This window comes from Mytilus californianus, unplaced genomic scaffold, assembly GCF_021869535.1.
Source record: "Mytilus californianus isolate M0D057914Y unplaced genomic scaffold, xbMytCali1.0.p SCAF_5, whole genome shotgun sequence".
NCBI lineage: Eukaryota > Metazoa > Mollusca > Bivalvia > Mytilida > Mytilidae > Mytilus > Mytilus californianus.
This window is the reverse complement of record NW_026262701.1, coordinates 69,705,885-69,777,973: the sequence shown is the minus strand read 5'-3', so window position 1 is coordinate 69,777,973 and position 72,089 is coordinate 69,705,885. Positions and strand designations below refer to the sequence as shown.

Below are 72,089 nucleotides of genomic sequence, written 5' to 3'. Positions count from 1 at the left end.
GACATAGACTTATAACAGACGGACGCCTCCTTCTTCTATTACGGTACTGTAAAAGTTAATTGCTCTTAAATTAATATCATTAGAATACCCATTTTGGTGCAGTTGGAATTAGTATTATTCAACTACCATGCTTTTGCTACAAATTCGTGCACCTCTGTCCTCGCAAATATCATGGAATGTAAACAAACATAAAAGTAATATAATTTGTGAAAAAATATATTGCTACAGTTCAATACATATGCAGCATTTAAAAAAAAATATGACTGAAAGATACGGAAATAAGCAGAATTGTGTTTAAAAATGGTATGTTTTGCGGCGTATGCATACCTGTACAATTATCAAAATCTTGCATACGTATGATGCAACTTCTCATCTTATTTTTTTGTTTTTCTTATTAAACTCCAAGGGCACTATACGAAAAAAGAGGAATATACTTGGACGTGTTGTAATGATTTTACCTCTACGTCACTTTTAAAAATGACGATATAGATGAAATTGGCTAATTTTCAGGAATATTTTTGCATAAGTAACATCGAGCATTGCCGCAAATATTTATATTGTCAACGAGTATATATTTGGGGAAAAAACGCATTTTGTATGAATATCTAGGGTTGTGCTTTATATAATTTCTCTTCATGTATGCGCTATTTTCGTATAATTTCGCCATTTTACTGACTTTTTCATAGCTTTGAAATTGAAATGCTTGTAACAGAATAAGCAATGCTTTATTTGTAACAAGAGGGCACACGCTGAAATGTCTCGCCTGCTTTACTGACCATTGATTTTATGTTGATAGTCCTAAATATAAAGCTTTACTACAAGTATCACATAAACTTAACATGATCAAAGAAAATGATATAAAGGTCAGATAAAACAAACCGGAAATGCATGTACATCTTATAATCATTCCATACACCAAATATAGTTGACCTATTGCTTATAGTTTCTAAGAAACAAACTTAACCATGAAAACTAAACATTGACCAATGAACCATGAAAATGAGGTCAAGGTCAGATGATACCTGCATGACAGACGTGTGCATCTTACAATCATTCCATATACCAAATATAGTTGAACTATTGCTTATAGTTTAAGAAAAACAGACCACAATACAAAAACTTCACACTGAGCAATGAACCGTGAAAGTGAGGTCAAGGTCAATTAAAACAAGCGAGACTGACATGTACATCATAAGCTATTTCCATACACCAAATATAGTTGATCTATTGCATATGGTATTAGAAAAAAAGACCAAAACACAAAAACTTAACTTTAACCAATGAACCATGACAATGAGGTCAAGGTCAGATGACACCTGCCAGTTGGACATGTACACCTTACAGTCATTCCATATACCAAATATAGCAGACCTATTGCTTATAATATCTGATATATGGACTTGACACGAAAACTTAACCTTGTTCACTGATCCACAAAAACACAATTATAAACTTATATCTGAGCACTGAAGTAATTTTGTAATACATTTGAATTCAGGGAAATATTTGGCTTTAAATCATATTTTCACCTTCGTGAACACTCGATCAGTTTCTTTGAATGCCATGATAAAATGTTAATTTAATGAAAATTCTGTTATTGTAAGAAAATTATGAAAGGGCAGATTCATCAATATGATAAAGTGATGATGCTGTCGATGTAACCAAGGCGATTATAAAAGATACACAACTAACAGTCATAAAGTTTAAACAGATGACAGATGTTAGTCATAAGAGGCCTGCTTCATCACTTGTATAATTTATCGTCATTTATAATGAGAATCACGTGTTAGTAAGTTTTCAATATATGGCCAATATTTTACTTTAAGTTTCATGTCAACATAATACTTAAATTACAATAGCCGCATCGACAGGAATAATCATTTTACATAAGAATAAGATGATGTTGTATGATTGCAAATGAGAAAAGTATCCACCAGAGACCAGAGCCAGAGAAATCTCTAAATAGCCAAAGAAATCAATCAAAATTATAACCAAAAGATTTGATTGTTCATGGCATTTTTCACTTCACATTTGCATATTCATATCATTTTCGTTTTATCCAGATTACTGTCAACTTTTACTGATATAAATGTAAATCGTGCCAAGAATTAACCCAACGTTTCCTTATGAGTCTAGGTCCATCAATTTGTTTGTATAACAATCAAATTGGCATGTTACACTTAATGTTTGTCGACAACTTTGATGTTTGACCGGTTGACTCCTGGTTTGCCTACACTTAATTATCACAATTATCTATAAGTTAAGTAAACAAAAAAGACAAAATATTTAATGAACATACAATTGTATAGTCCGTTCCAACTTTATATATATAGTTTGTTTCATGTAAACAAAATACTTAAAACACAATAGCCGCATCGACAGGAATAATCATTTTACATATGAAAGGAAATGTGGTATGATTGCAAATGAGAAAATTATCCACCAGAGACCAGAGCCAGAGAAGTCTCTAACTTAAAGTAAAATATTGGTCAGATATTTGTCTGTGATTTCTATATATTCAGGTATTACAATGTGTAAATAAATAAATAATAAATAAATAAATCAAATGTTTTTTTTTCAATAGTTTAGTGTCAATTCAAATGTCAAACTTATATCAAAGGTTTATATCAGCAATGTCTCGGACAAATTCGAAAATTAAAGTGTCGATTAACTTTATTTAACAGAGAAATGCTCCCTCGAAATATTATATATAGAGAAATTGCATTGTAAGCGCTACACTACAAACTAGATTTCTTTTAGATATTTATAAAAAAAGTTTTAAAGAACTGAACAACAATTTTGTTTTATTTATTGCCCTGGGATAGAAATATCTGTAACGCTGGAAGTCTGTTCTGTTCTTCTTTTTAATACAAAAATTTCAAAAAATGTATTTACAAAAATTAAACAAACAAAAACGTGAATAAATAAAAAGACTGTCAACTGAAATTTTAAACGGGATTTATTCTATTTTATTCTCTAATATTATTATTTTACTTTTTATATATATTTTTTAGAATTTCACCAAAAAAATGCTGATATTTTGTCAAAACAATTTATATATTTTGAAAAAAAATTATTTGGAAAATTTGACGCATTTTCCTGGTAAATTTATAAGATATTTGAACAAATTTGTAGATAAAATATTTTGTTCTGCATATTTTTGCACATTTCTCTTAATTCAATAGTAGAAAAAGCAATTTTATAAAATATTACAGGTAAAACAATATGACTACAATTCATGAATAAACATCAAAACACCTTATGGTTTTATAAACTTTGAATTAAATGTAGGCAAACCAGGATGACACGGTTTGACCATGCGGAAAATTATGTGTGTTAAACACATTTTACCTTAGATAATTACGTAAATAATTAAAAGATTCAAGCCGAAAATTCATAAAAGATCAATGAACTATGAAACTTATAATCAAACTGATCAAACGTTTTTTTTTTGTTTTTTTTTATAGATTAAGACTTGACCTAAGCAGATAGCGGTTACGGAGGAGTTGAAAAAGAGAGGCGAAATATACCAAAGGGACATTTAAACTCATAAGTCGAAAATAAACTGACAACGCCATGGCTGAAAGAGAAAAATACCAACAGACAAACCAACAGACAAACCAACAAAACACTACATATAAGAAATGAAAAGTTATACATTTGTTACGATTTTTTTCGTTTTGGAAGTGCTTCCATATTTTATATTTCCTTGTCTTTGTATACTTCAGTATCGTTTCATTCAAGTCTTCTGATATCCTATACTACAGTCAGTTTTTAAAATCATTGAACCGTTTCCGGGAGTGTTACTGTATCCCTTTCTGTGCTTTACAACTTTATAACGTCCATGCCTGCAAGTTTGTAAATTAGTGTCTACATCATTGTATGAAACAAGGGCAGAAAGACAAATGTATAGTCAGGCTTAGAAAACAATTACTAATGTTAATTTTCGAGATTTTCATATTTTAATGTTTTAATACTTTCTTTTTATTCAATCTTTAATCTTACGTAAATTCTAAACTTCCTATTTACTGTAACCGGATGTTTTTAAAGTAAATTTGGTAGAACGCATACGTTGATTAAATTTGAAAGCACAATGACAATTTCGCTCCACTATTACTCGATCCTTTTTTCTAAAATCAAACTTTTACCGCTAAAATAGACAGCTCTAACGATGTGATAGGGACCATCATTATCATACATTTGGAGTCAGTTTGCAGACACTCCTCTCTTCGTTGATAGTTTTATGTCTCTTATTTATAGAGGGGACAAGTTGTCTCCGAGTGGAGTTGGCGTTTTCTACGTACAATAGGATATAAAAAAAATTGCGTTTTCGTCAATTTTATTGTTTTCATTTTCATATATTTATTTTTTTAGTTTCTTGAGCTTAACCAGGCAAACGTTTGAAGTTGCATGTTATCTAACAATGAATCATTTTGAAGACCAAAGCTATACAGAAATAAGAGAATATGATGATAAAATCACTGACACTGAGGCGTAGACTATTTTTACCATGTTGCTGTTCTTGCTTTTTTAACCGTTCATTGAAAATATTACTTAATTCAATTTTTAAAGAAGTACATTCGAAGTAGTACCTTTATATCCAGTTCACAAGCAGAAAACCGAGACAAATAAATACAACACATTTTGCTCATTTTTCTGTGTTAATCTACTTTTCTCTAAATTCAGAGATCACAAATGCTGAATAGAACTTTATATCAGCAAAAAAAAAACCGCAAATATCAGAACATGAAATCCTGTAAAAAAGAAAGTCAGCATGCCACTTATGCAGAAAAAAATTGAAACGGCTAAAACATGTTATATTTGGCCACATAATGCCAAAATGATATATTTTTACAGAACTTGTATCAAAATTTCAGTAGAAATCCTATATTTACTTTCTGTTTGACAAATTGACACCCTTAAACCATTCAGGAAAGTTGCTAAAATACAAATTCTATTTTTACTGAATGCATCTCTTACGTCCGATAACAATTAATTTTGCATTGCGTTTCTTTAGAACAATAAATGGAATTTGAAAAAAAAAATCCCATCAGCTCTATCTCAATAAAAGTTTTACACTGTAGTGTACTACTCTTGGGATAAAAATATAAAAATTATAGGAAGCTTCGTCAGCTCTAACTATTGATAATGTTATGTAAAGGGAGTCCTGGATTCAATTTGACAGCTATAGGCGTACTTATTTTGTACCATTTTCAACTGGACTAAATCATTACTCTAGCTTAAATTTCATTGTTTTACAGTGAAGTTTCATCTCTTTACTTGCTGTATGATGCATAACATATGACAAAATAAATAAGAGGTGTATTACAAATATTTGCAAGTAATACACTTTCCAAACAAGGGACTTCCCGAAAATCAAAGGGCGATAATTGTGTTATCGTGCCATATATGAAAAAATAACATGTGGTATTCATACATCGTTGCAGAGTTCTTGAAAAGTGTCAGTCCAGATCATTTGAGTGATAAACATTTGAAATATCTGACATATGGTGTTACAATGTTAGTCCAGTTGACTGACACAAGGGAATGAATTCTAAAAAGAATTATAGGATTGAACTGATGGAAATGTATTTTGGACTGACAAATTTGAGTGTCAGTTCAAATGTTTTCATAAGACAAAATTCTTTCCAAGAACTCTGCATTGGCTGTGTTGTGTTTTCCTGATGAAGGTAAAACAAGAAAATACTTCATAGACATTACATAATTTTTATATAAAGTGGTTTTTTAAATTTGTGTAACAATATAGATGAAAAACAAATATGTCTGACAGCAGCGAAATACAGGTTATTGACTTAGGACAGTCACATATAACGGAAATGTCATACTGGTAGAAGGTTTATCAGGTTCAGTTCCCCATTTTCTTCGGTAAATGCCTGTACCAAATCAGAAATATGACAGTTGTTTTTCTCTTGTTCCGTTGATTAATAGCGTTTGATTTTGTTAGTTTTTATGGACTTCCCCTTTTTGAATTGGCCTTAGATTTCGATATTTTTGTATACTTTTATACAGGAAATGACGGGGTTTAAAATGTTAGCAAGTCCTAAAAACCCAACCCCTGACCAGGGACAATTGAGTAACAGCACAACATAAAAACAAATGTAAAAAATCAGTTAATCAGTGATGTTGAACCGCTTTCAAATATGTCAATGTAAAGAACGCAACTGATAACAAATATTATAGTTTACGATTGATTGTTTGGTTAGTATTGCTCAAATTTTAGTTTCCGAGGAGACTTCAGCGTTAATGTCTGCCAACTTTTAAAAACTACCTTAGATATATTAGAATTTTGGGTCCTCAATGCTCTTCAACTTCGTACTTTATTTGGCCTTTTTAACTTTTTTTTATTCGAGCGTCACTGATGAGTCTTTTGTAGACGAAACGCGCGTCTGGCGCCAATACAAAATTTCAATCCTGGTATGTTTGTTGAGTTTATTTAAGCACTTTTCAAAATATGTTAATGAAAAAAAACCAAGTCATTCGAATTCTGAACAGCTATAACTATTCATAATTGATTGATAAGTGTTGGTCTTAAACCCCACTATCATCACCATCGACTCAAATCACGGTGGTCAGTTTTTTTATTTACGAAGGAAGCCAGAATACAAAAAGATAACTATCTATCTTCGACAGAAAAATATTCCACTTAAATCTTATCAATTTCTAGTATATTTGCTTCCCTAAAGTTGAACATGCTGAGATGCAATGTATAGAATAATTGATAAAAAATTACCACCATTCTTCCGAGTTTTTTATATTTAGTTTAATCTGTTTTGGTGGAAACATGTGTAAATATTATTTTTGGAAGACAAATCATGTCGAAAGCAACAATGGAACAAAGAAGGATTGGTTTGTGTGGTCTGCATTCATTGCAATTCAAGGTATCCTTTTATATATCTTCTTCTCCCTCAGAGCTATCAGCTCTTTGATTTAATTCTGCATATACAGTCGATGCATTCATTGGGATATTAAATACGTTTTCTGCCATTACATATCAACACATGGTACAATTTGAATTGGTATATAACATGATGAAATCGCGACCTCGGATGACTCGAACTTTGGATGAGTCGAATAGTTATGACAGGTCCCTCCGACTGCAACTTATTGTAATTTGACTATTCATGCTTCATCTATTCATCACTGCATACGTTTAAATCCAAAATTTATTTGTAACCTTCGTATTCCAATAAATAAATTCGGGTATTAGTAGTTGCGGCTGCATTTTCCGGGAAATATTTGTTTTCTTCAAAATTCAAACTTTGATTCATAAAAACAAAATAGTTGTTCAACCCTTTGACATGAATATTTTCTTTCAAAAGACATAAAGTTTGCAAAGTAGCAAATCTTTCTGATAATAATTGTATCTAGATATATTGATAAGTACACAAAGCACTACATCGAAAACTAAAAACAAGCATCACGAACCCCATCAAAAACCGGGGGTGATCTCAGGTGCTCCTGAAAGGTTAGAAGACTTTGCTCTACTAGTGATATCCGCCGTGTTGCTCGTGTAAGTACAAACCCGGTGATAAGTCATATTCGGTAGTTAATATTCGAGGAAGAGAGAACGTGACTGTGGAAATGACAATTGGTACATATCCGTCGTCATCTGTGAAACAGATATTCCTTAACGTCCAACAAACTCGTGATGGCTTTCGTAAAATTTTGAAAGAGATGATTTCTACTTTATCACTTAGAACTCTTGGCTCAATAGCTTCCTTGTAATCAGCACCCCTCTATCAAGGAAATCATGATAATAAATGTAAGCTCTAGGATATCGTATCAACTGGGAGATATATACTCCATATACAGGCGCTGCTGGAATTTTACTGCATATAATGGAAAATTCACAATTGGGAAACTGAAATCATCTCTTTTGTATTAAAGTTTTGTTCTCAAAATACCATCATTGTCAATTTCTAGAGACAAATCAAGATATGAGGCAGACTTAACTGTATCTGTTGTATCCTTCATTTCATTACGTTTTAAGTTTAGAAGTGTTCATCATAGTCACCAAACTTTGAATTATCTAGTGAGAGGACACCATCTATATGGCGGAACGTAAAGTTAAAGGATAATGCTTACTTTTCTCATTCTTCCTAAGAAGCTCCTTTATGAAGTCATTCTCATATTAATAAAGGAACAAGTCGGCAAGAAGAGGGGCACAGTCGGTTCCCATGGGAATGCTGATTGTCTGTTGAACAAAACATGTTATGTTGTCAATCAGGAAATGAAGCATCTTGATAATGTCAGTTTCATAGATTTTTTTGTTTGAAGCAGAGGGATTCTTTACAAAGACCGATTGTTCCCTCCCTAAGACAAGATACTTGTACCTACGTTGGCCATTCTTTTTTTTGAAACAAAGCAGGACCAAATCTTTCAATTTCTCCTTTAGTTTGAAATTGGAAATATTTGGGCAAAGGGTAGAAAAATCAGATGTTTTAATACTATTGCAAGAGGACACGTATAGAGACTTTGGTTATATGTAACAGATCTTTTGAGTTTTTAACTATCTACATCTGATTCATGACGCCCCTGGAGTAGGTAGTTTCGCAGTAGATTTTAAGCCCGGCTTTGATTGTTGATAAAATTGATGTTAATAATTTGGAAAAGAGTTTTCGTAAAGCACTTGGAATAAACGTTGTTTGTAATAACATTTATTTACTGTAAATTCAGAAATTATTGCGTACATTTATTATTGCGATTTTGTCATTTGAGACTAAAATGCGATTTTAGTTTGCGATATTGAGAAAAATCCTGTTTAATTCATACAAAAAATTTCAAAATGCGAGTTTAAATTATTGCGATTATAACCCTGTCGCTTTTTTATATAATAAAAACATCGCAATAATTTCTGAATTTACAGTAATTTAGGGATCCAATACAATAAAGGAAGATCCAGTTCTTCATTTTTAGTTGAAATTCAAAAGGAAAATAGAAAAGACCTATGATTATTCAGGAGTTTCCAAGTGAATTGTCAATACCTAATTCCTTTATCAAGCAGTTTATGTAATGTGATTTATACATCCATTCAGTTTTTCAAATCTAATTTGTGTCAACTTCCTCACAGCCTTAACAATTCGGAAAGAGTATATACGTCTTCTTGATCGCGTTTAGCCCATTGCCTGGCATAATCTTCGACTGAATCCATCAGTATTTATAAGTTGTGTTTCCAATTGATGGATTTAGGCTCACGATATTTCGGACCTTTGAAAAACACATTTCACAGGGAAGTGTTATTGAAAATGATCAGGTCTCCAGAAATAACGTGGCCAGCCGGATTATATATGAATGAGCTAGAACAGGTGCAATCAAGAGGGTTAATCTTGAAGTCGCCAATATTGAGATCCTGCAACATGTGTTTGTAATTGAAACTTTTAGTTGCAATTGTTTTGTAAAGGTATAAGAGATGATAGGTATAGACTGATCTTTAAAGTAGAGAGTAACAATTTATGACTAAAATCAGCAAAGACCCAACGAAACAACATCTGATACAAAAATTTAATAATAATTTTAGATATTTGGATGATATATTGGCTCTCAATAATGACGACTTCATTATGTACACTAAAGAGATTTATCCTGCTGAACTGACTTTAAATAAAGCTAATACTAACAATGAACACTGCCCTTTTACTGGATCTTGATATCTATATCTTTAACAGGAAGCTTAATACCAATTTACGATAAAAGAGATGATTTTTCATTTCCTATTGTTAATTATTCATTTTTAGATGGTGACGATCCCTTGACGCCATCTTGTGGTGTTTATATATCTCAACTTGTTCGATTAGCTCGTGTATGTAACAACGTTTTTGATTTTAACGAAACAAATCTCTGTATTACTGAAAAATTATCACACCAGGGTTTTCGATATCACAAACTAATCAAAACATTTACTTAACTTTATCATCGGTACAAGGACAGCATTCGTAAATATAAATCAACATACAGACATCGTATACGTTCAGGTATTTCACATCCAATATGGTATGGTAATATTTTATACAAAGCACAAAAATGTCGTGATTCACCTCAAAAGCTAACCAAACCTTTAAACAGACTTATTCAGAAGGGATATAGGTACGATACTGTTGTCAGGTCATTAAAGATGGCATATTTTGGAATGTTTCAGAGTTTAGTGTGACGTCCATTTTCACTGAACTCATTTGTGTTTAGGGGCCAGCTGAAGCCCGCCTCCGGGTGCGGGATTTTCATCGCTGTGTTGAAGACCCATTGGTGGCCTTGGTCTATTTTCTGCTCTTTGGTCGGGTTGTTGTCTCTTTGACACATTGCCCATTTCTATTCTCAATTTTATTAGGTATGTTTGAGTGAACTGGTTAATGATGAAGAATATTGCCTAAGTTGATGGCATCGATACCTTTGTTGGCAAAGACAAGTTTCAGAAAGGATCTCTTCCCCTTTTAATCTTTTCCAATGCGAACCGATCTGAAAAGTCAGTGACTGGCAAAAGAAGTTGATAGCTGAATTTTGTATTGATTTGAATGGAGGTAACCTGGGTTTGTAACAGTGATTTCCAAACATAAGTGGTACATAGAATGAAGTTTAGAATGCGGTAGCGAATAAAGATTCTTGCGAATGTGATGAATACCCTACGGCTTTTATAAAAATCATCATAAACTGAAAAAATCAATCAAAATCAAAATCAAAGTTGACCGGTAGCAAATCTTATATTGTTTTCAGATACAAATTATGGATGTCAATCTGGGCAAAATTTTACTAAATTAAATTTTGCATTAGCGTAGTGAAATCGTCTTCAACGAATACCTTTAGCACTCAATGACAATTTTATTTTACATATGAATATAAAACTAATGTCAATCGTTTCAAAGTAAATCATCAGACTCTAGTTTTCAAAAATATGTAGGTTACAAATACCCCTTTTCGATCCTTTAGGTGAAACAAATTCAGAACAAATTGGCAATGACTTGTTTATTTAAGAATGTGTTTTGAAAAATAAATGCTGATGAAGGCTTTAGAAAAAAAATTACCATTGAGACATTGATTTTTTTAAAGTTATACAATGTGATCATTATCCTTAACAATATTGTCATTCTTATGACCTCTTCTCATGGCATATATAATGTTAGGTGTTCTCCATAATTATTCAGTTTGCCTTCGGATTATGCAAATATGTAAATGTTATTATCAAACTTGTCAAATACAGGAAGAACACCAAGCAAAACAATGTAAACATATAATACTGATTTCAATGCGCATGATATGTTTTTCGAAAAAGCTCGGTCAATCGTAAGTAATCAGCCATTCACGCTACATCTATAATCGTAGCTAGCGAGAATGGCCGAGTTATTACCCTTATCGGTGATCCCACTGTTTGTATCACTCTGCTCAGCTTTTCATAAAATTTCATACCACGGCTTTGATACGTCAAATTCATTAACCCAGCCTAAATAACATTGACCCGGACATATCACCGACGTCATAATGAATGAATCAAGTCATTTTCCGGTTTGCTGGTGTAACAAAGAAAACACGTGTTTCTATCACGCAAAATACACATATACAATCCGATAAATCAATTATCAGATTTTCATCAAATCTATACTGTAAAATGTCAGCTGCTCGAGACAATATGAACGTTTTTCGAATGTTGTTGCAGAGTTTTGTACATATTAAGCTCTGACGACCGTGCCACAAGGCTGTATAAATTATGAATATATTTATTTCGGTTGATAAATAATGTAATTTGAGTTGTGTTGAAATTAGAAATTAACTTAAAGCTTTTTTTAACTTAATAAAGAATTGGGAACCAAACATTATTTTTTTCACATATCATGTGCAAAATGGAAGTTGTAACTTATGAGAAAAAATAGTAAACCTACTATAGTATGAAATATAGTACTTATACCTTCCGTTCTTACGTCAAAGAGTATAACTTGGATATCATTTCAAAATTCAAAACATATTTAACCTCTTTATCTATCATATATATATTCATTTTTCATTCTTTAAAGTAAATTACATTGATCTCCTCATATGATAATAAAATTAAAATAAAACATATATCAAAATACCATTTGGAAACATTAAAGATATTATTACATTATCTTAAATTATTTTAGACCGTGCTAGATCCTCTTGGATAGTCAAGGTCGTTATATATGGTCGTCAGTTCGTGTGTTGGAGTCAACGGAATTTAGTTTTATTGCTGCCATTTTGATACGTAATCACAACGACTAACTAATGATGCCACAACGTTGTGACAACGTTGATTCGTTTGCTGGGAACGACTGATACTCCGCACCGAAAGTCTAATATCATATAGGATCAAAATGTAACTAAAGGAGTATAGATATAACAGCTAAAGTATGTCTTATGAAAAAAATATACATAGATAAGATACAAACACAAAACGCATTGGTTTAGTTTCTATTACGCTTATTGATACGGGGCTTAATTGATTACCGTATTTTATTGATAGTTTTGGGCGTTTAAGAAACTTATGAAACCTTCAATACATAAATATATATGTTGTCAATGGGTGATAAATGGCTTAATTTTAAACAATCAACACAGGGAAAAGGAATATTATTCTTAAGTTTGAAAAGTTTATTCATCTTTTAGGGGATTTGTGACATATTATCTGATAAATTACTTAATTGAAAAAATGTCATCACCGGTTGTCGATATTTCTGTAAACAGATTTTCAATACATAAAGTGTGATGAGATGTAAAACTGCCATATGACCATTAAGATAGATGTATTTCTATATGTAGTGTCGTTGCCTTTTCATCCATGAAGGTGGAGAATTGTACAGTTTAAAGGGGCACTAGCTACGAAATACATAAAAAATCTAAAATATGGTTTGTTTTGTTCAATCGTTAACGATGGTGAAATAGTAATTCGCTTTTAGCAGCTAATCTGGTTCAAATAAGATAAGAAACATTGATGATGAATTATTCACTTGCAAGTGATCAATTCGACCTCATTGAGCTCGTATTAATGTGAACTTCAATTTAACCCTTAGATAGAGCTGGATAACGCATGAATTGTGTGTGTTAAGTTATTTAAAGGAAAATAATGTCAACATTGAAAGTGAAACAAAGATAAATCATTTGATTGACTGATTCGATCCACAAAAAAAAACATTCTTAAACAGGTAAAAACGATGATTAACATATATTTTTAATCTATAACATGAAATTAACCAGACCTAGAAAAATCCAATTACACGAGTTGGCTTTCTATTTACATCTATATTTATGTTTATATCTCTTATATGACCATCGGAGGTCTTCGGAGGTCAACTCGATAGTTAATTAGATGGCATCTAGACTAAAATACACACGAAACGAAGCTTCATATTATCAAGCCCATACCTGGTAAATTGTTTATTTTAGACTTTTTATAATTTGGATAAATGTTTTACTTTGTTATAAATCAAATATCAGAATTTGAGTCAAATCGGTGAACATGAATTTGACAGCTAGTGCCCCTTTAACAACTATAAGACATTTTAAAACTCATTATTGTACATACAAAAATACATTTTGACGTAAAGATGTTAATGACAACAAATGCTGGAAGAACGTCAAAACAACAGCAACCTACTAATAGAGATTAACGAAAATATACATCTGATCGATCGGTAAACTTCTTGAGATAAATTATGTAATAATTTATGCAAGACATAGTTTAGTAGGAAATTTTCACATGGCCTGGGTCGTCATATTCGAATTTTGTAATGAGCGTTACATTACAGGTATTAAAATTAATGGAAATAAAATTTTTTTTTTTTTTAATTTCTTTTGGCATGCTGATGCCAAGGGTGGGTAACTGAAACACGCCGAAAATGTTACTAAGAAATCATTCCCGTTCGACTAAGATCGATTCCTTGCGAATGCTATACAAACGGAGAAGCTGCCATCATAATTGGTTTTGAATATAATTTTGAAGTAATATACGCCAAGGTTCCAACAGACAAGATGGGAGTGAAAAGTAAAATATCAAAAATAACAAACTTCAAGGAAAATTCAAAACGGAAAGTCCATTAACAAATGGCAAAATCAAAAGATAAATTAACATCCAGTTGCTTTTAAACAGGTCAAGCATTTCCTGCAAAATGTGCATTACACCGTTCATCCAGTTGTACGTATCAAAACCACGAACATGACAAATTATTCCGGTCACATGTCAGAATATTAAACCATAGGCATCTCGTGGGTTCGGTTTTTTTCAATTTTATTTCCTTCACATTTTCCTTGTTGAAAAGTTTATCTTTCTAATTGATCACTGTAAAATAACATTGTATTATAGTGATACATTTTTCAAAGGTGGCTAATTGAAAGTGACACAAAATCTATTGATAAATTTTATCTCGAATTTATAAATCTGAAAAAGATGGGTTGTCAACGTAGTGAATTTTGACGCTCCTTGACGACAGAATTTAATATACAGGGAAAATGTTAGCACAAATGTTTCATGGAGCCTTTTCATTGTTTTTACTAACTTTGGTTTCATTCTTTCTGCAATGTAAGTGGTTTTTATACATTTTTTAAATTAAGCAAAAATTGATCGGAAGTAAAAATTTTATTTTCCCCGATTTTGAATGCTTGTGATTTCCTGGTTTTCAGTTTATAATTCCTTTAATGTAATTTTGAAATTTACTTTAAAAAATTTCAACATCATTTTATAAATTGCATGCGTTATAAGCGCTTTTCTGACTTTTCCTTCATCAGGAACGTTCAAAACCGAACATTTGAAAGCCAACGATGTACAAGAACCGAAACAATTGAAGAGCTATAAAACCAAAAAGGACCTAGAATAATTTGAACTGTAAAATAAACGTAATCGGTTCCTCGTTAATGTCGAATACCGCGCTCTCTGCACGTTAAAAAATCTTGCATCAAGTCTCTGCGGGTCCGTAGGTGATCTGTTGCAAGGTTAAAATTTCTGTCCGTATCCTAGATGCATTTTTTTAAAGCTAGCGGCAGTTCAAATTTCCCCGCCCTTCATTCTTGTCGACCTACCTTGCAGAAAGCATTTAATGTATTGTTAATTTGTTCTCATTCTGATTATACATAAAATATTTGTCACTGGACATAAGCAAACACCAATCAATCAAGCAATCAATCATTCTGTAAACAACGTGAAATATGTGAACCACTTTTTCGAATTTAAAGAAAAAACACACAAAACAATTAGATAAAAAGATTATAGACACCTTTAAATGTATTAAATCATAGATTTCTAGAAAGCTTATCATATTTGTTTTTCGTTCATTATTTTTTACATAAATCAGGCCGTTAGTTTTTTTGTTTGAAATTTTTTTAAATTTGTTTTTTCGGGGCCTTTTATAACTGACCATGTGGTATGGATTTTCCTCATTTTTGAAGGCCGTATGGTGACCTATAGTTGTAAATTTCTATGTCATTTCTTGTGGAAAATTGTCTCATTGGCAATCATACCATATCTTCTTATTTATATATTATCTTTGATTTGATATATTTAATTATTCTGGTTTCATGTTGCTAATTCTTCTTAAAAATACACACAAAACAGAGTGGCACAACTGCAAATATGTTTTTTTTTAAATATGGTTTCTCTAATACGCTTATATTTGATACAATTAGTAAATTATTATGGTTTCATGTTTCTGTTTCTTCTTAAACAAATCAAAGTGTAAGATAAATCTCAGAATCTTAGTCGTCAGAAAAGCATAGTTAACTATAGATATTATACAAAGATGATTTTTTGCAGTATATGCTGCTGATACCTGTAAAGATAAGTTTAAAGTATTCCCTGGTCACTCAGCATGTCTTCCAAGATCACATCAAGCCAAAATTCCAGGTAAATATGATGTCATCTTCATGATAAAGTAATAAATGACAGCAAAACAAATAAGTTTCATTGGCCGTCGATGTGCCTTTAATTAATTATCTATCAAAATGATTTTAGATTTTAGATTTGTTTGGTTTTTTACATCTTATTCCTTATTTTATTATATAATCGTATTTTAGCAGAGGTAGAGAAGGGGTTATTTATGAAGTCAGTGTTGAATTGCCATTGTTTTTTAAGTAATTAGCTCCGATGCAGCATTCCCCATTTCCATTCTCAATTTTAATATAATTTGCGCCATATGAAGTATTATGTTTAAGCTCTAATTTTGGAAAATTTCACTCCTCCTTAATAGGGAATTGGAACCGTTGCACTAATAGATTAAAACACGCATGACTTACTTGACAATTTGGAAACTTTGGTAGATTTCAACTTTTGGAATCTTTTCTTGTATTTATTCTCAATGATAGTGATGTAGTGCTGACTAGTTTCATCAGTGTAAGAACGTCATAGCATTTTGAAAATAGATTAATTTTCTTAATTAAAAGAAAATGAAACAACAAAAAACAAACAAACAAACAAACGAAGAGACAGACATACATTGATGAAAAGATGCAAACAACTGTTATAATGATAATGATAATAATAAATTATTTATTTAAATAGGGTAACTCAATTAGAACTAGTCTTATTTTCATTGAGGCCCTCAAACAAAATACATGTATACAGTTAACATTCGTACATTAAAATACACACAAATATATAAATGGCAACAATTAATAAAGTTTTTTTATTCTAACCATAAAACAAAAATTATTTGACTTGCATAGAATTTTCAAGAAAATGATTGTAACAATGTTTTTTGAATAATTCCACATTAAATTTTTTTTATTGTGAATGGTAAAGTATTCCATACCTTGGTTGCAGAAAAATGAAAAGATTTTTTTATAAAAATTAGTATGTGGTCTTGGAACAAATAGATCGTTATTAGAGACAGATCGTAAGTTGTAGTGTTGAACATCATTATTAGTTAGCATTTATAAGTAATCAGGTGTTAGTGTTGTGTTATTAAAACTGATAATAGTGACAATGTTGAACTGAAATGAGTTTAAGACAGAAGAGAGGCATGGTGAAAATAATAAACTCCTTTTATTGGCGTCTTTTGTCATCAATTTGCGTTCTTCGTCCGTCTGTCCGTCGTTAGAAAATTCATAACCTTATGTGAAACCGCTCTGCAAAATTGAACCAAATTTTGCAGGAATAATGTATAATTGAGGAATGTTGTGAAATATTCTCATTTCGTTCAGATTGGATGAAAATATTGCCGCTAGAGGCAATTAATATTCTGATTGGTCAAAAATTTAATTTACTTCTACTCTGAAGCCCTAAGGCAATTTTCAACTTTATAGAATTGATGACTGGGAGACCCTTTAAAACATTTCCTCATTTCATGCTGCCAGGGTTGCATACCTGCCGGCTACAATGGCACATAGGTTTCCATGGACATTGGATGACAATATTAACTAAACTTTGTACGAATAATGTCTGGAAGGGTATCGATATAAATTTGCCATTTTGTAACGATCTGATTATAAACATGGCTTACACAAAATTCTAAATTCTTCCCCGAAACTACAATACAAAATCTTTTCAAGGTTAACAGGGATGGTGATTGGAAGGCCCTCTTCAAAATTTCTAACTTTGTGCTAATCGGATTGCATACATGGTGGTTATAATGGCACATTGGTTTCCATTGAAGCTGATGGGAAATCATATTTTCAACATCTCCTATGAAACCAGATTGCCAATATTAAAATTTTGCAGAAATAATAGAGGGTACACGTATCTTTTAACAAAATCATCATTTCATTCCGATTGAATTGAAAACATGTCGGCCAGAGGCAATTCTTCATTCTGATTGGTCAAATTTCAAATTTCTTCTCCTCTGAAACTACATTGCCAAATCTTTTAAAATTTTATAGGAATGATGATCGGGAGACTCTAAACTTTAAAACTTTGTTTTTAATAAATCCCATGTTATTCCTCGCATTTTGGTCATTTAAATAACACTGTATTTTTAAGAATAGACGGCGGCGGATTTGCAAATGAGTGTTTCGCAAATTTTAAGTGTTTTCTCTACCAAACAATCCTCACTTCGCGCTGCTTGGGTGGAATACCTGGTGGTTACCGTGGCAAATTATGATAATCTCCATGTGAGCGATTAAGGCCCCTTAAAGCCTCCAGTTTAAGTTGATATCACATAATCGCATTACCTTATGTCGATTATTACATCAGATGTTAAGTCTGTTGATAAACAGTTACCGACTTTTTCGGGCTGAAGAAACGCAAGTAAAAAATTATTCAACTATCTATTTTAAGTATTGTGTGATTTTCAACCTTAGAAATCCTTCCCAATTGTAGAAGAAATTTATTACTTGCAAAACTGACAAAATAATGCCTGCATAAGGACCTGATGGATATCTAGGGTTGTTTTCCCAATGTAATGAAAAGAGGAGATAAAGCACGACAAATGTCCGGATACATATAATGAAAATTATTTAAGTTTATTTTACAGATTTGAAGATTTAAAGATTCAAATGCAAATTCCTTGGCAAATTATAATATCTAAAGATTTTACTACAAATTCCATTACAGAATTTAAGATCTGACAGTTCACGTCCAAATCAGATTGATAAATATCAAAGTTTGACCATCTATTATAGAGAAGGGGTGTTCATAGTTATTTCTTTGTCCTTCATTTCATGTTGCCTCATATGCATCCGCCATTTTTTACCTATAAGGGTCTCATAATAAATAAATAAAATTCATGCTTATATTTCTAAATTGCAATTGAATAGGTCCTGTTGACAAAAATGATGTTTTGGCTATTCATAATAAGTATAGACAGAAAACAGCGAAGCAATATAATGCAAAAAACATATTGAAGATGATGTGGAATGATGAAGTTGCTATGGTTGCACAGAAATGGGCAGAAAATTGTGTTGGCGTTCATGATAAGAATTATCAGCGATTGATACCAGGTATTTACAATGATGTTTTTAATTTTATGCAGATAATGCTTATTGTTTTGAATCACTTTTGATTGCCCATGAAGCAGAAGCTTTTTGTATGTTGGTTTATAGTATAGTTTATCACGATTTAAATTTATGTGTATAATTATATATGTCATTTTTATTCATTTTGTTTACTTTTGCTATAGTATTATAGCTTTAATTTCATTGTTTAATTTGAGGTTTCATAATTTGCATTACTTGGTAATCAAATTCCAAAGCAGTTTTACTTGGTTGTATCAGATAATAAATGAAATCAACACTTAAAATTTCATGCGTCCGAAGCGTTTTTCTGGATTTATCTTCATCGAGAACGGTTAAAGCCGAATATTTGAAAGCCAAGGAAGTATAAGAGCCGAAACAGTTGAAGAGCTATATGACCAAAAGGACCTAAAATAATATACAAATCTATCTAAGGTCAACTTTGCCTGAGAGAGGTGAAACCATAGTTTCTTAATGATTTCAAAATTTATATGTATCAAGTGATAAATTAAAATTTTGACTTTCAGGAAGATTTCCAGTAGGTCAGAATGTTGCAAGTTCGAAAACGGAAATATTATGGGAAACTGTTGTACAGTTGTTTTATAATGAATCGAAGGATTTCAATTTTGGTAAAGAGAATAATATGCTAGAAAAGGTTGGCCATTTTACCCAGGTAAAATTATTTATATTAATTCTACATTGAAATAAATTCGAAAAACTATATTAGTTCATCCAAGTTATTATTTTGGGGGTTTTTTTTATTTTATTTTTTTTAAGTGGGGGAGAGTGGAAGGGTTGTTTAGTTCATTATTATTATTATAAAGTATAATGATTTGAAAATTGTTGTTTGTCGTTTAACCTCTTCTTTTTGTCATGGAATTGTCCGTTATTCAATCCATGATTTTGTTTGTCTCGTGGTATCTTGTTCTTGTATCTTTCTCAAACATTTCATGAATCTTCTTTATACATACGTTATGTAAAGGCTAACATCATTTCATTTCAAAGATACTATACCTTTAACGAAATCTTCTGTAATATGTCTATAATACGTTTATATATTGTAAGATTAAAACTTTTTAAATTATTCTTGCTGAATTGAAAATAAATAAAAGATAAAGACATGTTTTGGATTTTTTCAGTTGGCTTGGTTTGATTCTTACATTCTTGGTTGCGGATACGCTATTTGCAATGGATATCATTTCTATGTATGCAACTATGCACCAAGGTAAACAATATTTATCAATATTTAATATTCCATAGGTGACATTTGCATGTAAGTATCTAAGTGAAAATAATGATTTATAACAGAAGTACTCGAAACACACAATTGCTTAAGATAACGCTGCATATTGACAACAACAACAATTGTATTACAAGAAAAGTAAATAAAAACTTAATACATCGAAATTAAAACAAATTAAAAAAATAAGTAGAATTTTTCGCACTCGTGTTTTTTAACAGTACTGTTTTATCTTAGATTAAACTTGAGACATAAAATGAAGACAGGATACTTTGCAAAGATATTAAAAATGATTAACATAATTTTAATGTTATTTTCCTAAAAATTTGAAAATAGAAATACATTACTAGTAATTGCTAAGGTATATATAAACATATTAAAATCTTTGATGAACGTGCTACCATTTGTTCTCATTTTTTATATCTCATATGGCATAATGTCCTTTTATTCATTAGAATGTATGTTTCATAAAAAATGTTTTGTCGAAGGAAATTTTATTGTTCTATTTTATTGCTTTCAGTGGCAATCACAAAGGCCGACTTGGATTCCCGTTTTCAACTAACGGAACAAATACGGATTTGCGTGGTAAGATTTTTTAATGGATTAATATCTATAAAAGTTATGCTACAATTTATTGATACGACAGTTGTCATAAAAATAATCTATAGATAGCAATCAGTGAAGTAAGTTTTGAAAAACAACCTTTATTTTCTAACATTATCAAGTAGGAACGACATTTGAAAAAAAAAAATCATTAACAAAAACATTTAAGAAATATGTTACTTATATTACATCTTAGTTTAGATGATCAATAAAACAAAGCAACACGGTTATAATTTTCCTTAATTTGGAATTAATTGCAGATTTGAAACAGCGATTGTGATAATATCACCCTATTTCAAAACGTTAAATGTCAGTGATATCTATTAAAATTTGTTATTAACATTGCCAGCAAGCTAGTAAGGTCTGTTGGCTTTGGTAATTTTCACGTTATTAATGACATGTGATCCTATTAATTGGTCCACCTGTCTTTCATTTATACGTTTGACTCATGCACATACACACAAACACAAACACACACACGTATCCTTAGCATCACGGATGCCTAAGTTCTTGGACCAAAAAGAAGGGGGGAAATAGATGCCGACATACAGCACAACAAAGAAACTAAGCGCCATACAATTGGGATGTTTAGCTAGCTATAAAACAAGGTATACCCACCACTTTCTACGTAAAATGCCTGTACCAAGTCAGGAATATGACAGTTGTTTTTCATTTGTTCCGTTGATTGATAAAGCCTACCGTTTGATTTTGTCAATTATTATGGACTTCCACCTTTTTTTATTTACCTTGGAGATCGGTATTTTTGTTATACTTTTCCGGTACAAAACAAGATTCCCAGAAATTATCATAATAAATATAAATTATTATAATTGAGTAATCCTACAAACTCCATAAAATGATCGAGTTCTTCTTAACGAACACTTAACATGTATTCAAATACTACCGGTGGTTTGTAAAAAAGTTGATTAAAGTTATTATATTATTTCAGATTGCAAAAAGAAACTATGCGAAGGAGGAAGTCAGCTCGATCCATTTTCATGCCAATGTCAATGTAGAAAGGATTATAATCACAATGACCTTGGTTTTTATAAATCTGCTGCAAACAATTGTAAACGTGAGTGACGTAATTCTGTTTTCAGAATTATTCTAATGATGTCTATTTTCCTCGATTTTCGATGTAAAACGTAAATATATATTATAGACAAATAATGAAAAAAAGGGGAAATTAAATGAATGTGAAAATATGCATGTATCGTAAGAAGTAAGATTTAACTGTTGATTTTGAAGAAATTGAGATACATTCTGATTGTGAGACAGAGCCATTTAATGCATTCCTTCGATGTTACAAAAATGTTGATAATAGTTGAAAATGTGAGTAATGAACATCCTGAACAAGTAAATTGACTCCCCTGAGTTCAGTTGAAAAGGAAGATACTTAGGCGCAATAAAAAAAAACATAAGTCGAAGAAAAACAAACAATATAATGGTCAAAAGAAAATCTATGCAAACAACAGTACAGAAACTCCATACAGAAAAATAGATTGAGCAACACCAAATACCGCGATTGAACGCAGATATAGTCAGATGCATGCCATGGAAAGTAATTGATAAAGCACTTTCGCATGAATCGCTTTATGTTTAAGCTGCGTCTTTTGTGTGATACATGCTTGGTGGCACGAAACAGGTCAATCTGGTAACCGATGTCCATGCGGTATAAAATTAATGTATAAAGACACCACAGGACATTTGTCTTAGCAAATAGCCGAAATATAACAAATGTAATAATAATGTAAAATGCAGCTTATATCTTGTGAAACTTTTTATCCCTTATATCTCACTTAAATAGATATGCTTGTTATATAATATTAAGATAGTATACTGACGATGAGTTAGTATACTGATGTTAATCTAGTATACCGACGGTGAGGTAGTATAACGATGGTGACGTTGTACACTGTTGATGAGGTAATAAACCGATGATTAGGTAGTATATCGATAGGAAGGAAGTATACTGATGGTGAAAGTTCATCGATGATGAAGAAATATAACGATGCCAAATTAGTATACCGACGGTGAGGTAGTATACCGATGGTGAGGTAGTATGATTTACCTATGGTATTGCTGTCTACTGATGGTGATGTAATATACTGATGGTGAGTTAATTTACCAATGATGAAGAAGAAATTCGTTGGTCAGGTAGTATTCCGTAGTAACGTCGTATACCAATTGTGAGGTAGTATACCGATTGTGAGGTAGTAAACCGATGGTAATGTAGTATACTGACGGTGAAATGATATAACGATGGTAATGAAGTATACCGATGGTAACGTAGAATACTGATGGTTAGGTAGTATACTGAAGGTGAGACAGTATACCGATGGTAATGTAGTATACCGACAGTGAGGAAGTCAGGAACGCTTGAACATAGAAATGTGAACTATGTAAAAATATTTGAATACTAGTCATCGAGAAGCTTTATGAACAAATGGGACCTTAAACAGAACAGCAAAAATTATCGAAGGTCAATAAATATGGAAGTGAGATATCAAGTAAAAAGTAAAATTACAAAAATACCGAACTCCGAGGAAAATTCTAAACGGAAAGTCACTAAGTAAATGGCAAATTCAAAAGCTCAAACACATCAAACGAATGGATAACAACTGTCATATTCCTGACTTGGTACAGGCATTTTCTTATGTAGAAAATGGTGGATTAAACCTGGTAAATGACATGACTAAGTATTTTGTTAGATTTAGTAAAGGGTTTTTCTTCGATCCTGATTTTCTACTACAAGCCTCTGACAAACAGGTGATTCTGACCGATTTATATTAGTAGACATATATGATCTATTTCAGAGCATAAATGTCACTTTTTATTTAATTAATACCAAAAGCGAAAGATCTATCAACGAAGACCGAATTAGAACATCTTTGTTTTAGAGAGTTACAACAAAATGAATACATTACTTATAAATTGAAATTTTACATTAAATGAAATATATCATAGAGATACCGAATCTGTATGCTAATACCCGCTTGACCAGACGGCTATTTCTATAGCAATGATAGTAATTTGATACCGAATTCAGGGACGCTGGAGGTCAAAATATGAAATAAAAAAAAATATCAAATGTTTCGAGAGCATTTGAAATATTTGGGCCATAACAAAACAGTCAAGCTGTCTGAAGTTTTTTCATTTTTAGTTCTAGTAGAAATCCATAATTTATAAAATAGATTTATTATTGAAATCATGCCAGTAAAAAAGCGCTAAAATACAGTTTACTTTTAATCAACCCTTTTAAGGTGTTGGGTGTTGACTTGAAATCGAATTCATATATATATATATATATATATATAAATAAATATACATATATAAGTACGTCTAAACCAGTGACAACTCTACAACAGATTTATCCATCGGATCACCAGCAGTGATGGTGATACATGGCTGTGTACATTCTGTATTTACAACTCGTCTAAACATCAGCCCAACAATGTTAGATCTGTAAATTTGCTTTCGCAAATTTTTGTTCTTCCCTCGCCGGGATTCGAACTCATGCTACTGAGATATCGTGAAAAAAATATATATATATATATATTGTAATCAAATGAATTTCAGTGACATGCAAAGAAGACAAGAAGGAAAAATTCTTCTGTGGAAATAGTGGTTATGGAGAAAGAAGTTGTCTAACCTTGTCAAACATGCCATTTGATTGTCCATACACCTGCCGCGTGTGTCCCTGTAAGTATGTGGAGGATTTTACTTTTCCTTCCCCACACATACATTTCATAGCAAAACAAGTTTTTGATGGTTGATTGTTAAAAATTTTGTTTCTTTCTGTTGTTGTTTGACTTTTCATTTGCTTTTAGTACTATTGAATACTAGGATTGTCTTGAGCTTGTACAAACATAAGGCCAGAGTCTTGATCTTGTCTTAACACCTATCCCTTAGTTCTCAATTTAATAAATGACAAATGATAAATAATTTGATATACTAGTAGTATGTAAATTGACTAAAATGGTAGTGACCGAACAATCTGTCGACTGCAAGATCAGATTATCAAGGAGACCAATACACCTTAAGGCAATCGAAGTTAAGCAAGATGATACTTATTGATATTTTGATAGAATTTTTTTATTTTTTATTTTTCAGATTCTGATGGGGAAAACTATAGAGAAGGCAATACACCTGTAGTTATGTTGGGTTCCAGTGATGCAGCCGCATGTAGAAGCAATCTGCTTAGTTTGGCACCATTGTTTTATCTATATTCCAAGGCCTATTAACTTTTTCTTGGTCATGTTCCGGTAGATCTCTGTTTCATCCGTTTGATTTTTTTTCTTTTTACTTTTTCTGTGAGATCACATTTATAAGAAGGTCCAATCTGTACGTAATCTCATCATAGTAATAACGAATAAAGGTAACGTTGTAGTTACGACCTAGTTAGAAACTCTTGATTATGATCTGTAACTTGGGTAGATGTGCGGTGCTTGTGTTATTGTTAGGAACAAAATATTGAATTATTTATTTTTGCAGAATGGATATTCTGTAAACCTATACCTTATATTAAGCTATAAAAAGCCCCGACATTGCAACATTAGAAACAATTCAAATAAGGAAACCAACTTCCCTTATGGCATGCGTCATGATAAGCCAAAAAAAATCCTGTAAAATAGCTCATTAAGAATAAAAGGATTATAGAATTGTGCATTCGAAGAAGAAAAAAGAAACATAATAGCTTAAGCTGAAAAATATACAGTATATCTGTATGATATAAGTTCAATACTTAAAAAATTAATCCAACGCATGGCAGTGTGCCTGTCATAAGTTGAAAACCTCGTTTGTTGTTGTTTAAGTTTATATTAGGTTTTTTACTTTCAGACAAAATTCGTTCTTGTTATAATTCTTAGCATTTTCTGTTAAATTTATTCAGATCGTTACTGCACTCGAAGGACGAAAAGCTTCCGCATACGATCTAGGCATTTGCCTATTATTGAAAACCATTATCGAAACCATATATTGACAACTCATTATATTTTTGAGGATTATTGGATAGAGTCGTTACAGACTCATCCCAAATCTCCGTTAAATTACAATGGTGATAAAAATGAGGAGACAAATTCAGGTAACCTAAGGTTTGTCAAATTGATTAATACGATCTATTAAAGTCGACATTTGGATCGAAATAATTTCGAAGAATTGTGACCAATTAGATATGTTCGACTGTACGACGTTTATGTGCATTAAGAGTAAGAACTCAACATTATTTCGTTGATGTCTTAACTATATTTGTAAATGTAACCATATAATTGATAAAGCATTTCATAAAGTTAGAGAAGTTAGGATACTACCAATAAAGTTTGTCAAAAGAATTGACTGCATTGTCTGTCTTCATCTTGAAGAACAATAAACGAACTCGGAAGGATTATTGAAAATGTATTATACAAGATCAATTTGGGAATATATACGTAGTATTAAGGGCAACGCTCTTAAAAAATTTAAAAATTTAAATAAATTCATGTTGTATTTTTGAGCAGGATAAAGGTATATAAAAAAATGCTTATCAAAGACACCAGGTTTATAATTTTGTACGCCAGATTCGCGTAAAATTTTTTTTTAGAAGTTTGAATGAATTGATGTTTGATTTTTCGGCAGATAAAGGTATATAAAAAATCCTATCAAAGACGCCAGGCTTATAATTCTGTACGCCAGATACGCGTTTTGTCTTCAAAAAACGCATCAGTGACGCTCGAATAAAAAAAGTTTCAAAAAAAGCCAAATAAAGTACGAAGATGAAGCGCATTGAGGATCAAAATTTCCGAAAGGTTTGCCAAATGCATGTAAGGTAATCTATTCCAGGGTAGACAATCCTTAGTTTTTTTTAACTATTCAAAGTTTTGTAAACAGTTAATTTATAAATATTACCATATCAACGTTAATTCATGTCAACACAGAAGTGCTGACCACTGGGCTGGTGATACCCTCGGAGAGGAATCTCTACCAGCAGCTTCTAATCGGAAAACATATTTTTTTAATTACTTATCTATAAATCTAGCTGCAACTAGAACAAATAAGAAACTTAAGTTACATATTAAGTATAAGGACATGTGATGTTATGGCCAAAGGGACAATTATCCACCAGAGTCTTAATAGCGTGGATTCCAGCAACTGTATGTCACCGTACGGCATTCAACAATGGGCAAAACTCATGACGTATATTCAGCTGTAAAACGTCCCAACATGACAATATGTGCAACAATTCAATGAAAAGGTCCGCCGCCTGATTTATCACAAAACAATCAACGAAAAACAAATATAACAGATAGCAACTGCCACTGAATTACAGACTTCCAACTTGGGACACATGAAATAAACAGCGTGATGTTTTTATTTTTTACAGCACTGGATCGATACCTCTGCTGGTGGACTATCAGTCCCCGAGGGTATCATCAGCTCAGTATTCAGTACTTCAGTACTGGCATGATTTATAACAAACCTTTTTAAAACTGTCCGTTTATAAATTTAAAAATTATAAAGAAACTAAGGTTTCAACTCCCTCAGGCAAAGTTGACCTTAGATGGATTTGGCTATTTTTTTAGGTCCTTTTTGGTCATATAACTCTTCAAGTGTTTTGTTCTTATACATCCTTGGCTTTCAAATATTCGTTTTTGAGCGTTCCTGGTGAAGGTAAATCCAGAAAAGCGCTTCGGACAAATGAACTTAATAACGTATGGTTTTCATTTTTTTAGAGTGTTTCGGTGTTCTTTGACTAGATCACACATTTAAAAAAATAACAAAACGAAGTTCATTCAATCAAAATGTTCCAGGTAAAGAGGTAAAGATTGTATTAGCTGCATTGAGACACACCACATCGTATCGGTCAACACATTCGTGATAATGACGTATAATCAAACTCATAAACATATGCAGTGTCGATTTCAATCGTTTCTCTTCACAAAAGAGGCGGAAGATACAAGAAATGAAAACAACACTTTATAAATTTTAAATGCCCGATTGGTTTTTTTTAATTATCTTCATTGTGAACGCTCAAAACCGAATATTTTAAAGCCAGTTGAAGAGCTACTACATATCTGAGAAACAGGCAATATGTGCCCCAATTTTAGAATTCATTCATACAGATTTGTATTATTCAAAATCATCAGTCAATATGTGTTCTATAAGGAACACCAGTCCTTATCCTTTCATTTGATACCTTAATTACATATATATTCTACATAGTTTGATATTTACACATTCCGTAGGATGTATTTTGTTTTTAATATGTACTACTTTCCAGAATGTTCTTTTTTGAGCGGGCCCGATTTGGTGGTGTTACATCTTACAAAGTCTATCCGAATTATTTTTGCAAAGAATTCCGCTCAAACCGGTGCTAGGGACCGACTTAAACTTGCAGTTATGTGAGGGTTTTTTGCTTTTTTTTTGAAGGCCTCACTACGACTTTGTGATGAAGAACAGCAATAAAAGCGCTGATCCTTTGCTTTTTGTTTTGTTTTTTTTTTTTTTTTTTTGCTGTGCATTTACCAATTTTGTGTGATCGATGGATACCCCTGGCATATCCTTTGTCTTTCTATTATATGACCAAAATGGACCTAACAATAAAAGGCATATCCATCTTAGGTCAACTTTGCCTGAAGGAGTTGAAATCTTAGTTTCTTTCATTTACCTAATAAATTTCATTCGTCCGGAGCGCCTTTTTGGATTTACCTCCATCAGGAATGCTCAAAGCAAAATATTTGAAAGCAATGGGGTATTTATAACTCTGTTGGAGCAGTTTTTGTGAAAGGGGCAAATTCCTGTCTGAATTGCGTGTACCTACACGAGTGTAACATATTGATAGAGGTATGTAAACGCCATTCAATTGGGCAAATTTCTTGATTTAAAATATTCTTTGGGTGTTTTAGATAAATTCTGTGCTTTAAATAGTCCTTTTCAAAATATATATTTCTCACACTCATGTAGACGAAACGCGCGTCTGGCGTACCAAATTATAAGCCTGGTATCTTTGATGAGTTTTAACAACCACTGAGGCGATGTCACTGCCAGTGGAAATCTCGTCAGCGAGGGTATCACTGGCACAGTAGTCATCACATTTTTATTGACGTCAAATTTGCTTATATATATTGATGTGTTCATTTAATGTAAATTCACTGTTTGTTATATTTTTGATTACACGAAGTACTTAGGGGTTTCTACCCCAGTCATAGATTGCCTTAGTCAAATTATAAGCCTGGTTTCTTTGATTTTTTTATGGTCCAGCATCCTGCCGATACGTTTTTTCTTTTGTTGACAACATATGTGTTACCTTTGGTGGATGTGTTTATAAAGAGACAGTCGTCGATCCTTTCGCGAGGACCAACTGTGCTCCTCTTTCAATAACATATTTCTTTCTTTTTATGGAGCATACTTCACAATTCTAATATATCCATGCGACTTAGCAAAACCCTAAACCTATAAAATTACAAGAAATAACTCAGGGGCGTTTCTGTGATATTTTAAAGAGGGGGCGTAGAATCAAATCTTTCGTCGAGCGGAGGGAGGCGAAAAAATTTTTTTGACCTTTTTTTTTGCTAAAAAAAACATAAAATAATTGAGAAATGCACTAATGTAACGGTTCCTGACTTGGAGCATGTATGTTTTATAGTTATATATAAAGTGTCAGGGTTTGATATTTTTTATGCCGAATTCTCTCCATTAATTGTCTATGGTATATTAAAATGATTGGATGGATCTTAACAGCAGTAGACCAATAACGAGAAATTCCAAATTCTAGGGTATAAGGCGTTACTTAACATTTCAATAGTCCTAGGCCAGGATTTTATGAACGGGAGGCGAAATTACTGTTGCCCTGGTAGAGGGTCCATGTGGAAGTTCAGAAGCTCCTGGATTTCAACAATTTAGCATCAAATTATGGAGTAGCCAGACTGATAAATATCTCTCTATCTTAGATTAAGTTCTTGTTTCGTTGAACGACACACATATGATACAAGACAAACAAACACTGAAGTATAAATTTCTTTTGTTCGAAATATTGTAGGCTTTAACGTGGAATACATGATTGAATATGAAAAAATTGACGTCATTGTACTACAGTACTAAATTAAAGCAATCATGTCACTGTCTTGTTCCGATAAGTGGTATATGGTATATAAATAAATATAGTGCTTGAACTTCATGGCAAAATGTAGGTCAATGTCACTTAGTTACTCTCTAATGGATATTGAAACAATATGATACTACCAAAGGCTATCCAGATGGGAAGTAAAAATGCTATACCAAATATACATGTTACTAGTATAAATGTACCTTAATGCAAAACCTAAAATGAACACAGAAATACTGACGGACTCTAATTTTCAATGAATGGTAAGACTAGAGTGGATTCTTTAGAACCATTTTCAGAGTATGTGTTTAATTAATGAATATGATAAATTGCCATATTCAATACAATATTAGCAGATTACGATAGTTTTTTTTTTTTTTTTTTTTTGAAAAAAGGGGAGGGGCGTACGCCCATTACGCCCTCACCTGGACCCGCCCCTGATAACTGATCTTAAACTTCAATATCAGCGAACCTCTTTTGTTTGTCAATCCAGAAAAGTGATTTTGACGCACTAAATTTATGAAATGTTTATTTCATTTATCATATCATTTGACTGGGAAAACGAGATCGTTTTGATAATGAATATCTAACTAATCAATTTTTATCATTATAAAAAAAAATATTAACAAAAATACCGAACTTCAAGATAATTTGAAAAAGGGGCAAGTCCATAAAACCTAACAAAATCAAACGCTCAACTAACTAATGGAAAAAATGGTACAGACATTTCTTCAAATTTTCCGAACTGGTTTTATATAAAATCTAACTTAACATCCTACTTATATGACAGTTGTTTATAGTTCTGTTATGTTGGCTAAATAAAGTGATTAACTCAAACAGACATAATAGTTGTCTCTTTGACGAATTCCCCGTTTCCATTCTCAATTTTATTTTATAATTGGTTAATATGACAATAATTGGGATCCAGCAGGCAAACTGAGTAAACATACATCAAAGACATACAACACTTAAGACGGATAGAGGTATTGAAACATTGTCACGTCGGGCAGTCGGGCAGATGTTCGTTTAGCTATTCTATACACAGACAGGTCCAATCATATTCGGGACATAAAATCTAGTGCCTTGTTTTGAGTAAGTGGCATACTTTCGGCACGTCAAAAAATTATTTCAACTATTCTTAGAGAGGCTCGTATGTGGATCTGTTGCAGACAATATTTCTATCCCAATTCAACAAACGAGCTTTTTGCGGTGACAGACCATAGTGTTCGCTTTTAATTGGACGTTTAATCCAATGCCTCGGGTAGGGAGAGTGTTGATTTAAAAAAAAGAATTGCAACGACTCTTTTAGGGGTCCATAAGTGACCTGTCGCAAGGCTCAATTTCTGACCTTGTCTACATTATGCCCTTCTTTTTCAGTTGCAGTTCAAAATTCCTTTCCCGCAGTCGACCTATCTACTCTGCAGAACCTATATATCGGATTATTGTAATTCTCGTCCTTAATATGTAAAATATTCTCACTGTACGATAAGAAAACAATAATCAATCAAACCTATAAAAATCTACTTTTTGTATCTGTGACTGCTGAAATCTCTGTTGAGACGCCGGTTTCGCCATTAAATCATCCACTCTCATGTCTGCCGCTTTGCGCTGAGGCCTTGATTCAATTACATCTCTTCAACAAGGATCGTGATTTGCTACTGCTGTTGTCCTTTACCGTGAATGAACAATTTTGATTCATACACAGATGTAATTAGAGAAAGTTACTTACAGACAATTAATGTAATTATGAAATTGAATTATTTTTGACAGATATGCTACGATTCGATGGAAATCTTACTAATAATTACCGCCTGGATATGAAGTGACCGGACATTGACACTTGCTTTAGATAAATATGGTATCAATGACGAGCCTTACACGTGGGTGTTTAAATAAATCTAAGTAAGGACATACTGTATATTCGGATGATTCAAATATATCGATGCAAGACGTTTCGGCCACACTGTCAGTTCGGCCACACTGCTACTGGCCTTATTTTGGACATACTTTGTCGAATCGTTTCTGCAAAGTTTTTCTTTGTTATAAAGGGAGGGTAATTTAATTGTTTCTACTAATAGACGTGAAAAAACAAATGGGAGAAAAACATGTAAATTATATTTATTTTTTAGAATTTATACCAATTTATGTATGTTATAAGAATATTAAATTCGTAGCTTTATTTTTATCGATTAGAGATGGAGAGTTTGCTTTGGATGGGTCTTTTCATAATGAATGGCCCCGAAGGTTCTCAGTATATACTAGTGAAATTGATGTTTACAAAGGATGAAATCCCTAGTAGTGATATCGATATTAACAAGAATTTACGCACTTCGTTCTTTTACAATCGAATCCTAATTGTGGCTGAAATATTTTTCTGGACTGCAAGTTAATTATAACAATCTACAGGAAATATAATTGTGTTTGATTTATTCGCCAGCCATCAGATCTTGGGTTAATACGAATTCACAGTACTTAATTCAGGTTTAATCTACCATTTTCTACATAAGAAAATGCCTGTACCAAGTCAGGAATATGAGTTGTTTTCCATTTGTTTGATGTGGTAAAAGCCAAAGGGATATTACCAAAAATGAACTAAACAGTAAAGGTAATAATTTACAAAGAGAAATAAAAGAAACCTATTACACGTAATTAAGTTAACAACGTCAGTACCTAGAATATATACTTCAAGACCATCATGTATTATTTGTTGATACGGAATATTTATCAACAAGGTCTTGGTATCTTCTGGTGAACTTTTTTTTAGAAAAAGGACGAGACGTTCTTTGACATAACCCTGGTTCATCAACTTTCTGCTCAGACACTGGTGATGTTTTATAAAGTCTGAGTAGCAGCTGCAAGCTCTTGAATACCGAATGAGTTGGGAAATGTATATCCCATATGCAGGTGAAGTTGGTATATTGCTACTAAGGTGGGGCAATTGATAATTTCAAAATTAAAATCGTCTCGTTTGTCATAGATTCTGGTATTGAGATGACCGCTTATGTCAAATTCGAGATATAAGTATAAAACTGAGGCGGAGGAAGCCGTGTCTGTTGTTTCTTTAATTTTTAGTTCTGGAGGATATATTAATGAAACCCAATCAGAAAAGTTTGGATTGTTAATGGAAAGAACATCATCAATATATCTGAATGTGAAATTAAATGATCTGGCTTCCATGATCTTCTTGTTTTTGACAAGTGCCTGAAGGAACTCAGACTCATATGAAAATAAGTGGTCGACAAGGAGAGGCGAACAGTTCGTTCCCATAAAATGCCGACAATCTGTTGAAAAAGTCTACCTCCAAATTCAACAAATATGTTGTCAATAAGAAACTCCAGCATACCGATCACTTTTTCCTCTGTGTAGCATGTTTTACCTTTTTGTTTACTATTAACAAAATATGCCGTATGGTATCCCAAAGTAATAAATTTATAGCGTATGCTACCATTTTTATATTGAAAAGCATTGTGGATTATTTCTTTTAGACGATTTTTCAATTTCACATGGGGAATGGTGGTATACAGGGTTGAAAAATCAAAAGTTTTGATAGACCTAATTTCTGAAAAAAGATCGAGATTTAAAATTATCCAGAAGTTCTTTAGTTTTTTAGAATCCACATATGGTTAATACCATTACGCGAGTAAACAGTTTCACAGTATTTCTGAAGACCCTCTTTCACTGCTGACGGAATTTTTGTCAATCTAATGGACAATTCCTTTACAAGACACTTGTAGTAGTACGATTTACATACAAAGACAATATTAATTGAAGCTTTGTCCGCAGGAACAACAACATATTTATCGTGAAGAGATGATAGACATTTCACAGCTTCTTTGTCTCTGAAAACGGACTTTGGTCGATCATTCACACAGTTTTTCAACTTATGAATTCGACGTTTTATCAGAAACCTTATTGTTTTGACCCATTCTGACAAAGTGTCCAGTTCAACTTCTTCTCGTTTAGCCCATGCTCTGGCATAGTCCTCAATATAATCCATAATTATTTTGACGTTATGGTTCCAATTGATGTGTTGGGTTCTCTAAACTTAGGACCATGAGATATCACCTTTCGAAGATGTTTATGTTGAATTATGTTGAGATACCAAGTAATAACATGTCCAGAGGGGCTGTAAATATAAGGCGAGTGGGAACAGTCACATTTCAGATGGTTTTTTATGTATTGTTCTAAATCAAGGTCCTATTATGCTTTCTTAGTTAAATACTTTAGGTACAATGTTTTTGGTGTAACTGTAGGATACAATAGGAACAGACTGATTTTGAAAATAAAGTGGAATTTTAGATGTTACCTCCTTGGGAAGAACGTTGCTGGTGTTGATTTCATCAATTCCTTTATTAGAAAACTGAACTGGAAGGAATTTCCTCTTTTCATCATGTAAAGGTTCGGATTTTACTGGTTTAAAAAGACGGAAAAGAGCTACATCACAAATTATATTGACCAGTCTGTATATTGGAGGAAATGTGCATAGTCTGTCAAACATTTTAGAAAATTAACAGGCAGTGAAAAAAAGAATAGTTTTAATGTTATGTAACCCTAGCAGATGATGAAGATGTGAAAGAAGGTCATCAAAGCTCCCAGAGGGCGATCTAGATTTGGAAGACTTTTTCCTTGGTATTTTTGTTATCTTACTTTTTTTCAGTACTTTGATTTATAATCATTTTGTTATTTTCTTTTTTAAATGCATCTCCATTTTATATATATTTTTGTTTTGAATCTCTGGTGAGTATAGTTAACTGATAATTTGAAACATGTGAATAATGAGATAATAAGTAAATCAAGCTTCCATCCAGAAACAATTTTTCCTATTTTTTCTATTTTAAGTTACATTGACCTTTGACCTCTTAACCCAAAAATCAATAGGCTTTTTTTCCTCTATATCTTTCATCTGTTTAAGTGCCACGTGTGGAACAGGATCTGTTAACTCCGGGGCATCTAAGATCACCCCCCGTTTTTGTCGGGGTTTGTGTTGCTCAGTCCAGTTTTCTATGTTGTTTATATTTTGTACACGGTTGTTTGTCTTTTGGTCGTTTTTTCGCTATTTGCCATAGCATTGTCAGTTCGATTTTGACTTATGAGTTTGACTATCCCTTTGGGATCTTCCGCCTCTCTTTTTCATTCTAATCAAGCATGGAAACTGAATTCAATTAAAAACATTTTTTTGTAGCAACAGCGGCTATGACTTTTGACCTTAAAATCAGTAATCTTTTATTATCATCCATATATCTTCCCTTTCAGTTTTATTCCAATCAAACAAGGGATATTCAAGTTATTATCAATTTAAGTTACTATCTGGAAACCATTTGTTTCAGATACACGAACGGAAGAACAAGCAAGTCTATATATATATGTGCTAGAAGTTTTTTTCATTAAGAATAATAAGTGTCACAATAGCTGTTAGGAATCTTGTTCATAGAAAAGACAGATTACTTGTAAAACACCTACTGGAAGCTGAGATGAAACGAAATTTGACAGTTTGTTGTGTAGCTTAGGTAGCAAATACATAGAAGGGAAATTCAAATGTTCAACGGAGGCCTTAAGATGAGGCATGGTTATATAATTGTTTACTATATTACTCTGTGAGAAGGGGACAATATTGAATGTGTAAAAATTTATCATTTCATTCTTCAGAACTACTGTGTAGTATTTCCATCAAAACAACTGCCACAGTTTTGGCTGCTTTATTGACCAGTTTTAATGCAAAAAGGTTTCAAAGGACAAGAAACTTATCTATTATCCTAGAAATAGAAGAATTATCAACCCTTTCAGTCACAGGCTCTTGTTTACATGATTTGGATATAAAAAAATCATTTTTTGCACTGTTTATACAATTTTCTATTTTTATACCACACACATAATATTACTAAGCATATCTTACCTTGTTTTTGGTGAAATTATCCACTCTGATTAAATCCATTATTTTACTATCCATACTTAAAATCAACTGCTAATTCACAGCCATTTTGTTTAAAACTTGGATTTCCATCCCTGTAAGTTTTATTTAAAATGCAGGGTAGGCTACTTTTTCCAGAACATTTTCCTAAGGGAAATAATATTTTCCCCGACTTTTTGGAACTCATCCAACTTTTTACTAAGCTCTGACAATAACACATAATTTTCCTAAAAAGTTAGAGAAAAACGATCTACCCTAAATAAAACTTCTGGGCTTAGAAAAATTTTAAATGAAACGGCTGAAATAAGCTGCCTTGTTGTTTTTAAGTATGGATATTAAAATAAGGGATTTTATCAGAGTGAATATATTCATATAGAAATTTAAAATTTGAAAATTGAATATTCAGTGCAAATAATGTGCTTTTAGTAATTTCTAAATTATTTTTAAATGGGAAAAACTAATATCCATACATTCCATACATTGATCAAAATACAAATGCAGTAAACAAGAGATTTTTTAATCAGATTTCCCGCATTTACAATATGTTTTACAGTAGAATAATTCATGTTTGTATAAGGTAGAGAAACTGCATCGAACTGTTTGATTTACACAATATCACTGTTAACTGCTATCAATTTTCAAAAGCTTTTATCAAATAAATATTGAGTTTTGGAGTTAATTAATTCTGCTATGGGTAACTTTTCTGAAGACACTCCTGTTCACATGACTTTTTTTCAAATGGATAATTCAATAAGAGTTTTAACAAGTGTGATACTTAATATCAATAAACAATGTAAAAACTTAAAAAATCAAAAATAATTCAAAAACCATTACATAAAATTATTAATCAATAACTGAATTACTAAGTTGAATACCTGAGTAAGTAAAAAAACATGAACGTAGTATTTTCTAATAATATATATTAAGAAATAAAGGCACTAAAAATGATAAAATACTGACAGCATATCTAAGATGCAATATGAATAATTCTTTGCACATTTTTCAAATACATGTATCAAGATTAAAAAAATAAATATTCATTAAGACAAACTATAGACCATCTGAACTTAAACTGCAAATACACTTTAAAGAGTCTACAAAATATGCTTAAGAAAGGTCAATGATTTTTCTTCTCAAATTTTTCCTAAATATACATGAATTTTTTAAACAAAGGATCTTTAGTTTTACCAAAACTTAATGTTGATTCACTAATGCTATTGATAATATTTTTCATGCTGCAAAGAGTATCTTTGGGTTGAGATTTTCTTTCATGCATTTAACCAAAAACCATCAAAAAATTGAACATATGTGAATCCTCTTTTAAATTGTTTGATTTTGTAAATATCAAAAAGTATTGTTCTTAAAAGAGGTATATAATAAGATCTTTGAGAATTTAATTAAGAATTGAGTACATTGCTTGGTAATTCTATTAGGGTGTAAAAGCATAGAATGAAGAACTTTTGTATGAAGTGTAGAAGCCATTTATGCTTAAAAAAAAGGATGCTTGATCAACCCTTATACAACCATAAAGAATTACAAAAACAGCCATTCAATTCTTATAATTACATTTTTATATTATTATTATGAAATTAAGAGTCAAATTAAACTTTGTATTTGTTTTCCTATACATTATAAAATTGTCATGAAGATGGCATGCAGTCATTAATGTGGCATTTTATTGAGGAATAATCTAATTTAGGATGTAACATGTCTCTTAATTGGCTGAAAGTTTTTTTCTCTATCAGCTCATAGACATTATTTTGTCATGTGACTGTGACGTCATCAACATTTTTTTCATGATTAACTCCTTAAAAATGGAATTTAGAATTAAATTATAAAGACTGACTGTTACATTTTTTCTGTCTATTCAAAATAACCTAAAAAGTATGGTGCACACTTTTAAAAAACCTGCTACATGGGTTATTTAGTCTGCACCACATTTTTTTATGTTATTTCTTCATAGACAGTAAAAATATTACAGTCATTCCTTAACTAAATTTTAATACTGTCAATTCAGAAATTATTGCATGTATTTATCATTGCGACTTTTGAAGAATTAACAAAAATGTGAGTTTAATTATTGCGATTTTTTGAAAAGGTACATACAGATATATGTATTTGATATTAGAATGTGAGTTCTTATTAGTGTGATACTCAAGTAATCACATTATTCACATTTATATAAATTTCCTGTTACAAAACTTTGAATTTTTCGAAAAACTAAGGATTTTCTTATCCCAGGAATAGATTACCTTAGCTGTATTTGGCACAACTTTTTGGAATTTTGGGTCCTCAATGCTCTTCAACTTTGTACTTGTTTGGCTTTATAACTATTTTGATCTGAGCGTCACTGATGAGTCTTATTTAGACGAAACGCGCGTCTGGCGTACTAAATTTTAATCCTGGTACTTTTGATAACTAATTATATAAACCTTGCATATAATTTCTGAATTTACAGTATTGGACTGCCTCATGAAGGTTGTCTGCCAATCAAACGAATGGAATCTTATGAAACATCTATGCAGTGTAAGTATATAGTTTAATCTTAAAAAGTATAAGGTGATGGTAAATAATAATGAAATCTTCTTGCTTGTTTATTGTAAAGTGAGATCACTCGGTAAAAAAATGTATGAAAAGAGCAAAAAATGTAACTGAAAACAGTGTTATATATTGTTGCACATGGTCCTCACTGAGGTAAGTCCATGAGTCCTGGAATCATGAAAATCTGTCTGGACTCATCATTTTTAAAACTGGTATGTCCAAAGATCCATCAAGATCGTAAAAAGTTGTATCAATGGAGCCTAGGTATCATCCTTTTATAGCTAAAGCACTCATATATCATAAAAGGTTTCTGAACACAAAATTGGACAAATATGCTTGTGTGAAATGTACGCCATATTGATGAGTTAAAGAGGATTTCATTATTGATTTGCAAAATGTCATATTGATATATCTTAGACAAACTGTGTTCTTGAGATATCAACAAACTTTAAACCAAATAACTTTTGGCAAGCCATTAATTTCTGTGGCTTTACCAAAGTAAAAAGATAATATAAATATAAATATTCTGAAATATGTAAAACTTGGATTTTCTCTGATATACATGCATAAACAAAGTCAGAAAATCATGGAAATAAATTGCTGTGAAGTAGACTAGAGATCACTAGTGAAGTAGACTAGAGATCACTAGAAAGGGTTAAACATGAAAACTAATCTCCTGTTAAAATAAGTTAGTTTATAGTATATAAATTTACTGGTTATTCAATTCCATATATGTTGAAGCATAAAATTGATATAAATTAATACTGATACAAGTTTTGATGTTCAGTGTTGAATTTATATAAAAGAATTGCAAAGGTGAAAATCATTAATATTTCAGGTGAATGAACTTATCTTACTCTCAGGTCACACTAAAGGAACATAATTTGTCAAAATTGGCAGCTGGTACATCAAAATTGATTCCATTATTTGTTACACTCAACTTAACTAAAATAAGCAGGAAAATACAAATAATACATACTAGCCAAATTAAACAAACAAAACACATTTATTGCATATCGTAAATGAAATGGTAGTCTTATTATATGCCTTGAGAAACAAAGAAATTATTTAATCATTAAAAGGCACATAATTCAATAAATCACCGGAGATTTTCTAATATGTCAGTGAAATTCACTTAGTCATTACAAATATAAATGGGAGGTAAAAAAATATACATGAATAGGGGGATGGAAAATAAGAATTACAATCAATTTTTCACCAACAGATAAAAAGAACTTCTGACTTATCTCTACCATATACATTTAACTATTCAAATGAAAATTAATTTTGATTGTGTTATGCAATTTTAAATACTGTAAAACAGGAAATTTTCTTCAGGGTTTTATTTTTTTGTTGCTGCAGATTTATATATAAAATCAGGAAAATATCAACCGGATAAATTTGATTGTTAAGGCAGACTAGATTCAAAGTTGAGGAAACAACAAAAATAAAACATCAGTAACTGGTTTGGCCTTAGAAATAGAGAATTTTTAACGTCCTGAAAATACACCATTTTACAGTACAATTCTTTAAGGCACAATAATTTGAGCTGCTTGTGTCAATAACATTTCTAAAACAAACTTAACAATTATTAACAATATTGATCCTAAATATGGAATCGACATATTAATTTTTAAACATGGACTTACAACACTATTGCTTTTTTTCCTCTTCATTTGATAATTAGTAATATGCCTTTCCTTGGTCTTTTTGTGTATTGAATAAAGGCCATCCAGAGTTTCTCTTGATGTTCATATTCATTACTCCTGGTGGAGGGCCCCTGAAAAATAAAAACTCAAAGTATAGAATTGTTTTTTGGTCAATCTTCTGTATCCATACATTATAAACTATTTACTATTCTTTGTTTTCCACTGTTTCCTTCTTTGTTTTTTTAACTCATAGGTGTTCTATTGGTCATTGCTGAAATGCAAAGTTTTTTTACATAATGTTTTTATTTTTCTAAGTACAATGTTGTTAAGCAGACTTTACTATTCATGTGCTGGATTAAGCTGTACATTAAAAGATAGCAAACATTTCACAGTGATGACCAAATTCAAGAACAACAGATGTTACGTTTCCCCCTGAAGACCACAAAACGAAGCCAGAGTACAAAACTTGCTCTTCAGGTAAAAAGTTGTTGTCCAAGAGTACAGTCTATAACTGTTTTGCTATACCTTGACTTAAGAAAGACACAGTACTTTGGGTCCAACATTGTTATCCAATCTCATATAAGTATTCATTATTTTAATAGCCTAGCAAATGCATGTAAGTGTTCAACAAGAGGGACCATCAAGCAATATCTTGTAAAAGTGTGAACTCTTTAGTTTGTTACAGAAGATCTTCGAGTAGTTGCCAAGAAAAGCAATAACTTTAACTATTTTTAAATATCCACCTGTATCCTTCTTTTCTAGTTTGGTACATCATTCCTCTTAAATCTCATTTATTTTAGAAGATCAAAGAATTTTGCTTAATAACACTACTACAAACTGTTTCAATCCTCTTTTCAAAACAGTTGATGTGCACTGGTACTGATAATAACCTTGGATATAAATTTGATAAAAAACTGTACACATGGGAGCACTAAAAAAGGTAATTTCCCATATAATTTAAATTTCCGAGAGGCATAACTCTTAAAAAATAGTTGATCGTCACTAATTTTCAAACTTGTGCGAGACATTACTGATATAAAACTTTGAAATACATTTCACAAATATCTTGCAAGAATTGTACAGGTGAGAGCGCTTACAATGCAATACCCATTTAACTTATGTTTCCAAGAGGCATGACTCTTTAAAAAATAGTTGATTCTCACTGATTTTCAAACCTGTCAGAGACATTGCTGATATAAGCCTTTGATATAAATAATTCAGAGTTCCAATGTTTATCCGCGTTGCACATATTTTATATTTCCAAAGGGCATTACTCTTAAAAAAAAAGTCGATCGTCCACCATCATAAAACTTGTCTGAGATATTGCTGATATTAACCTATAGTATAAGTTTTATAAAAATCTGGCAAGAATTGTACCCGTGAGAGCAAAAACGAGGCCATTTTCCATAAATTTAATACTTCCAAGTGGCATAACTCTTTTAAAAAAGTTGATCGGCCACCTTTATAGAACTTGTCCGAGATGTTGCTGATATATAGTATAAGTTTTATAAAAATCTGGCAAGAATTGTACCAGTGAGAGCACTAACAAGGCCATTTGCCATAAATTTAATATTTCCAAGGGGCATAACTCTTTTAAAAAAAGTCGATCCGCCACCATTATAGAACTTGTCCAAGATATTGTTAATATTAACCAATAGTATAAGTTTTATAAAAATCTGGCAAGAATTGTACCTGTGAGAGCGCTAATAAGACCGGACAGACGGACAGACGCCCAGTATTTCTATGTCCCCCGCAACGCATTATGCGGTGGACAAAAATATCTAGCAAGAACTGTACAGGTGAGAGCACTAACAAGATATGACGGACTGACACCCAGTATTTCTATGTCCCCACAACACATTGCAGGAGGACAATAAAAGCAAGACTTAGATTTAAAACATTACATCTAAAAACCAAATACTGCCCAGTTTAGAGTCTATCAATAGCTACTGTGACCTTGAACTTTAACCTAATTACCTCAAAATTCCATTGGGCATTATCAAACAAAATTATGTAAACATAGTGTTTATAGCTCTAAAGATTTTATTCAGAAACTGAAATTTTGACATCAGGACAACATAACTACCTTCATCATAGTATAAAACAAGTTAAGACTTTGATGCGATTGACAACTAATAACCACTGACAAGGTATTTTAATTGGAAATATGTAGTGGGGTTCAACTAGATTTTTTTTTCAGATCTGAATTCTCCTTTTTAATCTTGATCAGTGGAATATTTTTTATGAAACATGGAAAGTTGTTGATCAAAAGTAATCAAATGCTTGATGCACAAAATTTAATGTTTGATTAAGTTCCATGTCAGAACTTTTTATTTCAAGAGTTATGTCCCTTTTAGTTGTTATGCTTGTTTATATATGGTTGATCAACTGTGGGTGTTTAACACCACTTTCAGCAGTCTTGGCTATATCATGATTGACAATTTTAATTTTTGTTGTTGAATGAAACCTGAGAGAACAACCAATCGATCCATTGTAGTTTTCAAGATAATAGGCAAAACACAAAACACACTATAAGGAGTAGACTGAAGATTTAAGCCAAGTTGGCTGATTTGTAGATCTTGTCACTCTGATCCTTTTTTGCAGTTTGAACTTCTATATATCTGTTATAATTTCAAAAAATATACATAAATGCAAAAAAATTGTAAAAATTCTCATTAAAGGGCAATTACTCTCATAAGGAGTCAACTGATGATTTCCGCCATGATGACTTTTTTGTAGATCTTGTCTAGCTGATTATTTTCAAGTTTCTGTCTATCTATTATAGTTTTCAAGATGATAAGCAAAAATGAATAACAAGCTTGCTTACACTGAAATGTCTTGCCTGCTTTTCTTGTGATTGAATTTATGTTGAAATTCTATAATATAAAGGTTTTACTAGAAGTATCACATAAAGTTTACATTATCAACGATCCATGAAAATGAGGTCAAGGTCATATGAAACCTGCCAGACAGACATGTTCACCTTACAATCATTCCATACACAAAATATAGTGGCCCTTTTGCTTATAGTATCTGAAAAATAGACCAAACCACAAAACTATACATTGTCCAATGAACCATGAAAATGAGGTCAAGGTCAGATGAAACCTGCCAGTCAGACATGTTCACCTTACAAGCATTCCCTACACCAAATACATGTATAGATGACCTATTGCTTATAGTATCTGAAATATAGACTTGACCATGAAAACTTAGCCTTGATCACTGATCCATTAAATGAAGTTGAGGTCAGGTTAACCCCGTCTTACAGACATGTAAACCTTGCAAAGAACCCATGTACTAAAAGTAGTTATCCTATTACTTACAATAAGTGAGTACTTCACATGAAAAAAACACAAATATTTTCTTCAAGCAGTAACTGAACCATAAATGAGGTCAAGGACAATGGACATATGACAGACAGAAACTTCGGTTTCACTGCATTCACTGCCGCCACAGGTTTGTAATCCCTATGTCACTTCGGTTACAGACGAGACAAAAAATGGTAAAATTTGTCATTTAAGGTCAATAACTCCTTTCAGAAGTTGTTTGTCATTTTAGATGTGATGGACAGTAGATAGATCTCAACATTCTGAACATTTTTCACCTAGACAGATTTTCTCTTTCTGTAGCATTTTTCAAAGATAATAGACAAAACTTTCCGTTTTCCCCTTAGGTTTAATTTTTAGCAATATCTGCCGTGTCAGTTGGAAGGTAGGGTCATCAGACACTTTCAAACTTAGATACCCCAATGATAGTTGTGGCCAAGTTTGATTAAATTTGACCCTGTAGTTTCAGATTAGATTTTACAAAAGTAAACATGACGATAATAGAAGAAGACAACAGACAATGGCAGCCAAATGATGAGAAAAGCTCAAACTGGCACTTCGGGGCAGCTGAGCTAAAAAAAGGGCTTTTACATCAATGATTGCTGCTTATTTTAGAGAAAACTTTAACTATTGTACAAGAAAGTGTGTTCCACAATTGTCACCTCATATTTGAGGGAAAATTAATTTTCAACCTTAGAAAAGTTAAACGACATCTCCAGCTTACTTCAAAATAGAAAGAAAATAACTCAAAATTCTGACAAATAAATTTGTATTTTGTCATTTGTTTATATAAAACACCAACAGATTTCTTTTGTATCTGTTTCAACTAGTAATAATTAATAATAACAAGCATTCTGAGAGTATTGCATGGCAATACATAGTCCCCTACCGGTTACAAATTCATTGTATTGGAACAAAATGCTAACTTGATCTATAACTTGTCATGGTGTAAACTATATAACAAATATCAAGTCAATATCTTCAAGCCTGACGAAAAAAAGTGTTAAAAACTGATTATTTAAGTGAATTTTCTAAGTCTAAGGACCATAACTCTGCACAAAATCATTAGACCGGAACAAAATTCTAACTTGATCTGTAACTTGTCATGATAAAACAATACACCAAATACAAATCAATATCTTCAAGCACGAAGAAAAAAAGTGTGGAAAACTGATTTGTCGGACTGACTGATGGACAGACAGACAGACAGACAGACGGACGGAGTGCAAACCTAAAGTCCCCTTCGACTTTGTCAGTAGGGGACTAATTAAATTGCAGATTTAAAATACTTTGGTATGATTGAATTAATATGACGGTATCATAAACAAGAGCAGAAAGAACAGGATTCTGAACGGTCATTAGCGTGTTATAATTATCTCCCCTGAAACTGTATCCACTCTCCTTACTGTCCATGACTGTCATAATAGCATATGGATTTTGATATCAATTTGTATTAACTACTGATTCCATATTTTTGTTACATAAAAATGTAGGCTTTTAAACAATAGTGAACAGAACCTTAGACCTTGATTTAAAATTTGTTTGCTTGTATAAATCCAAGGACTTCAAAAGACAATTAATATTTTTTAATACCCATACCTTAAAAAACCAAGGATACTCCCTTGGTCTTAAAGGGCACCTGTCAAATGCAAAAACTTAAAATCTGTATAAACCAAATATCAAAGATGAAATAAAAGTGAAATTCAATAATGTAAGAGAAAAACACACATTTTCAAATGCCTTTAATTCTAAATGTGATAGCATTACAAAAATGTAAAAATTATCTTACAATTTCTCTGTGTGATCATTTTCACAACTATACACATTAAAAAATATACAGTGTTTACTTATCTCTCATGCTCATTATCTTTAAATCAACAAAAAATCTGGCTTTAATGTTAAAAAAGCTACTATACTACCATTTCTACTAAATTTGATATATTACAAGTAAATTTTAATTCTTAACATTGTAATTATCATTAAAATATACTTTTCCTTTGCTTATTGTGTGTTGTTTTTTGCTGTGCATGTACTGATTTTGTGTCATGGATGGATACCCCATATCCTTGGTTTTTCTATTGTTAAAACATTAGTTGGCACACTATCCACAAATAATCAAATATTCACAAAATTACGAGTAAAGTGTCTTTTCTTTGTTCAGAAAACTGTTGGTTAAAGCTTATACAGAATAATGGAATGTGGTAAAAAAGCAATATTTTTTTTCAGGACTTTCAGATAAAAAACAGAACCTATATGAAAATTTATTATTTAAATAAAAAAAATCCTAGTTTTAATAAGTTCTACTAGTGATCTTATTCTCTGGCTTAACATCAAATATCAACAATGTTTGTCATTTCATTGGTCTTTCATACTGTATTTTGGAATTAGTACCAATTTGATAATAAAAACTTTGACACATGATTAAAACTTTTTTTTTCTTTTTATACATGTTGTTTACTAAGAGTTCACTACTAATCTTTCTTAATTTTCTGCCATATACTTTGAAAGAATATATTAATAGACACAAAACTAATATATTTGGTGGAAAGTTTATTGTAAGGAAATCCTCAGGAAAACATTAAGGTGTTAATTCAAAATAAGGGTCATTTTATAAACTCAATAAACATCTTTTTTATTTGACCTTATTCAAATATCACTAATCTATCAGTTCTCATTTTTTAAACATGATTTGCATATATATATATTGAAATATTTATTTATCAAAATGAAATACTGCTGCAAATCAACAAAAAAATCAGTGTTACACTTTCTCCTTCTTCAAATTAGCTTCCATACCACCGAAATTATTTTGTGCATTCAAAAATGTAAATAAATCTCTTACATCAAAAATTTCACTTCCCTGTCCAAGTTAGGAGGCATTTTCAATTTGACTGACTATATAAACAAGTTGCACCAAAATTCACCATTAATAATTCTAAACAAATGAAAATTAGCTACATTTCACCTAATCTACCAATGAGATTCCAAGTGAATTATATACACATATACTCATATCTACAGAACAAAATCTCATACAGACATTTTCTGACTTAAAATTTGCACCATTCAAAATGATAACTGTTCAAATATGTGTCAAGCAAATAAATATACATTAGAATGTTACAGTGAAGTTAATAGAATGAATTATAGAAGAGCATGTACTTTTGTGCATATGATATATGTTTACACTTCATTACAGTGGAACCAGTCTAACTGAACTCCTTGAGGACTGAAGATTTTGATTATATTTGACAAATTTAAGTTCACACAGGTTGAATTACAAAAGAATATTCACTGTGAGTCCTAAAAGAAGAGATCAGTGTAGGCTGGTTTTAGGTTTGTGCAGGTTTGATGTATGCAAGTTTTACTGTAATATTGAAAATTTTAAAAGATGAAATGTAATACTGAAAATTGCCTAAAGGGTTTCTTGGATAACTTATTTTTCAATTCTCCCTTCTTTAAGTTCAAAACTTGCCATCTACAAAAAATGACTTGAGGAAATTTCTAAATGATATGTGTATCGAGTGACCTTAATGCAGCATATTTATCAAATTTTAATTTTTCAAAACAATCAATATTCAACATGAATAACATGAAATGAAATGAAGAGTGTAATTAAATGGGAAAGCAACCATAGGAACAAAAAAATGAATTAGAATTTCATAAATTCAAACATTTCGTTTTTATTAACCTGGGCGTCTTTCGTAATTCATTTTTTTCAACATTTGCTATTAATAACTATGATCAATGCACATCATTTAAATGCAATGTAAACAATGATTTCCATAATAAAAATTCATAACATATCTTTAGGGAAATACCCTGATGAGCACACACACAGACCTTTGTACCTAATAGACAATTATGTTTTAAAATTTTCAAAACATATTTCCAAAATACAATTTCTAAATTAATGCCAAACAACTTGAGGTGCCTGGGAAACTCTTGAAACCTGGAAGTACCTGACACCACTGTTAGATTGCCCCTGGCCACTAGAGGCCATTGAACTCTGATTGATGTCCATCTGTTGTACTTGACTTCCATCACCTTTCAAGACAGCAATGCATTTCCAACTTCCTAGATAATTTGCTGAAAAGATATTCTAACATAAGTTTGTTGTCCTTTACTACAAACTAAAATGAAAGACATAAAGAAGACGTTCAGTCACAAATAATTTCTTGTTATAAAGCCACATATGTCAATTTCTTTTTGGAATTTTTAAACTTATTCTTCTAATTTTTGAACTTTCATGTGAAGTTTCACTTTTACAATCAGTTTTGTGTACTGCTAAATTCTTTGCTGTTTTATACTTATTTCAGTTCAGGTGAACCCTGGCTGACAGACATGTAAACCTTGCAATGATTCTTTAAACAAAATGTAGTTGTCCTATTACTCATAACTAATTAAACAAGAATGCACAAGCTGCAATGTCTCACCTGATTTACTCACCATGATAAAATTTATGTTGAAAGTGTAATATGAAGGTTTTACTACAAGTATCACATCAACTTAGCATTTTCAATGATCAATGTAAATGAGGTCAGGATACTGTCTTTTGTTTTAAAAAAAAAAGCTTCTATCCAAGTTTCATAAAATCCATAAAGGTTTGACAAAGTTATGGATGTTCAAAAAAACTTTAACCATATAGACGCCACAGAAGAAGCGGACAACAGAATGTAGGATCGCTATGTCTCGCTTTCACAACAAAATGTTGCAGGCTCAAAAAATTAAAAAATCATAATACATCAATTGATTTTTCTTGCGTAAATCTTTCAGATGTCTTTTTTTTCAATGAATCCACACATGATGAAATATGATAACCAGTGACAAAATTGAATACCTTTCCACAACCTTACACAGCCATCATCTCCTGATGAACACAATATGGTACCAGTAACATTCCAACTAAGTCTCCATACCTGTATAATGTAACAAAAAAGTAAAATTATTCCTAATAACTTATTCTATGTCCTGCAAATAAGTAAAATATTCTAAAAATGTTTTCACAATTTCACAAGTGCATTTTATACAACAGTCTGAAATTTTGTTGTTGTGATATTGTTCATTTTTCAGTGTCATTTTTTAAGTTCCATTGTGAACCAGATGGGAGAACAAACCCAATTTCAACCATCCCACAATATAGTTTTGTTTAATCAATATCTGTAAGAGTCTTGGTATGTGATTTCATACAACTGTCTGATATTTAGTTGTTGAGATATTGGTCATTGTTCAAAGTGTAACATTCATGTTTCAATTTTTTAATTCGACTGTGAATCAAAGGAACGAAAAAAAATCCATTTCAACTAGTCCACATGTAGTTAAGTATATTAAAATCTGTTTAGTATTAGTTTGTTTTGCAAGATACTTGCATTTCTAAATTGTAGTAGTTTTTTTTTAACTAAAATTAATATTATTTTAAAGTGAACAACATTTACCTCGGTTGAAAAAATTCAAGTGAATGTGTTCATTGATTTAGAAATTAATACAAATTAGTGCTTCATCAGACCTCTCAAGCAAAACATTGATTTTTTTTACTTTCAATATCTGAAATAAAGGTTGTAATTTACAGTCGATGCAATCATATATTTTGCCAAAGAATTATACCTTTTACACAATTACCGGACAAATATAAAATCATGTTTTAGTCAAGAGATCAATCTTATTTATGTGTGTGTAAGCATAAGACATAAATTCTATGTATGTGTGTGTAAGCATAAGAGATAAATTCTATGTATGTGTGTTGTAAGCATGAAAGATAAATTTTATGTATGTGTGTGTAAGCATAAGAGATAAATTTTATGTACATGTGTGTGAGCATCAATTATCATGAGTGGCAATCCAGTGGTAAATTAGGTTTTCAATAGTAAATTATATAGGTAGCTATAAAACCAGGTTTAATCCCACATATTCTACATAAGGAAATACCTGTACCAAGTCAGGAATATGACAGTTGTTTTCCATTCATTTGATGTGTTTGAGCTTTTGATTTTGCCATTTTATAAAGGAATTATCGCTTTGAATTTCCCTTGAAGTTCGGTATTTTTGTAATTTAACTTTTTCCTTAAAACATATAGGTTTATAACTACAAATATGCAATGCATGATGTACACACTCAAATAGTTTAGGTGTAACAGTGAAGTTACTTCAATAGACCATTACTAAGGAGTCAAGCTACCAAAAAGTGATATTCAAAAGACAGTGCAACAGCACACCAAATATCAACAGACTATCAATACACTTGGATGGAAATTATCACAATATGTGTTGATGCAGAGCCACAGATGTAGCATGGATGCAATATTTAACCAAATACCTGTGCTCTTTAATAAATTCTTTATTTGAAATTTTTACAGAAAAGTGACATCTATGTCTTATGTCCTGAGTACCCAAACTAACTAAGCTGATCACATTTGATTACCTGTGACTCATGTTCTGAAAAATCTGCTACTTGTTGCATTTTAAATTTACTTCCTTGTGTGGTCAATGCAGCATCTCTCCTAAAATAAAAATATAAACAATTTTTTAAGTCCAAAAAATCAATATCTTACCCTAACAAGATATCTTAGCTTTTAAAAAGTTCATGGCAACCAAAAATCACAGTTGCAAAAAAATAAAATTCAGTAAAGTACAATATGCTTCAATACAGGCTACATACCAGATTACAGTTGATACTTTTGTAAAGCTTTCATTTTTTTTTATTGTCCACTTAAAATTTATATTCTTGTTTTGAGGCACTGAGGCATTGCTTTGTGTGTTTAGAACTTCAAAATTCAAAATTGCATGCCAGATACAGCTGAAATTATGTATTCAAATTTGGAGATACAAGAATTAGTTTGATTGAAATTAAAATTAAATCTTAAAATTTCAGTCATGTGGTGAGCTATCCAAAAATTCTCCATATATTTTGTTGACAACTTTTTGCTGATTATTTGTGATTTATTTGAGCATCAATTTGTCACAAAAATCCAGCTAACTCTTAACCAGCTATTTTTTTAAACTTTTACATTAAACATTACAAAAAGGTAGATAAATTCTATCAACTGCTTTAATATATGGTTAATCTGAATAATTATGTTTTAATGGCCTATAATGCCCATTATAGGTACACAGAAGTAGATTAATTCTGGTAGTTCTTGTAATATATGGTTCATCTTAGAAATAATGTACTGGTGTCCTATCATGAAAACCCTACTGCTTACCCTAGTGGTGTGAGACTTATAATTTTCAAATCTTTTGATGCTATTGCTAGTAAATGATGAGATCTTCCAAGGTTTGGAGCAAAAGCAACATCGTGAACTGGATCCGTAACTACGCTTAGACTTTCTACTTTGTTCCATTTTCTGAAATAACAACCAATGAGAATTAAAGAGGCATATTAATTTCAAAATGAAAAAGTGATATTTTATCATAATTTTAACTGCACAATTATAACTACACATTCTAAAACAGAACAATTGAAATTCCACAAAAACATTCTGTTCAGTGATCACAGGCATATCACACTTTCCTAGAGTTTTTTCAGAAGCATTTATTTGGGCTGGAAATAAAATCTGGTATGAATTATTTCACTTCAGGGATATAGAACTGGCTCATAGTTATGGAAAGCAATCAACAGCAAGAAATATGACTGAAAATGTTTTAATTCATGTAATTCAATACATAAATGTTTTTTTTTTGCCTGTAAGAGTAGAGAGACCTTATATAGACAAAAAAAAGAAGGCACAGTATTTGATTAGTTCTAATTTGGTCTTAATTTTTACAAAGTTTAAAAATATATCATGCTGCTAAATAAAATTGGTATAAACATTACGAAATGACATTCCTATATAGGTATTTAGACACACACTTACGAAATCTCTTTTTATCGTTAAAATCTAATGATTGTACAATTTTAGCGTGCTATAAACAGTTTCGTATAAAGAACTAGGGGTTATTCCCTGACTAAAAATAGCCATGGAGGGAAATCCCTTTTTTTCACATAATTGGTGAAAAAGTATCGTGTTTTTTTGTATTTAATGGTAAAAATAAGTTAGTTAGCTTTCAATTAAAACAGGTTAAATGATTAAAATAATTTTAAAAATTAGATTAGATATACATGTTTTAAGGGGAGACAACACTGTAAACGTCCTGTTTTTCTTTGGTAGTAAAAATTGAAAATGTATTTGTAGCTACTGTAGCTCTTTCCGAAGCAGGCGAACGTACCCTGAAGCGAGAATTTTTGCTAAGACCAGGTAAAAATCTATGAAATTCATACAGTTTTGATTATCTGAAACGTGCCTGTATCATGCCAACATCAATATGCACATGACCTGATTTCAGGTTTTTCATGTTGAGATTGGGCTTTTTTTTCTCATTTTCTCTGGATAGAACTTCTTTAATATGTTAAAAGTACGCTTTATTTTAATTTTATCATAAACTAGAGAAAATTCTGATTTTAGTGATATCTAGTTTTATACAAGTATCGTTGTTAACAATACCACCACTAAGGGTCACTTATGCATGGTCCTTTAAAATATGATGTCATAGAAAAAACTGTTGATTGCACCCTTAGTGGTCTCTAGCAGGATATATGGTATGCACCTTGTCAATCATGGAAGAGGGCATACTAATTCTATATATCTGTGGTTTTAGTAGAGTTTTTTGGTTGTTATCTTACGGTCTTATTGACATTAACCCCTTAACCTATTTTATTCATGATCTTGAAATTTAAGGCATATATTTATTATTTCTTATCTTCAACAACCTACAATAATGTAAAATTGATGAATCAGATTCCTGTATATATGTAGTAGAACATTACTCTTAAAACTTAAAATTTGCAATTTTAAAAGCATTGTATTAATTTCAGAATTTACACTTTTTACCTATTAGCACTATTGAATTCATATATCTGACATTTCCCTCCTGCTGATGGACTTGGATCATCACTTCCTACAGCTATCATTGGAGCATGCATTCTGATAAAAAAAGTAATACATTTTATACTCATTGCATTGGATAAAAATAAAGATTTTGTATCAATGAAACATAAAAAAATTCAGATAATATTATGGATTATCTCTCTTATATACTGTTATTCATTAATCTATATTCCAATGGAAGGTAATTAGCTCTACATTTTGCTACTGTTTTAGATATTTTAGCACTTAAACCATTGTTTGAGGTCCAAGATGCCAAAATATTGCTTCCTTCAGTATCACAATTTGATGCTACGTTAACATGTGTTTTTGTTGAACTAAAATTGTACAGTGAACATGGTGAAGTTTTATGTTATTAAATCTTGTTAAAAATGGTTTAAAAATAAGAAGATGTGGTATGATTGCCAATGAGACACCTTTCCATCAGAGACTAAATGACGTAAAAGTTGAGCAAAACCCACACCGCATATCAAGCTATAAAAGCCCAAGAATTGGCTAGAATTTTCAAAATCAAAAATGTCATAATTATTTTTTGGCTGGCATGGAATTTTTTTTTTTATAATTTCATAACTTTTAAGGAAGGAGCCTTTAGATTTCATTTGTTATGTCATGTTCTGTTTAAAACATACCCAACACATGTCAGGAAAGGAGAAATATCATTTGTTTAAATGTATAACTATAAAGAAGAAATATCACACAATATGTCATGAACAATTCTCATTGGTTTTTAAGATTATTGATGTTTTATTGTCACAAACAAAATTCTTCTTTGTACAGATACACTCTATTGATCATTTAAAGTTATCAAACTAGCATGATAAGAATAAATTTTCGAGAAAAAACAACAACACTCAATTTGATATGGAGTTGAATCATTTTCCATCCAACTCAGTCCCTTAGCATACTTGCATAATGTGGTCTGTTACCTTGAAGGATTCCATGATATACAGCTACAGCTGATTTTACACATAATTTCATGTTGCAAGGACCACTGGCTTAAGTTCATTACATCTGGTGCTTCATATATTCTCACAATGCCATCTGCTGAACATGTGGCCTGGAAAGAAGAAAAAATGAAAATTGTCACTATTTCTATGCTTAAGGTAGATGGGGTGTCTAAATTATAATCCATAGAATTTTTTAATAATTTGCCAAAATGTTGTTTATTTCATGCTTTTTTTAAAAAAATAATAAAAAGAATGGGTCACGGGGCTTATTTTCACACTACTGGTTGTGCAAAATTGACAGATTTTTGTATAGATTATGCATGCAAAACCCAATTTTCTGCCATAAAACAAAAACTACACCATAGAATTTTGAGATAAAATATGAGAAGATAGCTCTAATATTATGCTTTCAGATAAGAAAAAGAAAAAATGGGGTCACGGGACCCGTTTTCTTGCTACATAATAAAATAGGTAAATTCCTAACACATTCTATTGTAAAAGTAACTTTATCTGAATTATCTGCCCTTACATTTGAGTTGCCTCCCCTTATGTGACAAAGTTGGGAAAAATTGAATCAAACAAAAGTATTCTGTTTTTTGTAAAAATACAACTATAAATATGATAAAACATGTCTTTTTCTATATTAAAATGAAAATTCTTACACATGAATTACCGACTACTCTCAAAATTTGCACATTTTATTAAAGATCTAGACCGATTGTTTTCTGGTATTTCAAAATCCAAGATGGAGGAAGACACCCTATCTACCTTAAATTAATTTAGCTTGGTGTTTGTTTTTTTTTTTATTTCATGGTTCTTGTTGCTGGTGTGTATTGTTACTAAGTTATTTAAATTTTTTAACCACTTTTGAAGAAAAAAAATTAAGATATACTATTAGACTGATTGACACAGAAAAAAGAACACAGGATTTATGCAAGATGATTCAAGTTTTTGAGAGATACCACAGAACTGACAGTATTCATGGTATTTGAAGCCTTTGCTTTCCCTTACTATTATTTGTAAAAATTTGAATATAGGACTTTAATTTCTTTTTCAAACTGATCTTCCAATTGTAACTCAACATTTAACACATTTATAATAGCTTACGAAAAAATAAATACCTTTTACTTTACTTTATTTTCTCTTTGAAAACTTACTAGCAATAGTCCTAAATGTTTTGGAGCAAACTTGACATCCATTATTGATGTACGGCTATCAACATGACTAGTTTTTCTAATCCAGTTGCTTTGTACTCCGTCTCTGCCAGTGTCCCCTACACATTCTTCCCATACAGAAACAGTCCTGTCAAAGGAGCATGTTGCAATAACTTGTCCAAATTCTGGATGAGCCCATGTTACCCTCCATACAGACCCACTGTGTGACTGAAAAAAAATATAAAGCTATGCTATCTACTTTTACCCTTTCACAAATTTAAAAAAAAATGTACAATAAGTTATAGGACAAGAAATATTTGAATCTAAGATCAACACAATGGCTTTTAGAAGGGTAATTACCTCGCAGTAATATTTCATAAAACCTGTTTGGGCAGAGCAAACCAAATCATCCAAATTACAATAATCACCTTGATATCATAGTCTACATGTTTTTTGAATGAACATTTAAAGTCACAAATTACAGTAAAAGTGGTTCGGTCTAATGATTGATTGTTGTTTGCTTAACATAGTTACATAGGTTTTAGAGTTGTTCCACAAAAAATACATGAGGTCCTTGAGGACCCCATTCCTTATTTTTTAACCATACATGTATATGTAATGCTAAAATATGTTCTAGACCCAACAATTCATAAAATGTTTATGCAAATGTCATAAAAAGACCCATAGATATCATGTTTTAGGAACAGTCCTATAGTTTCGTCCAATCAACTTTGAATATTTTCCCTTAGGATTCTGTACTTTATCCTTCAATTCTAAAACCAAATAAAGAAAATGTTCAGCAAAAATAGGACACGAGTTCTTTTTAATGCCCCGCGACAAAATGTCCGAAGCATATTAATTTACCCCTATCCGTTCGTCCGTTTGTCCGTCTGGATATAGATACATGGTATGTCCCGTTATCTACTCCTACAGTTTTTGAGCTACATCTTTAATATTTTGTAGGATTTTTCTACACATAATAGAGGTTTGCATGTCCACAGAATTTTGATTTTTTTCCAATATTCTCAAAATGCCAGGTATTTGAACTTATTCATTTTTTTGTACTCAGAATAAAAATAAAAGATAGATCATCATACATAATGTTAAATTTATAATTTCTTATGGTCAGGTGGGGGCATTATTTGTGTTTTACAGTCAGCACAACAATAGAGGGGGGGCATCGTCCATATCTAATTTTATTGTATACCTTCCAACTTGCTGTACACTTCCATTCACCATTATCTTGTAAATCCCATATCTACAAATATAAAAATAAAACATATAATAATCACTTTATAAAATATCAAATTCATAAAGTCACCTTTCCAACAGGTTGGAGACAACCCACCAAATGGTGGAACTATTCCCCAAATGAGTAACAACCCCTCATTTGAGTAATCATTTTATAGTGCTAAACAAAAAATTTCTTAACATGGTCTTTTTACTTAAAATGGCACAAATTTATAGACAAGAGTGCACACGCTGAAATGTCACGCCTGCTTTACTGATCATTAATTTTATGTTGATAGTCCTAAATATAAAGCTTTACTACAAGTATTGCATAAACTTAACATAATCAAAGAAAATGAGGTCAAGGTCAGATAAACTAAACCGGAAATACATGTACACATTACAGTCATTCCATACAACAAATCAGACCTGGGGTAATTAAAAATGTAATTGTAATTAGCTGTAATTATTTACAATTTTGAAAGTAATTCAATGTAATGTGTAATTGAGCATATTTTCAATTACAATTGTAATTGAAAGTAATTAATTACATTCACTTTACCATGTAATTAAGAATTACATTTCAATTACTTTCAATTACATTTAGATATTTGCTGGGACATTTTAAACATTTTTGGCTTTTCTGATGCAATCACACATCATGCACTTGTAAATTTTTTTTTCTACTATTAGATTGCACTTGGTACTTTTTTTTATACTTTAAAAACATTTTAATGTGTTGAAAAATATTAAACATTTCTTAATACTTCATAAATCATTAGAGCATTAATATAATCTTTAATATTTGTATTTAGTTCATTAATATTTTTTTACACATGCATACACATGCATACATAAAAATCTCAAAATTAAAAACAATACCAATTTATTGACATGTGTGGCATATAATTTGTATATATGTTCTAACAAGTGCCCTTTTTATAGATTTTTGCATGCTCTAGATGCCCTTTTTTTTAATTAAGTTACCATGCCCTTTTTGTGTGATAGGGGAAACACTATTATGATGAACCAATTAAAGAATAAGAACAATATATGAATAAAATGCTCCGCTGGGCGCAGCTTGATACGACCGCAGAGGTCGAACCCTGAACAGTTGGGGCAAGTATGGACACAACATTCAAGTTTGATACAGCACTGAATTTGGATTGTGATTAAATATTTGACACAGCATAGGTTTCTGACACAGAATAAATGTGGTCTAAGAACTTAAAAATTTTTAATTTACCTATTCAAACCATATCATTATTATTTGCTTTTATGTTTAAATCAGAAATAACCAATTTAAAATGGAAAATTCCCTCCCCCAAATTTTTTGAACCCCCTTATGATTCATCACCCCCAAACTCAATCCCAGCCTTCACTTTGTGGTATGGTACCTTGCAGTACAATTTCAGAGAGATCCATACACTTGAACACAAGTTATTGTCTGGATTCTAGAAAAATGCTTTTTTGTAGGCCCCTTTTTGGCCCCAAATTCCTAAACGTTTAAGGCAATTACCCCCAAACTCAAACCCAGCTTTCCCTTTGTGATAAGGAACCTTGTACAATGTAGTACAATTTCATAAAGATCCATTTACACACAAGTTATTGTCCTGAAACTAGAAAAATGCTTGTTTTTTGCCCCTTTTTGGCCCCTAATTCCTAAAATTTTGAGCCAATTACCCCCAAAATCAATCCCAGCCTTCCCTTTGTGGTATGGTACTTTGCAGTACAATTTCAGAGAGATCCATACACTTGAACACAAGTTATTGTCTGGAAACTAGAAAAATGCTTACTTTTGGCCCCTTATTTCTAAACGTTTTGGGCATTTACCCCCAAACTCAATTCCAGATTTCCCTTTGTGATATGGAACCTTGTAGTACATTTTCAGAAAGATCCATACACTTACACACAAGTTATTATCATGAAACTAGAAAAATGCTTGTTTTTTGCCCCTTTTTTGGCCCCTTATTCCTAAAATTTTGAGGCAATTACCCCCAAAATCAATCCCAGCATTCCCTTTGTGATATGAAACCTTGTGGTACAATGTCAGAGAGATCCATACACTAACAGACAAGTTATGTCTGGAAGTTACAAAAATGCTTATTTTTGGCCCCTAATTCCTTAACTGTTTGTACCATAACCCCCAAAATCAATCCCAACCTTCCTTTTGTGGTATTGAACCTTATGGTAAAATTTCATAGAGATCCATTCACTTAAACTAAAGTTAGAGTGCGAAAACCAATGTGTCTTCGGACGACGACGACGACGCCAACGTCATACCAATATACGACCACAAAATTTTTTTGCGGTCGTATAAAAAGTATGGCCGAATCGACTGTGGCCGAACTGGTAGTGTGGTTGTAATGACCTGTGGACGAACTGGTAGTGTGGCCGAAACGTCTCGAAAGCCTTCATTTTAAAACTCGTAAATGAGGAAAAATTGTTTGACAGAGGGAGGAACAATACCTGGACTGTTTGATCTGTTGAACATGTTGCCATTCGTCTACCATGGAAATCGTATGAAACATCATGGATTAAATCCTGATGGTCTGTTGGTATATGACGAGTGACAAACATATTTCTAATGAGATGTATTTGCTTTCATTTCATTCTCTTGCTTGGGCTGGTTCTCTCTTTTGCAACATACGGGTGTCAGAGCCAAACAGATAAAGGACAGGGAATCAGTCTCTCGCTTTGCCCGGCAAGTTAACTAGAATGTATTATCAATTTTGGTTGGATTAACCCTTATATTTCATCCAATCGTTTTGTGTTTAACAATTTTCAGAAGTTTGTTTTCGGAACGCATCATCGCTTATCTTATTCGAAGTAAAAAATCTAGAGACTTCATTTTTCCATATTCAAGTCCGGTTTTTGGCATCACAAAATAGTTTTTTTTGTTAAAAACATTTTTTCTTAATAAAAAAATTATCGTTACCTTTAATAAAACTCACACATGGAGAAAATCCATTGGAAAATAAAAAAGTTAATAAAAATTTGAATAAATCGAATCGTCTATTCGGGTCTTTTCAGGTCTTCGTTCAGGTCTTTAGTGAAACCCCGAAAATGTTCGCAGTGAATAATCTCTGTTGCAAAAATCAAAGAAAGATGCCTTGATATTGTCCAAGAGTGTGTTTTTCAGGCTTACATGCAGCTTGATTATGTTTGGTAGGAAAGCCCAACATATGTCTTGTTATAAAGGCCTTTATAACATGCATTTGTCCAAATGCAAGCTAAAAATTAATGCAAAATTATATACAAATCAAAAATTGTATAAATTTACTACTACTAGTATATGGTATTCTGGAAATTATCTGTACATGCTGTATGGATACTTTGTAGACACGAATTATGGCTTTGATAAGAAGGAGATAGAGTGCCTTCAATTTATTGAGAATTTGTTGGAGCAATTGTAATGCCATCAACACAAGGATCTCCATGACCTGTTTTATGATGTGGACCACCATCTCAAATAATCCCCATGCCAGGGCCTCCATATGATTTTGATAAAGTGCAAAAATGTGTGTCATAGATGGAAGTGTGGTCAGAATTTGTTTTTGTTTTGCTAGCACAGACATTTGTGTTTGCAATTATACTTGATTGCCTGTAATTGCACAACCCTATTGTATTGTAAGGAAAAGGGTCCTAATTACTGTTATAAAGCCCTGAAGGATATTCATTTAATGATCATTAATCATTTTTATAGGTAGACACATCTGATGAGAAAATATTGATCAAGTCCAGACAATAAATGTATTTACACTTTTGGTATTTACATAGCTGAATTTTGTCTACGAATGACCTTAGATCTGCTCTGAATAACATTCTGACGTCAAGCAACAATCACTTTTTAATTATGACATACATTTTTTTAAATTGTGATGTCAGATTTTACGGGAATTTGTGTGATTTAAAGTAATGGCGGACACATTTGCATACAAGTGCAAATACGTCTGTTAAACTGCATTAATCAATTCATTTTAAGCAATAGGCCAAATGCTAATGAAAATTTTGAGTCATTAAAATCATTTCAATGTTAAACTGTTGCGTTCCATAAATTGCTCATGAATGTTTTTAGAAAAATTTCGATAGTTTGAAAAAAACTTTCAAGTCATCTCAAAATTACCAAAATTGCATGAAAAAAAATCCAGATCCTTGCCTGTTACTGAAAAAGTGTTTGCTTGTCTGCAGGTTCCTGAGATTATTTAATCTACATGTACATACAATGTAGACATTTCCATTTTCATACAATTAATAATTTTAAAAACACGGGAAAACATCATTGAAACAGAACAGTTGCTTGGAAACATGCATAGGTTTTTTGGTACTTTCTTACTATTTCCACCTCCATCCATTCTTTTTATTTATTTGTGTTCTAGAAAAAAATAATGTGTTTTCTCTTTGCAGGTGGTGATACAATGGCAGTTACAAGGTTCCATCCTTATCATGGGCAAAATATTCGCCTTTTTCATGATAATATGGTTGCCTTACGTGAGACGAGTTTTGCCCATGCATTGACATTCAGTGAAAAGCATTTGCAGCCAGGAGAGATTTTTTTAGTTGAAATAGAAAAAAATGAAAGAGGTTGGAGTGGACACATGAGAATTGGACTTACACAATTCAATCCATGTGACAAGTTTGAGCTTCCACAGTATGCATTGCCTGACTTGCACAATATGGGAAAGTCATGGATATTTGCAGTGACAAAGTCACACAATAAAGTATACTCTGAACATGACACGGAGGAAGAAGGTGTGCCATATCAGTCAGTATTGGGCAATGATGCAGAGGTTGTGCATACACCAAGAGGGTCTTTCAGTCGTAGTCTTCTTTTACCTCTTGGGAAATTAAATCTGCAGAATCGCAATGGTGACAATATAAGTGCTTCTCAGAAAGACAATGTTCTTCCCACTGATGTTGGGAGTAGAATAGGAATTATGTATACAGTTGTTGGAAATTCTGCCGAGATGCATTTTATCATTAACGGTGAAGACCAAGGACCGTGTGTACGCAATATTCCGTATAATAATGGCGCATTGCATGCAGTGGTTGATGTTTATGGTACAACCAAGCAAGTACGAATAATTCAACTGTATGGAGGTAAAAAACTTTTTCAATATAAATTAACTCCAAGGATTGACTGGGATATAGAAGTATGGTCATCTCTTGTTCCTCTTCTGACAGGCAGTAAAACCTTTGTCAAAGTGGGGCAGTCTTCTGGCTGTGTGGGATGTATTAATTTGTAGCCACTTCTGGTCAGGATGGGGACGTTGAATTTAATGCCTCATACAGAGAGAATCTGCCTGTTAAGAACCCTTGCAACAACTCTGAGTGGTCCGTAGGTCATCTGTTGTAAGGCTCAATTTCTGTTAAACAAACAATCAATCAAATATAAATGTAATTAAAAATAAACAAACAGAAAAAAAACAACACGAAAAACAACCTGCCTGTCATTTCACATACAAATGTACAGTACATGTAATCAAACTCATCCATGAGGTCTTCAAAAAATCTACAGCTACATGATATGTAGTTCACTGCCCGGGTGATTGTATTTTTGTGTTTGGGAGGGGGAAGAAGATAAAGAAGATACTGGGGTGAGCAATCAAAAACTCCAAGAGAGATGGACAACCTACATGTAAAGGCCAACACAAAAGTACAAATATACATACAACCTTCTAAAAGAAGCTACACAGAAAACAAAAGATTGAGCAAAACAAAAATCATTGAAAACTAGAAGGTCCTGAAAGGTACCGGGTAAGCTGTTCCTGTTCCAATAAAGATGAGGCATATCCATGTCAGGAACCTTGTCAATTACATTGATTTTAACATTTTGCTCATTGTTGAAGTTGTACAGTTCAGCTGCCCTAAGCTATACATTTTTTGTAGTTGTTTACCTTCTTGTCCTTTGGTCTCTTGTGGATAGTTTTTCGTTGGCAATCATACCACATCTTCTTATTTTTATATTTATGTTTTGTAGAAATCAGGATAATAAAGAAAGCATACACATATTTTGTTTGTATTTTTCATAATTATACTAAAAAAAAAGTATTAAAAAAAAAAATTTTGAAATAAAACTTATAGTTTGCCTTTGTTGATTTCAACTGTAGATAATAATTTTCTTTTCTTTTTCAGTGTCATCATTACAGAATGCATGTCGTAATAGAATTTTACAGTTGATTGCCAAGAAAGACATTTCTAATCTTCCATTGCCTACAAAACTCAAACAGTTCCTCAATTATGAATTATAGTGCTAGAATATAACTAGTCCAATGACCATGACAATTATTCATAATTTTTCATAAATGTGTGGATATGTCCTTTTCATTTTGGTTGTTCTGACATATAAAGATTTTGTTAATTTTATTTATACATACATAAACATGTACATCTTGATTTATGCTCATGGTATTTGTAAATAAAAGAATTGACATTACACACAAGTTTAAAATCACTATTTCTTGAGTTGACTGAATAACTGTGAAACTTGTTGATAACACTTTAATATATGACCCTGTTATGTATACTCTGACATGTCTGAGAGGTAGTTCAAAATGAATTACCCAAAACATTAGCATTCACAATGAAAAATATCCCGATTGAAGGATTTTTAACTGAATTTCCTTGTCTGTACTGTACCTACATGTATGTATTATATAAAGCACCTGAACTATGATATTAAATTGTTTTGAATCACTGTGACTGACTTTTAATTTAGAGTGTCTTGGGCTACATTTTGGTTCTTGGTGCATATCTCTAAATCTTATGATTTAATATCAATATTTCATCACTACTTACCTTGTACAACACTATTCAGTGACACTATGGTCACAATGACCTACATGTATAGTTCACATTAAAGTGATTTTTTGTAAGGTTTTTCAATAAGATCCATTTCCCAAAACCTACAGTCTTAATGTTCAACAAAATTTAGGTCAGTGTGATCAAATTTTTGAAAATTGGATGTCTTTGGTTGAATTTTGTTGCTAAGTTCATTTCTCAGGAGCTTATAGTAGTGCAATGTATAGCAAATACCTATCACTACTATAGTGGTCTTGCATAGTAAAATATTGTTAACAAATTTAGGTCACTTTGACCAAACTTTTGTTTATATTATTTAAAGCAGGACATCCCAGTTTTATAGATATGTAATCTAGTTTAAAAGACAAACATATTTGATTTGCCATATTTATAAATGAATTGGCATCACTTACTCTTACCTCGATTGTTTTCATTTCCATAAAATGATCTTCCAAGTTATTTATAGAATTTCAATAATGTGAACCTCTGTTTCAGAAATTTTGAGATACAAAATGTTTTATCACTGCAGTCATTTGTTATTTTATACACTGCGATTGCATGTAATGAAAAATTGTATATACATATCTCTTGGCCAGTATATACATGAATGTTTAGTATACATGTACATGTATGTTTGAAATGGCATGTGTTGGAGTGATTTTTGCTTGTTTTTTTTCATTATTTTGTAGTATAAATGTTAAGTTGATACATCAGATATCATTAAGAGATATTATACTGGTTTTTTCCCTAATATTTTCATTCATATATATTTTTTTATATTGATGCATTGTTATTTACTAGGTGCATTTTTTAAGTGCTAACATTATATATAGACATCCTCTTTTCACAACTAAATCATTTCAATTAATATCACATTTCTGCAAATACTTATACATTTCAATTTTTTAAAAATATATGATTAACACTAAACATTAGATTTATTTTTTATTTTATTGTTTTCTGGGAAACTGTCTCTGATGTTTATCCCAAATCTTGTTTTATTTGTAAAACTAAATTTCTTTATTATATAAATACATAATAAAAACTATTAGAATTATTGTAATACATTTCAAACATATTTGCACAATTTCCCACTGCAACATTCAAATAATAAAATCAGAACTAAATTAAAGGTATACAGGATTAGAAATTTAACTGTTTTTGTCACACCTGAGACATAAAGATGCTAAAACAATGGCGTCATCATAAACTACTTGTATAAAGTATTGTTGTAAGAGCTGGATAGTCCATATCTCCATACAGATGTTGAATGATTTAAATTTCCATATAGCATATGTTTGTTGTCCTCAACCTCATTTTCATGGTCAAGAGACTGTTTAAAACTTTTTTTATCATGAGATTTTTTTTTAATTATGATAATAGTAAAAGGTCATCTATATTTGGTAATTTTAATATCATAACATTTTTTCAATCCAATTAAAATAAAATCCTTTAATTGCTCCAGTTCTGATATGTCGTGCATTAATAAAGAATATTGTTGCTTCATACATGTATGAATTATATGTTAAGCAAGAAATGAATTTAGCTATTCCGATCCAAGAATAGGGAATTTATTTTTTGTTGATTATTGGTAAAAGTTTATACTAATATACTCATGTTAGAACTTAATGCAGATAACTGTTATTGTGTATATATGTTGGTAAATTCATTATTTTTTATTCTTTTGTTGCAGAAAATATTTTTGTATAGATGTACAATGTTATATGAAGCTCAAACAGTGGGCTATAACCACTACTTCACATTAATCATTAATATCAGTAATGTAATGTAGAGATAATTTATTTCTCGGACAGCATTTTTTATAGTTTTTTTCTTTCGAAAATTCTCTTTTCATTTTCTTTTCTTCTTTCAATTTGGATAAAAAAGAATCATTACTTATATGAGTAATCACAGACATGTTAAGATAAAATGTATCCAGAGCTATATAATGTCTGATCTACTCATTCTGTAAGGTTGAACTGGTGTAAACCAGATTGATAAATTTTGATAAACCAATCATTAATAAAATTGTCTTGTGTAATTTCCCGCCATATCAGTTTCAAACATTAAACTTGGCATTTTTCATTAAATCATTTGGGAAACAGATTCTACCACTCTTGATTTTAAAATTTTGAAATGCTCTGAAAACCTCACATTAAAATCTTGAAAATTTGAACATCTTGAGGTGACAAATAACATAATTAAAGGGGGTTTTGTGGTAGAACTTATATGTCAAACATATTTTGACAGCAACCTGTATAAAACTCTTTGATCAATTAAGTCTATTTGAAAATAAATATATAGAAATACTTGAAGTATTTTTTTTTATACATTGGTACATCTTTTTTATTTGTAGTTTATTCACAGGATGAATAAGTTTTTGTGGATCCTATTTGAGTTTATGGGCTTTATAACAACATCACTGTAAAAATTTGATAGGGTGAGAAATCATGTTTGAAAAAAAGTTTCCTCAGGTACAGCTAAACTTCCCAACCATATAAATTTTTTTTTTACCTGAAATAATTTAGAAAAGGTTTTGAGTGATTTGTGGAAAATGAATCTACCTTTTATGCATATATGTTGTTACTATTTGACTCAAAAATGAACTTCAGACACAGGCATAGGATATGAGTTGAGAAATATACTCACAGTAAGCAGTGGCCAAAGGAATACCACTGTCCAAAAAAAATAATAAACGCAGTATGATACAAAAAACTTCAAAAACCAAAGTATAATCTTAATCAAATCAGAAACAATCTTTTCTTTATTTCGTGTATTTTTTCCAAGGTTACACATTTTTGATGAATTTAGAGTTGTTGTCTATTTTTCATGATTATCTCGTGAACTATAATAGATTGGTCAAAATTGTAAACAGCATAAATTATCAGCAATACAATATATGGTTGAAACTGTAAACAGCAAAAAATATCAGCAAAACAAGATATATTTTGACAGGTGAGCTCTTTGGAGTCTCTTCTTTCTTACAATAATTTTCTCATTGAAATAAGAGGAAAGCAGGTGTTCATTCATAATCATTCCCCAAAAAATCATAGGTTGACCTTACAGTGCCTTTAAACAGGGTATTCAGATGGATTTGGGGGTAGTAAGCAGTCTGTCGGTGGCTTCAAAAGTTACCAATTAATAACTTCCTATTCTTATCCAATTTTAATAAATTGTTTCTGATGAAAAAATTGAGGTCTAGCTCCATATTAACCATTTTCACTTTTGCTGTTCAGGTAGTATGGTCATCTCTTGATTATAAAATGGTGCTTTGTGTCGTTTCGTTGTGATAACCTGAGAACCTCTCAACCAATTCTTTCAAATTTTGTTTGTGATGACAAATTTGAGAAGTTCAATTTTAAAGATTTTCACTGTTTTCTATTAGGAGTTATTAATTGAGAATTCCTACTTTGTGATGCATCATTTACACGCAATAACTTGAAGAGAGCTTTTTCAACATTTCCTTTTTAATGTTCAATGTAAAAATGTAAAAATTGAGGTCAAATATTGATGATTTTTGTTTTTGACATTCAAGAGGAATGATCCTTTATTTATTGTAAAATTGTGCTTTTTGATGTTGTTTCCATGGGATAACTTGAGAAATGTTCAACCAATACCTTTCATTTTTCAGTTTGTTGTGTCTGATGATAAAATTGAATTCAATTTTGATTTTAACAATCTTGCTTTTGTTTTATAGGAGTTATGACCCTTGATTGCTTTAATGATGATTAGAAGTAAGACACAATTTTATGTCATTTTAACAGCCTGTTGTTTAGTTTTATTGTTTTGGTGATTTACTGATGTATACCCACACCTTCTTTTATTTAATAATGAGTATAAATCAGTTGATGTGTGTTTATTTGTCTGCCTGGACCAACTTCTTCTTTTTATTTGTCATGTTTGACTCATATTTTTGATACTGTAAAAGTTGGGAGTTTCCCCATTTACCCGCTTCTTTAGATAAAAAGATTTATTTTGCATTCTTATGTCATAGTGACGCTTTTAAAAAAGTGTCTCTTGTTCATAATTGACCATCAGTCAAAGAGATCTAGAGAAAGTATATCTCTCACTTTCATGTATAGCCACCCCTTTTTGTGGATTGATCCTTTATTTTCATCTGTTGCTACGCATGCTAATTTTTATACCCCACGCAATGAAGAAAATAACGTTTTTGACCTGTCCATCAGTTCTGTTCTTGTCATCACAATTCCTCTGAAACCACACAACAGAATTTCATGAAACTTTGTAGATAGTAAGGACATACTATGTAGATGTGCATTTCGACAGAGAAATTATGATTCTATTTTTATACGACCGCAAAAAAATTTTTGTGGTCGTATATTGGTATGACGTTGGCATCGTCGTCGTCGTCCGAAGACACATTATTTTTCGCACTCAAACTTTAGTTTAAGTGAATGGATCTCAGTGAAATTTTAGCATAAAGTTCAATACCACAAAAGGAAGGTGGGGATTGATTTTGGGGGTTATGGTACCAACAGTTAAGGAATTAGGAGCCAAAAAGGGGCCAAAAAAAAGCATTTTTGTAACTTCCAGACATAACTTGTGTGTAAGTGTATGGATCTCTCTGACATTGTACCACAAGGTTTCATATCACAAAGGGAATGCTGCGATTGATTTTGGGGGTAATTGCCTCCAAATTTTAGGAATTAGGGGCCAAAAAGGGGCAAAAAACAAGCATTTTTCTAGTTTCATGACAATAACTTGTGTGTAAGTGTATGGATCTCTCTGACATTGTATCACAAGGTTTCATATCACAAAGGGAATGCTGAGATTGATTTTGGGGATAATTGCCTCCAAATTTTAGGAATTATGGGCCAAAAAGGGAAAAAAACCAAGCATTTTTCTAGTTTCATGACAATAACTTGTGTGTAAGTGTATGGATCTTTATGAAATTGTACTACAAGATTCCATATCACAAAGGGAAAGCTGGGTTTGAGTTAGGGGTAATTGCCTAAACGTTTAGGAATTTGGGGCCAAAAAGGGGCCAAAAAACAAGCATTTTTCTAGTTTCCAGACAATAACTTGTGTTCAAGTGTATGGATCTCTCTGAAATTGTACTGCAAGGTACCATACCACAAAGGGAAAGCTGGGATTGAGTTTGGGGGTAATGAATCTCAAGGGGGTTCAAAAAATTTAGGGGGGGGGGATTTTTTTTCCTTTTTTTTCTTTAAAATTTTCCATTTTAAATTGATTATTTCTGATTTATATATAAAAGCAAATAATAATGATATGGTTTGAATAGGTAAATTAAAAAATTTTAAGTTCTTAGACCACTTTCATTCTGTGTCAGAAACCTATGCAGTGTCAAATATTTAATTACAATCCAAATTCAGTGCTGTATCAAGCTTGAATGTTGTGTCCATACTTGCCCCAACTGTTCAGGGTTCGACCTCTGCGGTCGTATCAAGCTGCGCCCCAGCGGAGCATTTTATTTTTCTAGGAGTAATGCCCCTTTGAACTTAGAATTTTGGTCTATACTGCTGTAACATTTTGTCATCGCAACTCCTCTGAAACTGCACAACAGAAATTCATGAAACTTTGTAGTTGATGAGGACATAATATGTACATGTGCATATCCACAAGAATTTTTTATCAGATGTCTTTTAGGAGTTGTGAGTCTTTGAAGTTAGGAACTCTGGTGAGATTTTGTTTGCCCAGTGACAATGTGGGGACATGGGGTATGTGAGCATGCTCACAAAGGTTCTTTAATTCTCGCAGTTTTGCCACACAAAACTCTATTTCCACACATTTATTTCTTGCATTTTGTGTTGCAGAATATTCCATTTCATCCTGGCATGTGCAAAATTATTCATTTTCATATCTTACCAGTATAAAAATAAGGAGATGTGGTATGAATGCCAATGAGACAACTATCCACCAAAGTCCAAATGAAGTGGATGTAAGCAATTATAGGCAACCATACGGCCTTCAACAATGAGAAAAACCCATACCGTATGGTCGGCTATAAAAGAACCCGACATGAAAAATATGAAAGAATTCAATTGAGAAAAGTAACGGCCTAATTTATAACAAAACAGTTTACGAAAAGCAAATATGACGGACATGAACCAAAGACAACCACTGAACTACAGGCTCCTGACTTCGGACAGGCACATAAAGAATGTGGCAGGGTTAAACATGTTTGTGAGCGCTCAACCCTCCCCTAACCTGGGACAGTGGTGTAACAGTACAACATAAGAACAAACCATAAAAATCAGTTGAAAAGGGCTTAACTCATCAGATCAGTACAAAGCAGAAAAACATCTAACAAAAACATAGGCCGGACGTGGCAGGGTATTTATACATCCATAACAACAAAAAAGACGCAAAAGTACAGATCTGAAAGTACTCGCAGTTACTGACATCTTGTTCAAAGCCAATAACAACCAAGAAATTTTCACAAAAAAGGGAAAGCCCATTTTGAGATATTGCCCCTGAAAAGTATATGTTTAGCAAATTTCACAGGTTTTGGCTTATATCTTTATAACTAAGGCAGTTGGAGCAAATCTAATAGTGTAAAAACATTATCAACAGGTAAGGTCTATCTCCTATGAAATTTTCAGAAAAAAAAATGGATTTATTGCCCCTGATATGTCAATATTTTGCAAATTTCTACCAGCAAGTTTTTGGTTATTTTCTTGAAAATATAAAGTGGAGTGACAAATCAAGAAAAAGCTGCTTATTTTACAACTTTAATGGACCGGCATACCTGCAGGCTAAACAATGTTTTTTTTTCGCAAAGCCAATACCTTAATCTTACTTTTTGTCAAGCCTGCGACTGCTGTTGCAGAAGGCTCGACATAGGGATAGTGATCCGGCGGCGGCGGCGTTAACTAACTTCTTTAAAGCTTAATATTTCAGAAGGTAGAATACCGGGATGATCCATACTTCGTATATAGATGCCTTATGATATGAAGTTTCTATCTGTCATATGTCCATTGTCCTTGACCTCATTTTCATGGTTCAGTGACTACTTGAAAAAAAAATTCAGATTTTTTGTAATGTTAATTTCTCTCTTATTTTGAGTAGTAGGATAACTGTATTTAGTATGAGCGTACCTTGCAAGGTCCTCATGCCTGTTAGACAGTTTTCACTTGACCTTGACCTCATTTCATGGATCAGTGAACAAGGTTAATTTTCGTGGTGAAGTCTATATCTCAGATACTACAACCAATAGGGTCTACTATATTTGGTGTATGTGATGATTGTAAGGTGTACATGTCCAACTGGCAGGTGTCATCTGAACTTGACCTCATTTTCATGGTTCAGTGGTAAAAGTTAAGTTTTTGTGTTTTGGTCTGTTTTTCTAATACTGGATGCAATAGGTCAACTATATTTGGTGTATGGAAATATTTTACGAAGTACAAGTCAGTCTGGCAGGTTTTATTTGACCTTGACCTATTCGGTGTATGGAATGATTGTATTAAAGGTGTACATGTATTCCGGCTTGGTTTATCAGACCTTGGCCTCATTTTCTTGGATCATAAATGTTAATGTGATACTTGTAGTAAAAACTTTAATTTAGGACTATCAACATAAAATCAGAGACATATATGTCTCTGATAAAATCAATGGTCAGTATAGCAGGAGAGACATTTCAGCGTGTGCACTCTTGTATTGACCGGACGTAGCAATTTAATTTAAGTGTTAATTTATATTGATAAACTACAATTCCTTCCTGTGTTTGATGATGATGTTCCTATTTCCACAGAGTGGTTACAGCATTTGTAAAATTACATTCTATCTATATCTTACAAATTTTTCGAGATAAAACGAAATAAAACTTTATTTAGAAATATTAGCTCTCTTTTTTCACAAGATTTTAAAATCAAGGCCCATTACAGCAGAGCTTGCTTGGTTATTTTTTATATGCATTCTGAAGAAAGAAGAAGTAAACGATGATTTGGGTGTTATACGATAACGCTTCTCATTGCATGATTGAAGACCGTCTATGGATACTTGCTTGTTCTCGGAAGGTCTTCGTAATGTCTTTTCTTTTGAAAATATACAGCTGCTTCCTACTTCGCGAATTGAAAACAATGTACGTTTCAGCCAAACCACATTGTAGGTTAGAAACTATTTTAACCCAGGGATGAACAATGAGAAGCCTGGTGTTCGGAAAATGTCGTGCACTTTGCATGTTAAAGGACCCGGGTCTATAGGTGGCTGCTGAAGTCAAAATGTGAATTTTCTACCCCAGGAATAGATACCTTAGCTGTATTTTGCAAACTTTTCAATGAAAGGGTCCTCAATGATCTTCAGCCTCGTACTTTATTTGGCTATTTACTTTTTTTCATTCGAGTCATTGATGATTCTTTTGCAGACGAAACGAACGTCTGGCGTACAAAATTATAATTCTGGTATCTTAGATGAGTTTTTTTCCTTTCCACACAATCTCTAAGTTCGTAGCAGAAAAAAATATACGCTTACCTATCAGTACTTTATTTAAACAGTTTTATTCAGTTACCTAGTGAAATATGTGCCGCTAGCAAATGGTATATAATTGAACAGAAACACAATTATTTTATATTTTTTTTAGAAACCATAAAAATCAGATATGAATCTGTAAATGTACATGTAATGTAAAACATATCAATTGAAAGCCTTTTCCTGTTTCGTCTTTATCTTCTTCTTGTTGCCAACAGGAATTTTTCCTACAAATGGGCAATTGGCGATTTCATTTTTTTTTCAAAATTATTGAGTCGAATAGGAACTGCTATTGTTTAATATTTCATTAAAGGATTAATTTCTCGCCTATTTTAGATATTAATTCCTTACTTTTTATAACCCGTTGTAAAAGAATTACCACGAACGAAAAACTAAACTACCGAACTTTGACTTCAACTTTTAAAAATTTGCACCATCTTTCGATTCTACGACCAGGCAAAAATTAAAGTTTGTACGTTTCTCTAAACGAAGAGTCATAAATAAGTGTGAAGGTAGAGTGGTCCATTAAAGTTTAAAAATCGTTGGATTGGTCACTCCAACTATTTTGCTATTTAGTTTTCTATCAATTGATTACCGTGAGGTTGATGTCATTCTTTTGTCAAGTACTTGAAACCCGACCTGTTTAGAAAGAAAAAATACAATAGCAAACTTGTTGTATGCAAATTTTCATCAACAGCTTTCCTCATCTTTGCTGAGTATTTTTCAGTGGAATTCGATTTTTGAGTTTGCTCCTTTATAAAAAATGATCCACAATGCTTTCCTCCATAAAATGGTACCATACGCAAAAAAAAATATTGTTTTTGGGATATAATTCTACATATTTTGTAAAAAAAATCCGCCCGAAAATAAAACATGCCACACCGAAGAACAAGTGATCAGTATGCTAGAGTTTCTCATTGACAACATATTTCTTGAATTTAAGTTAGAATTTTCCAGCAGGTTGTAGGCATTCCTATGGGAACCAAATGGCCGATCTTTTCTTATTTTCTAAATTTCGGAGTTCCTTCAAACACTTGTAAAAAACAAGAAGATCAAAGAAGCTGCATCATTTAATTTCACATACAGGTATATTGATGATGTTTTTTCCATTAACAATCCAAACTTTTCTGATTGTGTCCCATTAATATATCCTCTTGAACTAGAGATTAAAGAAACCATAGATATAGCTTCCTGCGCCTCATTTCTAGACATTTTCCTCGAATTTGACAACAGCGGTCATCTCAGTACCAGAATCTATCACAAACGAGACAATTTCAGTTTTGGAGTCAGAAAGTTTCCTCCCCTGCGCAGCAATATACCAAATTCACCCGCGTATGGAGTATACATT

The 72,089-nt window shown here is 31.8% G+C and overlaps 3 protein-coding genes and 1 long non-coding RNA gene across 4 annotated transcripts; 3 read left to right on the top strand and 1 right to left on the bottom strand.

Moving 5' to 3' along the window:
• Window positions 1-13,989: 13,989 nt before the first annotated feature.
• Window positions 13,990-21,820, top strand: LOC127702743 (cysteine-rich venom protein LEI1-like). The gene is made up of 7 exons (XM_052207048.1): window positions 13,990-14,002; window positions 15,764-15,853; window positions 18,700-18,882; window positions 19,422-19,567; window positions 20,034-20,119; window positions 20,655-20,719; window positions 21,687-21,820. The coding sequence occupies exons 1-7, from the start codon at window positions 13,990-13,992 to the stop codon at window positions 21,818-21,820; spliced, it is 717 nt and encodes a 238-aa protein (XP_052063008.1).
• Window positions 21,821-24,324: 2,504 nt separating this feature from the next.
• LOC127701399 (uncharacterized) lies at window positions 24,325-25,130 on the top strand. Its single transcript, XR_007982015.1, has 2 exons — window positions 24,325-24,439; window positions 24,851-25,130. It is a non-coding gene; the product is annotated as an uncharacterized LOC127701399 (long non-coding RNA).
• A 10,366-nt stretch (window positions 25,131-35,496) lies between these two features.
• LOC127701325 (nucleoporin SEH1-like) lies at window positions 35,497-58,180 on the bottom strand. Its single transcript, XM_052205215.1, has 10 exons — window positions 57,962-58,180; window positions 55,470-55,520; window positions 54,266-54,490; window positions 53,088-53,218; window positions 52,108-52,200; window positions 50,443-50,583; window positions 49,662-49,740; window positions 48,084-48,162; window positions 47,206-47,332; window positions 35,497-40,045 (listed from the first exon to the last, which is right to left on the bottom strand). Exons 1-10 carry the CDS (start codon window positions 58,070-58,072, stop codon window positions 39,949-39,951), a joined length of 1,134 nt encoding a protein of 377 aa, XP_052061175.1. The 5' UTR covers window positions 58,073-58,180; the 3' UTR covers window positions 35,497-39,948.
• Window positions 58,181-58,550: 370 nt separating this feature from the next.
• On the top strand, window positions 58,551-64,608 carry LOC127701345 (neuralized-like protein 2). Its single transcript, XM_052205236.1, has 3 exons — window positions 58,551-58,660; window positions 59,900-60,592; window positions 61,628-64,608. The coding sequence occupies exons 1-3, from the start codon at window positions 58,654-58,656 to the stop codon at window positions 61,741-61,743; spliced, it is 816 nt and encodes a 271-aa protein (XP_052061196.1). The 5' UTR covers window positions 58,551-58,653; the 3' UTR covers window positions 61,744-64,608.
• Window positions 64,609-72,089: the final 7,481 nt, after the last annotated feature.

Excerpts from the sequence above, each read along its gene's own strand:
- LOC127701345 (XM_052205236.1), top strand. Across the intron at positions 60,593-61,627 it reads AATAATTCAACTGTATGGAG|TGTCATCATTACAGAATGCA; the intron begins GTAAAAAACTTT and ends TTTCTTTTTCAG.
- LOC127701325 (XM_052205215.1), bottom strand. The coding sequence starts at position 58,072 with ATGTTTGTCACTCGTCATATACCAACAGACCATCAGGATTTAATCCAT. Across the intron at positions 50,584-52,107 it reads GAATTCAATAGTGCTAATAG|AAAATGGAACAAAGTAGAAA; the intron begins GTAAAAAGTGTA and ends TTGTTATTTCAG. Across the intron at positions 48,163-49,661 it reads TTTCAGAACATGAGTCACAG|GTATGGAGACTTAGTTGGAA; the intron begins GTAATCAAATGT and ends TACATTATACAG.
- LOC127702743 (XM_052207048.1), top strand. Across the intron at positions 20,120-20,654 it reads GTATGCAACTATGCACCAAG|TGGCAATCACAAAGGCCGAC; the intron begins GTAAACAATATT and ends TATTGCTTTCAG. Across the intron at positions 20,720-21,686 it reads AACAAATACGGATTTGCGTG|ATTGCAAAAAGAAACTATGC; the intron begins GTAAGATTTTTT and ends ATATTATTTCAG.